Source organism: Oryx dammah, unplaced genomic scaffold, assembly GCF_014754425.2.
Source record: "Oryx dammah isolate SB20612 unplaced genomic scaffold, SCBI_Odam_1.1 HiC_scaffold_11032, whole genome shotgun sequence".
NCBI classification, from domain to species: domain Eukaryota; kingdom Metazoa; phylum Chordata; class Mammalia; order Artiodactyla; family Bovidae; genus Oryx; species Oryx dammah.
The window spans coordinates 389189-457310 of record NW_024080426.1 but is presented as its reverse complement, the minus strand read 5'-3'; the positions used below and the strand labels follow the sequence as shown (position 1 = coordinate 457310).

The window sequence follows — 68122 nt, the reverse complement described above, 5'->3', positions numbered from 1 at the left end:
GCAGCCAGGACCGGTGAAGTGATTAAGTTGCACAACCCACCTGGGACAGTGCACTTGCCAAGCACCTGGTTGCCTGAGTTGCTCAGATCTGGGAAGGGTACAAAACAAATGCCCAACTGGGTCTGTGCCCTGCAGAGTAACTGAGAACCACAGTGGCCTAGACCTGGAAAGTGCAAGAAACTCAGGGCCCACTTGGGACAATACCCCTGCAGAGCACCCTGTACTCTGAGCAGTGTAGACCCTGGAAGGACACACTGCCTTGGGCTGTGGCAAACCCACGGTGGTCCATACACTGTGAGCACTCCCCACACACACCAACGATATTTGTTTGCAGTGTCCCTGCCTCCCCACAAACAACTGAACCAAGGGAGCCTAAATAAGTGGCCACCTTCACCCCCTTGTGTCAGGGAGGAAATTAGACACTGAAGAGACCTGCAAACAGAAGGCAGAATAAGCAAAGAGGGAGCCGCTCTGAAAGTGACAGGTGAAACAGATTAAAACTCTGTAGTTAACAATGACTGTGCATTGCAGGGGACCTATAGATCTTCAGAACAAGTACAGCTGGAACAAGGTACTATCTGAAACTGAACTGACCCTACACTGCCCACAATAACTCCAGAGAAATTCCTAGATATATTTTTACTATTATCACTTTTAAATTTTCTTAAAAAAATTTAAGTTCTTTATTACACCTTTAGTTTTCATTCTTATAACCTACTATTACCTTGCCAAAAAAAGACCCTATTTTAAAAGCAAATTTCATATATATATATATTTTTTTAATTTTGTGGTTGATTTTGTTTTGTATTTTTTATATTGTATTTTTTAGAGTCTAACATTTATTCTAGATTTTTAATCTTTGTGTTTTGATACTTGATTTCAATTTTGTACCTTTAAGAATCTAATCTTCAGTACCCATTTTCACTTAGGGATGTGACTCCTGGCTTGATTACTCACTTTCATTTTGGCTCTCCCTTTTCTTCACCAGGTCACATCTATCTCCTTCCTCCCTCTTCTATTCTCTATGTAACTCTGTGAATGACTCTGGGTGTTCTGGATTGTGGAGAGCACTGAGGGAACTCATTACTGGTTGCTCTTTTTGCTTTTGACTCCCCCTTTCTCCTCCTGGTCACCTCCATCTCCCACCTCCCTCTTCTCTTCTCTATGTAACTCTGTGAATCTTTTGTGGTCCCTTTCTGTGGAGAATTATTTCACCATTAACCTAGATGTTTTATCTAGGTTATCTGTGCTGTAAGAATGAACAAGCCTTGAGGCAACTGTAAAAGAAGGACTGAAAACCAGAGGCAGCAGGCTTGACTGCAAAACGTGAGAACTTCAGAGAACTCCTGATTCCAGGGAATATTAATAGACAAGAGCTCATCCCAAAGCCTCCAAATGTATACTGAAATCAAGCTCCACCCAGGAGCCAACAGGTTCCACTGCAAGACATACCACGCTAAAACTTGAGCAAAGCAAGAACACATTAAAAGACGGGCTGTCCAAAGAAATGACAAACCCATAGACACCCCAAAACTCATTACTGGACACTTCATTACACTCCAGAGAAGAGATTCAGCTCCACCCACCAGAACACAGATGCATGCTCCCTCAACAAGGAAAGCTTAACAAGCTGCTAGGCCAACCTCACCCATAGGGAGCAGGCTCCACACTAAAGAGGAACCACGAACTTCCAGCATGCAGAAAGGGGACCCCAAACAGCAATCTAAACAAGATGGAAAGGCAGAGAAATATTCAGCAGGTAAAGGAACATGATAAATAACCACAAACCAAACAAAAGAGGAGGTGATAGGAAGGCAACCTGAAAAGAATTCAGGTAGTGATAGTATAGATGATCCAAGATCTTGAAAACAAAATGGAGTTATAGAAATATAGACTAGAGACAAGAATTGAAAAGATGCAAGAAATGTTTAACAAGGACCTAGAAGAAATAAAGAGTAAATTAATAATGAATAATGTAATAACAGATAAAAAACACTCTGGAGGAAACCAACAGTAGAATAACTGAAGCAGAAGAGAGGATAAATATGGTGGAAGATAGAATGGTGGAAATAAATAAAGCAGAGAGGAAAAAAGAAAAAAATATTAAAGAAATTAGGACAAATTCAGGGAGAAGGCAATGGCAACACACTCCAGTACTCTCACCTGGAAAATCCCATGGATGGAGGAGCCTGGTAGGCTGCAGTCCATGGGTGGCTAAAAATCAGACACAACTGAGAGAAATCACTTTCCACTTTCATGCATTGGAAAAGGAAATGGCAACCCACTCCAGTGTTCTTGCCTGGAGAATCCCAGGGAGGGTGGAGCCTAGTGGGCTGCCGTCTATGGGGTCGCACAGAGTCAGACATGACTGAAGCAACTTAGCAGCAGTGGCAGCAGCATGCCTGAGGTAAAGTGGCAGTTGTCTTGCTTCTTTGAGTGGAGACATCGGTGGTGGCTAGGATTAAGACCCTGGCAAAAGACTGATAAAATAGAAGTTGGACTTGCCGTAAGTGATAGAAGGAAAGTAAAAGCAGGATGGGTGATAGAGAATCCAAGCCAACCATTCTTAAATGTATGATTAAAAACTTTAGAAAGGGCTTTGGAGGAGACTATGGCATAAAGTTAACCCCAAACAAACTTAGGACCTTTTGCGAGATAGACTGGCCATTCTTTGGGGTAGGATGGCTCTCAGAGGGAACCGTAGAACTGAACAAAGTTTGGACTATGTACTCTGTGGTAACCGGGCGGCCAGACCACCCAGATCAGTTACCGTACATCGACTCATGGCTATTGATTGTGCAAAACCCAACCCCTTGGGCCTGAGTATATTATCTTAGAAGAAGGGAAAGCAAGAATCTGCTAGCTCCGGCAGAGCTCCAGGAACAAAAGACAAAGAAAATATGTCATGGTCCAGAAGAAGAATTTCTGCTTCCTCCCCCATACTGGAGAACACAGCAGAGGCCCTCAGAAAAGGGAGAGGGAATAGGGAAAGATTTTCCTCCCCCACCTACCTCAGTGGAGGCGGCTCTCCTCCCTCTCAGTGCACCACCAGGGACAGTAGGAGTGACTGTCCTGGTATTATATCCTCCCTTCCCTAGTCTAGAAGGAGAAAAGAGCAGGGAACCAAGTGTTTGGAAACAACGGAGGTCCACAAAGAAGTTGCAGCAAAAAGGGGTTTTGCAAATGCCTCTCAGTGAGGTCCAGGCAGCGCCACAGAAGGTGCCAGATGGGCACATCCATCCTGGCCCCACTTTTCTTTACTATCAGCCATTTTCAACCACAGTTCTCTTAAAGTGTCAGAGGCACACTCCTCCCTATTCTGAGAAGCTGCAGGGCATGATTCACCTAATGGAGACTATTTTTAGGACCCACAGGCTGGTGTGGGATGATATAGCCCAACTTCTCCTTACCCTTTTCAGTACAGAAGAGAGACCCAGATCCTTACAGAGACACGAAAATGGTGCTGAGAAAACGCACCAGAGGGCCAAATGGATCCTGAAACTTGGGCCTGGGAAGCCACTTCTGATAGAAGACCAGATTGGGACTTCAACACTGACCAAGGTAAACAGTCCTTGGAAAACATTGAGGGTTATTATACAAGGCCTCAAAAGAGGGGGCTCGCAAGACTACTAACATAAGACTAACACCATGATCCAAAAAGCAGATGACACTCGAACAGTATTCTATGAGAGACTGTGTGAGGCCTTCCAACAGTACACCCCCTTTGATCCAGAGGCTCTCTGAGAACCAAAGGCTTATAAATGCTGCCTTTGTGATCCAGTCATATCCCAACATTAGGAGAAAACTCAGAAAAATGGAGAGATTCTCAGCTCTTACCAGCACCCAGCTATAGAAATTGCTGACAAGGTTTTTGTCAACTGGGACCAGGAAGCTATAAAGGAGGCTGAGAAAAAAACAAAAGGAAAATGACAAAAGGTTCATCAAAAGATATCTCTCCTGGCCACTGTGCTGGGCTGTCCAGATCCCAATAAATAGCCAGCTGTTCCACCCCAGCAAAACCCTAGGAAACCAGGCCCCTGAACGTCCCTTCAGCAGGACCAGTGTGCCAGATGTCGTGGGTTTGGGCACTGGAAAAATGATTGCCCCTTAAACAAGACTAAGCCCATGGCCTCTGAGCTGGCAGATGCCCTGATTGAGATGGTGGGCATGGACTCTGAATAGGGCGACCGAGGTTCCAGTGAACAAGCTCCCTAGGAGCCTATGGTGACATTAGAAGTGGGGGACTGTTCTATAGACTTTATGGTGGACACCGGAGCTCAGTTTTTCATGGTAACAACTCAAGTGGCCCCCTTGACTAATAAATCTATCACAATTGCTGGGGCAACTGGAGGGAAGATACAGCAGGTCTTCAATAGTCCAAGATTATGCCAGATAGGGGGTCACCAAGTTGTGCATGAATTTTTGTATGTTCCTGAATGTCCGATCCCATTATTTGGAAGAGACTTGTTGACTAAATTGGGAGCTGAAATATCCTTTTCATAAAAAGAGCCAAAATTATAGGTGGGAACCGAAACTTTCCTTCTATCTGTGACAATACTGAGGGAAGATGAATGGAAGCTCTATCAGTCACCCAGAAGTCCTAACAAAGCTGTTTCTTGAACTATAGTGTGAAAACAACCCCCCTGGACCTGAGAAAAACCACCCTCTGGTGGTAACAGACTTACAGGCAGGGGCCTAGCCCATAAGAAAAAAAAAAATATCCTATACCACTGGCTGCCAGGGAGGGAACCAAGCTTCACATTGATAGGCTGAAGGAGGCAGGCATACTGGTGGAATGCCTCTCTCCACGGAACACCCCTATCCTCCTGGTAAAGAAGGATGAGTACTGGAGTGGGTTGCCGTTTCCTTCTCCAGGGGATCTTCCTGACCCAGGGATCAAACTTGGGTCTCCTGCATTGCAGGCAGATGCTTTACCATCTCAGCCACTAGGGAAGCCCCAAAGGAAGGATGAGGGAAAGGATTATCAGCCAGTTCAGGACCCAAGGTTAGCAAATGAGGTGATGGTGACTTTACACACAACTGTCCCTAATCCCAATACCTTGCTAAGCCTAATGTCTCCTAATGCCTGGTATTTCACTTGTTTGGACTTGAAAGACGCTTTCCTTTGTATAAGAGTGGCTCCAATTGGGTAATTGGAGGATTTTTGTTTTAGAATGGGAGGACCCTGAAATGGGTTGAAAGACCCAGATGATGTGGCATCAGCTACCACAAGGATTTAAAAATTCCCCTACTATATTTGGGGGAAGCTCTAGTAACAGACTTCCTCTTCTTCCCATCAGATGTTACCAAGTGCCAAATCCTGTAATATGTGGATGGCCTACTTCTCACGGCGGAGCCTCATATTTAGTGCTGGGAATGAATTAAGACTTTCCTTGCCCTGTTGGAACAAGCCAGATATAAGGTGTCAAGAAAAAAAGGCCCAAATCTGCCAGACTGAGGTAAAGTACTTAGGATTTGTTATAAGGGAGGGGAGGCGTGCTCTAGGCTTAGAACAAAAACATGTAATCAATTGAATAAGCCAGTCTACTACCAAAAGGCAAGTGAGAAAATTTGGGGGAGCCATGGATTTCTGCCAGATTTGGATACCTGGCTTTTCACAAATAGCACCCTTATATGCCGCCACTATGGGCCCTGGAAATGACTCTCTAACTTGGAGACCAGAATAGAATCATGCTTTTGAACCATGAGATTGCCATGACAGAGGGCCCTGCATTAGGCCTCCCTGATTTGACCAAACCTTTCACTCTGTACGTCCATGAGAAAGAGCAAGTAGCACTGGGGTTGCTGGCACAAAGAGTAGGTTCATGGCAGTGACCTGTGGCACATTACCCAAGAGGCTGGATCCTGTAGCCTCTGGATGGCCTCCATTGTCTGACAGCAGTGGCAGCTGACACCATTTTAACGAGAGGCTGACATACTGACTATGGGACAGACTATTATAGTAAAAGTACTATATGCGATCATCACTCTCCTAATGGGGCCTGGGGCAAAATGGCTTTCCACTTCTCAGATGTTACATTATCAAGGACTTTTATGTGAAAATCCCTGAATAAAGGTGGAATCCTGTCAGGCTCCCAGCAACTTATTTGCCGATGAGTCAAGGCCCTCCCAGCCATGACTGTGAGGAAATGCTAGAGACAGTCTACTCTAGCCATCTGGACCTTAGAGATGTCTCTTTAAGTCAACCAGATGACACTTACTACACAGATGGGACCAGCTGCTTGAAACAGAAAACTAGATAACCACAACAGATACAACAGATACAACCCTCAAGGCAGAACAGCTCCCCACACATTGGTCAGATCAACAAGCAGAGCTCTGGGCACTTATAGAAGACCTAAAACTGGCTAAAGGTAAGAGGGTAAATACACTGATTCACACTATGTCTTTGCTGCCTTACTCATACATGGGGCCATATATAAAGAAAGGGGGCTATTAACTACAACTAGCAAAGAAATACGAAATAAAGAGGAAATTCTGCTGCTGTTGGAAGCAGCATGGGAACCTGCTACAGTGGCAGTAATGCACTGTAGGAGCCACCAGAGGGTGGATACACTTCAGGTGAAAGGGAACTGTCTGGCTGACCAAGCAGCCGCCCAACACAATATAGCAACCAAACTTTTGGTAACACCTGTGGTGTCTAGCCTACTAACCACCCAAGTGGCCCCAGTCTATGACAAGCAAGAAATAACCTGGTCATGAAACGAGCAAGGAACACTGTGGGAGGATGGATGATGCGAACTCTCAGATGGGAGACTCTTTGTCCTCTCTAGCTTGGCATTTCAGGTGGTTGCATATTTCCATTTAGGGAAAACAAAGACTTGTGGAAATTTTTGCCCACTATTTTGTCACACCAGGTCTAACAGCCTTGTGTACAGATGCAAGCCACCAATGTGTAACCTGTGCTAAGAATAACCAAGCCCCAAAGGAGACAGCACCTCCTGTGATACAACTTAAGGGCGCTGCTCCATTTGAACATCTAGAAGTGGACTTCAGTGAGGTAAAGCCATGCTGAGGATACAAATATTTGCTGGGGATGGAATGTGCTTTTACAGAATAGGTAGAAGCTTACCTCACCGAGACTGAAAAAGTGAAGGAAGTGGCCTGATTCTCGCTGAGGGACATTATCCCAAGGTTTGCATTCCCTCTGAGTGTAGGATCAGATAATGGGCCCGCATTTGTGGCTGAATTACTCCAACTGGTCTGCAAAGCAGTAAATATTAAATGAAAACTACATACAGTGAATAGGTCACAAAGTTAAGGAATGGCTGAGAGAATGAACCAGACCATCAAGGTAACTTTAGCAAAATGGGTGCAAGAAACTGGCACCCCCTGGATGAACATGCTGTTATTAGTGTTAAAGGAGGATCAGAGTGACCACCTCCCACCTCCTCTACACCCCCCCACCCCCAGTCACATAAGTATTCTCCCTCCCTATGAGATAATGTTTGGGAGGCCTCCCCCACTTATTCAGGAAGTAAAGATAAATTTATTACAAGGAGGAAGGATGGAAGTTTGGTGGCAGCTGGAACAGCTGGGGAAAGTATTCTGTGATATCACCTCTTATGTTCAAGAATTACCTTTTCTTTAGGTACTACTATACACCCATACTCCCCAGTAGATTTAGTATGAATAAAAGATTGGAAATAGCAGATGTTACCCCCACCTGGAAAGGGCCATACACTATTGTACTAACCACTCCTACTGTCTTGAGTGTCCTCCAAGATGTGTTTTATAACTCTGGACTTCACAACAGTAGCAGTGCCACATGAGGGAGTACTTTGTTTAAAGAGTTAATTTCAACCTGGGATGTCTGGTTAAAAATCAACAGGCGAGTAGCAGATGCTTAAAACCCCATTATGATCAAAGGAAATTTGGAGGATGCCTTGGACCCCTTCATGTTACAGACTCCTAGGAAACATCTCTGGAATGTCAAAAACCATTTCTGGGATAACTATTTTTTTCTCAGTTGCTGGTCGGTCAACATGGGAGACTCCTCTTTTAAGCCAGAAAAAAACAGAAAAACAAAAAACTTCTGAAGTATACACTTAAAAACAGGAAATTTGAAAAAAAATAGATGGCCTGAAAAAGGAAGAAGTTAAATTTTATTGTAACATGGTCTTGCTGTTACATAACTTGATAGTGGGATAAAGAAAATGGCCTGAAATTGGATCCCTCTGACTGATTCCTAACTCTACCTCCCTATGTCCACTTGTATCCTCTGATATGCAAGAAAAGGCAGAGGGTACAATTACCTCATAGTGGAACTTCCTATTACCTAGGATCAGGAAAAATGTGCCCTGTTAGGGAAGTGCCAAATGGTAAAGGGACATTACCATTGGTAATGGTAAAGTGCATGTGCCCATCACTTAAAAACATTTTAGACCAAAGGAACCAGAGACTGGGCTTCTTTGGTGGCTCGAAGGCAAAAAATCTGTCAGCCAATGCAGGAGATGTGGGTTCAATCCCTGGGTCAGGAAGATACCCTAGAGAAGGGAGAGGCAACCCATTCCAGTATTCTTGCCTGGGAAATCCCATGGACAGAGGAACCTGGCAGGCTGCAGTCCACTGGGTCTCAAAGAGTCAGACATAACTGAGCAACAGAACAGGCATGCACTCAGCAGAAAAACAGGACTTGCACAAAAGCTAGGAAATGTTCCTTATCCTACAGACTGTTTTCCACTATTAGATTCTGGGGCTCAAAGGTCATCTTCCTGGCTCCAGGCAGTAGCTGCGACAGCTTTATTGGTAGAAGTTAACAAGCTTACCTTTGGGCAGCCACTGGAATTCCAGACCCCTCATCAAGTATGAGAGATTCTGGAGATCAAAGGGCACCATTGGATAGCTGGTGATATCCTCTGAAGTACTAAGCTTTGATCCTTGACCAACCCCCCCCACCCCCGCCAAAGCTTTCCATACCCTCAAAACTTCCCATATCCTCAACTTGGCTATACTTTATTTGTAGTTCAGTTTCTCAGTCCTGTCTGAGGCTTTGTGACCCCATAAAACGCAGCACTCCAGGCTTCCCTGTCCTCCACAACACTGTCTTTCTTTAAAATCTTCCAGCAATTTCAGTGCCTACAGAACATAATTAAAGCATCTTATTGTGACTCGAGAGTTTCTCCTCTAAAACCCAGTGCAGCCTACATCTATTATTATGTTACCTCACATTCTGGAATAACATTTTAAATGTAATGGCCAAAATCTGTGTGCTCAGTCTCACCTGACTCCTTAGGCGCCCATGCCCCGTCTGTCCACCACCAGCCTCCTCTGTACAAGGGATTTCACAGGCAAGAATATTGGAGTGGGTTGCTACTTCCTACTCCAGGGAATTGTCCCAACCCAGGGATGGAACCCTCATCCCTTGAACGTCTTGCATTGGCAGGTGGATTCTTTACCTCTATGTCACCTGGGAAAGGTAAATTCTACGTATTTCAGCACGCAGTGTCTTGGCTTACGGTGACCTACAACTGTGAATCTTCTCTACCTGGGTAACGCTTCTTTCCCTCCAAAACTCAACTAGGAGATTTTTTTTAAAGGTACTGTCAACAATAACAAAAAAGTTCTAGAAATCTAGTTTACAATATAATGAATATAGACAATTTTGTATTGGCAATCATCAAAGTTCCTAAGGGACAATTTAATTAGAACAAATTATATAAGCGAAGAGGTATTAACTTGTTGCTACAACTGCAATCATTTCAGAATACGTAATTTAGTAAAATGTTGCACGGCTTAATTTTATACGTTATACGTCAAAGGTATTAAAATTTTTTTTTAATCTTTATTTCTATTTTATTTTCTCAGACCAAAAAGTGTTCTACTCAGGCAGAGACACTCATACTACCTAAACATGTTTGTATGTATCAGTAGCCTATAAAATTAGGTACATATTTTTTGTTCTGAGTGTTTTGCCCAAGGTCCCAATCCCCAGAACTGAGAGAACAAGACATCCACAGCAATGCAAACGCAAAAAGGGAATTTATTGCTAGCTCGAGCCAGGACCCTGTCTGTATCCAACACAGTGGAATAAAGCCAGGGCCCCGAGCCCTATATTACAGTAGTATTTATAAGTTTAGGACAAAGACAGGGAATTGGCAAGGTTGGATTGGTTACAAGGGTTTCTTTGCATCTATCAATTGGCTAGATTTTCGCGCACGCGGGCTTTCTTAGGAGATATCTATCTTTGTCCCGATTGGCACAGCGGGCTTTCTTAGGAGGTATCTATCTTTGTCCCGATTGGCACAGCGGGCTACTGGGAGCCTGCTGACAGGCTGAGTCCTCCCGTCAGGGGTAATAACTTTTGATCCCGCCCAGGCAGTGACTCAGCTGTTTCTGGGATGCTTGCTCCAGCCTATTTTAGTCATGGCCTCTATCAGGCCTCAACACTGAGGCCATAAACACAACCGCAAGCCGAGTTTGCATTTCCTGCCCAAAGAATTATGTTCCTTTTGTAACGGGTTGAACCGAAGGGGACGGAATCTGAAGCTTTTTATGAGGCGCCGATAGGTGGAGCGGTGGGAGTTGAGGCTCAAGTGAAGGCTGAAGTAGTACTGCGTAGTAAGAGTGAACTGGCACTCGACAGATCATTTTCGCGTGTTGGCCGCAAGACACCCACGACAGCCTCAGAACAAATCACCAGTGAAGTGCTTAGTAGAGACATATTAACTCCAGAGTGTGTAAACAGCCGCACAGTAAATTTCCGGAAAGACGAGTTCGATAGTTCACCAGAAAGTGAATCAAGGGAAGAAAGCTTCAGACTTCCGCTTTTGCCTGCGCTTCCGCATGGTCGTTTCCGTCGTTAGGCCCGCCTCTCGACTTAGTGGTGCGGTCGGAAGGGCATGGATGAGGTGGCAACGTTGGAGCTGTTTCCTAAGACACAGAGGTAAGCTGATTGGGAGACGTGACTGAAAAGAAACAAACAAACCAGGAAGAGCCTAGGCTGCGCACGCGGCGTGGGACAAACAAGCCGGCGTCTTCCTGGCACTGTTACTGGCGTCCATGGGCTCAGAAAGGCGAGAATCAAAACTGCGAATGGAGACTTAATGGCTGAGGGTAGATAGGCGAGACGGTTTTGTAACCAAAATATAAAAACCAAGATTTCATTACCTAGTACTAGAGAGACTTTCCTGCGCTTGACTCAGTGGAAAAGGGGCCTCCAGACCTTATTGGAGGTGTGACCAATGATGGTGTATGTTTCGGTTTCCCAGCCACAAAAAATACAGAGCCGCCTTGAAGAAGGAAAACCGAAAGAAACGTCGCCGGTAACTGGCTAGACTGAGAGACTCAGGTAATGGACTCATCTTGTTTTCTTTGTATAAACTTGTTGCCCATACTGCGGCCCCAAATTGAGGCCCCAGTATCAAAAGAGAAGTGTGTATATGATGACATGCAGGGTCTGGTTCTCTCGAAATTAAGTTATATTATAACTTAATATAGAGAAAATACTGACGTTTTAAATAAGACAGAGAAAGGTACGGTGAATCACTACTATTTGTAAATATTCGTAAAGAACTTGATGTCACAACTGTAAGAATTGTGAATTTCAGCAGCTACTAAGTGTTAACCACTCAGTCGATGTTTTCCCATGTACTGGTCGAGTATATTAATTAGACATTGTTCAGATTTTTCTCAAACGGGAATAGAGTAAGGTACCTATATTGAGCCAAATGATAACGGAGACTATTGTTTTTCTTTAACTATTTACAAGCATAAAACTAGTCGTGGAACTTAACTTGACTGTAAACATACATACTTAAAACCAAATAAAATCACACAACCCATTCATGTTTACATAAATGTAATACTAGGGATTATACAGAACAAAGTCTTAAGAAATATTTGTACTGATAGCTGTTACTAGGTTATGTGGTGTTTGTAGTGCTTTATTGTTGTTGCCTTTTAGTTGTAAAACACTTCTTTTCTGTTGGGAAAAATAGTGGAAGCTTAATTTGTCCAGTGATAATACGTATTTGGCTTAAAAATGGCAGATCCTAACATTTTCCCATAAACTTGTGTGTGTAATACAGTAAACTTAGTACTGTTTAGCCAACATGCTTAAAAATTCAGATGGATGCACTGCTATCACAACAGTATTGGCTTTTAATGTTTGTCATCCACATTTTCCAGAACTTGCTTATAAAGTTGTCCAAGACAGTTCTTGGACTGTAGAGACTGTGGCCTCAAGTAAACAGGATTTTTGGACTTGGGAAATGGCCATAGAGCTTTCATTTACCATTGATGTTCCCAGGCAATGATTCTAGTAGTAATATGTGGCATATTTGGCATGGAAAAATCATTATATTCACACACAACAGGTGGCTTGTTTATATGATTAACTTGAAATTAGTCCATTAGAGGCAGAAGAAAATGTCAGGAAAAGTAGGTAGGATAGGTTGGAGTTTCTTATTCTTTTTCACTTTACAAAATACACTCACAGCAAATCTTCATAGGTAAATCTTCCTTCCTATAAACAGATTTAGTATATTTATAGGTAGGTCACTACTTTTCTTTTTATTATATAGCTAGTGCCATATCCAAAATGAAGCAGTTGTCTGTCAGTTAACAGCCTTGCTCCTAGTTTTGCATATTCTGACTCACAGTTCTTAATCTAGACTTAATGAATGTATAGAATAGAAAACACTTCTGTTTATTTACTGTAGTACACATTGAATGAGCAAACATTGTAGTACACATTGAATGAGTAAACATATTCTCTAAAATATAGAAAGTATTATATGATTTCTAGCAATTTCTCAAACATTGATCTTGCAGTTGTAGGTAATCTTTTCGGCATCTAGTTTAATCTTGGATAGCATGAAATAAACTGTCTTGTTACAAATTAAGGTAAAATGTAAAAGCAAGTTATAAAACTGAAGTATGATTCTGTTTTTGTTTGAAAGAATTACATGTATAATACAATTAAATACTTGCTACTTTAATGTATGCTGGGAAATACTTGAGTATACTTGCAGAGAAAATACTTCACTTGAATTGTTCATAATAATTTTTTTGCACTGTGTGAACTTGGTTTTGGAGGGGTTAGAGGTTTAAGTGAGTCAGCAGTTACTTTTGAGTATTAGCAGGTGCAAGCAATGTCTACTTAGTGGAAATAACCTCTGTAAGTAATTGAGAATCATATCCTCTGACAGATAAGTTATTTATCTATCTGATAATTATATCAGAAGTTACCACCATTTGTGTGCATATGTGGGCCTATTTTCTTTTAGAAATCTGAAATAGTAAAGTTTACTTGGTTAGAAAGGCAGTTTAATATAAAACTGGGTGAGCCTTTTTTGGACTTATTATACATATATCACTGTTAAAAATCTTTTTTTGTTTTAACTTTGAATGTTGGAAAGCTTCAGTTCTGTTTCCTTAAGCAGCCTCAGTTTTCCCTGTGTGTTCCCATCTCTTGTTGCATTTTTCTCTCAAATTTAAATTTTAAATTGAAGAGAATATAGTTTTTATTATAGGAAAAATTATATTCTCATATTTTTAATTTGAAGAGTATTCCAGTATACAGAAAATTGGCATCTATGAACTCAGTATGTAATGAACATTTCTGTCTCCTCTCTTTTTTCTCTCTCTATATGTATATTTCTATATATATTAAAATATGTGAAAATATATATATACTGGAGAAGGAAATGGCAGCCCACTCCAATACTCTAGCCTGGAGAATCCCATGGATAGAGAAGCCTGGTAGTCTACAGTCCATGGAGTCGCAAATAGTCACACACGACAGAGCAACTTCACTTTCACTTTTCACTTTCATGCATTGGAGAAGGAAGTGGCAACCCATTCCAGTATTTTTGCCTGGAGAATCCCAGGGATGGAGGAGTCTGGTGGGCTGCCATTTTTGGGGTCATACAGAGCTGGACACAACTGAAGCGACTTAGCAGCAGCATATATGTATGTGTGTATATATATGTGTGTATAATATACACATACAGATAGATGCACATTCACGTATAGAATTTTTTTACCCTGTTAATTGACATATAAGTTGCAGATATATGGTGCTTCACATCTAAATAATTCAGTTTGCATCTCTAAAGTATATGGACATTTTGCTACAGAACATAACAACTTTATACTTATGTAAATGAAAGGAATTCAGTTTCATGATACACAAATAGCTGTATATATTATCCAGGATTGAACTTTGTATGTAACCAGATGTACATTTAAAATATACATCGTGTATATATATATATACTACAGCTAGTATTGATTGTTTTTTAAAAAATGCTATCTTGTGGAATGTTCTAAAATGCCTTATGGGTTTGTTAGTCTAATGTTAGTCTGTTTATTGCAAAACACTAGAAAGAAAATATTGTATGTTCTTACTCCACATATTAGATGGTCGGTAGCACCAGGTATAGTCAAAAGGGGTTTGATTTAGGTCATACCTGAATGGTCTAGCGGTTTTCCCTATTCTCTTCAATTGAAGTCTGAATTTGGCAATAAGGAGTTCATGATCTGAGCCACAGTCAGCTCCCAGTGTTGTTTTTCTGACTGTATAGAGATACTCCATCTTTGAATACAAAGAATGTAATCAGTCTGACTTCGGTGTTGACCATCTGGTGATGTCCATGTGTAGAGTCTGCTCTTGTGTTGTTGGAAGAGGGTGTTTGCTATGACCAGTGCGTTCTCTTGGCAAAACTCCTTTAGCCTTTGCCCTGCTTCATTCTGTATTCCAAGGCCAAATTTGCCTGTTAATCCAGGTGTTTCTTGACTTCCTACTTTTGCATTCCAGTCCCCTGTAATGAAAAGAACATCTCTTTTGGGTGTTAGTTCTAAAAGGTCTTGTAGGTCTTCACAGAACCATTCAACTTCCGCTTCTTCAGCATTACTGGTTGGGTGTAGACTTGGATTACTGTGATACTGAGTGGTTTGCCTTGGAAACGAACAGAGATCATTCTGTCGTTTTTGAGATTGCATCCAAGTACTGCATTTTGGACTCTTTTTGTTGACCATGATGGCTACTCCATTTCTTCTGAGGGATTCCTGCCTGCAGTAGTAGATATAATGGTCATCTGAGCTAAATTCACCCATTCCAGCCCATTTTAGTTCGCTGATTCCTAGAATGTCGACATTCACCCTTGCCATCTCTTATTTGACCACTTCCAATTTGCTTTGATTCATGGACCTAACATTCCAGGTTCGTATGCAATATTGCTCTTTACAGCATCGGACCTTGCTTCTATCACTAGTCACATCCACAAGTGGATATTGTTTTTGTTTTGGCTCCATCCCTTCATATTTTCTGGAGTTATTTCTCCACTGATCTGCAGTAGCATATTGGGCACCTACCGACCTGGAGCATTCTTCTTTCAGTATCCTATCCTTCTGCCTTTTCATACTGTTCATGGGGTTCTTTTTTTTTTTTTTTTGTTCATGGGGTTCTCAAGGCAAGAATACTGAAGTGGTTTGCCATTCCCTTCTCCAGTGGACCACATTTTGTCAGACCTCTCCATGACCCACCCATCTTGGATGGCCCCACAGAGCATGGCTTAGTTTCATTGAGTTAGACAAGGCTATGGTCCTACTGTGTTTCACTTCAGTTCAGTTCAGTCACTCAGTCATGTCTCACTCTGCAACCCCATGAATCACAGCACGCCAGGCCTCCCTGTCCATCACCAATTCCTGGAATTCACTCAGACTCACGTCCATCGAGTCAGTGATGCCATCCAGCCATCTCATCCTCTGTCGTCCCCTTCTCCTCCTGCCCCCAGTCCCTCTCAGCATCAGAGTCTTTTCCAATGAGTCAACTCTTCGCATGAGGTGGCCAAAGTACTGGAGTTTCAGCTTCAGCATCATTCCCTCCAAAGAAATCCCCGAGGATGAGATGGCTGGATAGCATCACGAACTCGATGGACGTGAGTCTGAGTGAACTCCGGAAGATGGTGATGAACAGGGAGGTCTGGCGTGCTGTGAATCATGGGGTCGCAAAGAGTCGGACACGACTGAGCTACTGAACTGTACTGAACTGATCTCCTTCAGAATGGACTGGTTGTGATTAGATTGATTAGTTTTCTGTGATTATGGTTTCAGTGTGTCTGCCCTCTGATGCCCTCTTGCAACACCTACTGTCTTAATTGGGTTTCTCTTACCTTGGACATGGGGTATCTCTTCACGGCTGCTCCAGCAAAGCGCAGCCCCTGCTCCTTACCTTGGATGAGGGGTATCTCCTCACCACCATCCCTCCTGACCTTGAACGTGGAGTAACTCCTCTCAGCCCTCCTGCGCCAGCAGCCACCGCTCCTTGGATGTGGGGTTGCTCCTCTTGGCCGCTGCCCCTGGCCTCAGTATCCGGTAGCTCCTCCTGGTCACCGCCCCTAGCTTTGGACTTGGGGTAGCTCCTCCTGGCCGCTCCTGCGTTGTCGCAGCCTGGCACTCATGGCCACCACGCCTGACCTCGGACGCGAGGTAGCTCCTCTCGACCGCCACCCCTGACCTCGGAAGTTGGGTAGCTCCTCCTGGCCGCTGCCCCTGACCTCAGGCTTGGGGGTAGCTCCTGTTGGCCACTCCTGCGCCTTCACAGCCTGGCACTCACGGTGCCTTACCTTGGACACGGGGTAGCTCCTCTTGGGCACTGCCCCGATCTTGGACGCAGGGTATAGATTTAAGGGACTAGATCTGATAGATAGAGTGCCTGATGAACTATGGAATGACGTTTGTGACATTGTACAGGAGACAGGGATCAAGACCATCCCCATGGAAAAGAAATGCAAAAAAGCAAAATGGCTGTCTGGGGAGGCCTTACAAATAGCTGTGAAAAGAAGAGAAGCGAAAAGCAAAGGAGAAAAGGAAAGATATAAGCATCTGAATCCAGAGTTCCAGAGAATAGCAAGAAGAGATAAGAAAGCCTTCCTCAGCAATCAATGCAAAGAAATAGAGGCAAACAACAGAATGGGAAAGACTAGATATCTCTTCTAGAAAATTAGAGATACCAAGGGAACATTTTATGCAAAGATGGGCTTGATAAAGGACAGAAATGGTAGGGACCTAACAGGAGCAGAAGATATTAAGAAGAGGTGGCAAGAATACACAGAAGAACTGTACAAAAAAGATCTTCATGACCAAGATAATCACGATGGTGTGATCACTCACCTATAGCCAGACATCCTGGAATGTGAAGTCAAGTGGGCCTTAGAAAGCATCACTACGAACAAAGCTAGTGGAGATGATGGAATTCCAGTTGAGCTATTTCAAATCCTGAAAGATGATGCTGTGAAAATGTTGCACTCAATATGCCAGCAAATTTGGAAACCTCAGCTGTGGCCAGAGGACTGGAAAAGGTCAGTTTTCATTCCAGTCCCAAAGAAAGGCAATGCCAAAGAATGCTCAAACTGCTGCACAGTTGCACTCATCTCACGCTAGTAAAGTGATGCTCAAAATTGTCCAAGCCAGGCTTCAGCAATACGTGAACCATGAACTTCCAGATGTTCAAGCTGGTTTTAGAAAAGGCAGAGGAACCAGAGGTCAAATTGCCGACATCTGCTGGATCATGGAAAAAGCAAGAGAGTTCCAGAAAAACATCTATTTCTGCTTTATTGACTATGTCAAAAGCTTTGACTGTGTAGATCACAATAAACTGTGGACAATTCTGAAAGAGATGGTAATAGCAGACCACCTGACCTGCGTCTTGAAAAACCTGTGTGCAGGTCAGGAAGCAACAGTTAGAACTGGACATGGAACAACAGACTGGTTCCAAATCAGGAAAGGAGCATGTCAAGGCTGTATATAGTCACCTTGCTTATTTCACTTATATGCAGACTACATCATGAGAAACGCTGGGTTGGATGAAGCACAAGCTGGAATCAAGATTGCTGGGAGAAATATCAATAACCTCAGATATGCAGATGACACCATCCTTATGGCAGAAAGTGAAGAGGAACTAAAAAGCCTCTTGATGAAAGTGAAAGAAGAGAGTGAAAATAACAGTAATGTTATTAATGATATTTCTGTTCATCCCACTTTCTCCTTTCTCCACTGTGTGCACAAGTCCATTCTCATTTCTGTATGTCAGCATCTCCCTTCCTTCCATGAAATAGGTTCATCAGTACCATTTTCCTAGAGTTCACAAATATGTGTTAGTAAATAGTTATTTTTTTCAGACTTACTTCACTCTGTGTAAGAGGCTCTAGGTTCATATCCTCACTGGAACTCACTGAAATTCATTCTTCTTTATGTCTGAGTAATGTTCCGTTGTATATATGGACCACATCTTATTTATTCATTCCTCTGCTGATGGACATTTAGGTTGCTTCCATGTCCTGGCTGTTGTGGATAGTGCTGCAGTGAACATTGGGGTACCTGTGTCTTTTAGATTTGTGGTTTTCTCAGGATGTATGCCTAGTAGTGATTTTGCTGGGTCATGTGGCAGATACCACCCTTATAGTAGAAAGTGAAGAGGAACTAAAAAGTTTCTTGATGAAAGTGAAAGAGGAGAGTGAAAAAGTTGGCTTAAAGCTCAACATTCAGAAAATGAAGATCATGGCATCTGGTCCCATCACTTCATGGGAAATAAATGGGGATACAGTGGAAACAGTGTCAAAGTTTATTTTGGGGGGCTCCAAAATCACTGCAGACAGTGACTGCAGCCATGAAATTAAAAGACGCTTACTTCTTGGAAGGAAAGTTATGACCAACCTAGATAGCATATTCAAAAGCAGAGACATTTGCCAACAAAGGTCCGTCTAGTCAAGGCTATGGTTTTTCCAGTGGTCATGTATGGATGTGAGAGTTGGACTGTGAAGAAAGCTGAGCACCAAAGAATTGATGCTTTTGAACTGTGGTGTTGGAGAAGACTCTTGATAGTCCCTTGGACTGCAAGGAGATCCAACCAGTCCATTCTAGAGGAGATCAGCCCTGGCTGTTCTTTGGAAGGAATGATGCTAAAGCTGAAACTCCAATACTTTGGCCACCTCATGTGAAGAGTTGACTCATTGGAAAAGACTCTGATGCTGGGAGGGATTGGGGGCAGGAGGAGAAGGGGATGACAGAGGATGAGATAGCTGGATGGCATCATTGACTAGATGGATGTGAGTCTGAGTGAACTCCAGCAGTTGGTGATGGACAGGGAGGCCTGGTATGCTGCGATTCATGGGGTCACAAAGAGTTGGACATGAGTGAGCGACTGAAGTGAACTGTGGCAGTTTTATTCCTCATTTTTTAAGGAGTCTCCATACTGACTATCAGTTTACATTCCCACTAATAGTGCAAGAGAGTTCCCCTTTCTCCATGTGATCTCCAGCATTTATTTGTAGACTTTTTGATGATGGTCATTCTGACCAGTGTGAAATGATACCTCATTGTAATTTTGATTTGCATTTTTCTGATAATTAGTGATGTTGAACATTTTTTCATATGTTTGTTGGCCATCTTTATTTTCTTTGGAGAGGTGTCTGCTTAGATGTTTTGACCACTTTTTGATTGAGCTGTCTTGTTTTCCTGATATTTACCTACATGAGCTTCTTATGTATTTTGGAGATTAATCCTTTGTCAATTGATTGGTTTTCAATTAATTTCTCTCATTCTCACGGTTTTCACTTTGTTTATAGTATCCTCTGCTGTGGAAAGCTTTAAGTTTTATTAGGTCCTAATTATGTTTTTTTTGTTGTTGTTTTTATTTTTTTACACTAGGAAATGGGTCATAGAGGATCTTGCTATAATTTTTGTTAGGGAGTGTGTTGCTTATGTTTTCCTCTGAGCATTTTATAGTATCTGGCCTTAAATTGAAATCTTTAATCCTTGAGTTTATTTTTGTGTATGCCATTAGAAATTGTTTTAGTTTCATTCTTTAACATATAGCAGTCCAGTTTCCTCGGTAACAGTTATTGAAACGGCTGTCTTTTCTCCATTGTATATTCTTGCCTTTTTTGTCAAAGATAAGGTGCTCATAGATGTGTGGGTTTACCTCTGAACTCTCTATCATGTTTCATTGGCCTATTTCTGTTTTTGTGCCAGTACGACTATCTTGATAACTCTAGCTTTATAGTCTGAAGTCTGTTACGTTGATTTCCTCCAGCTCCATTCTTTCTCAAGATAGCTTTGGCTATTTGGGATCTTTTGTTCTTTCATATGGATTGTGAAATTTTTTTGTTCTGGTTCTATGAAACTACCATTGGTAGCTTGATAGGTTTTGTGTTGAATCTGTAGGTTGCCTTGGACAGTAGGGTCATTTTCATAATACTGATTCTTCCAATCCAAGAACATGGTATATCTGTCCCTCTGTTTATATCATTTTTTATTTCTTTCATCAGTGTCTTACAGTTATATGCATAAGGGCTTTTTGGCTCTTAAGTAGATTTATTCCTAGGCATTGTATTCTTTTTGTTGCAGGATGATTTTGTTAATTTCTCTTTCCAGTTTTCATTGTTGGTGTATTGGAAGGCAAGGCATTTCTGTGTGTTTTTTATCGTGTGAATTTACTATATTCATAGATTAGATCTAGTAATTTCCTAATGGCATCTTTAGGCTTTTCTATGTATCATGTCACGTGCAAACAGTGAACATTTTACTTCTTTTCCAATCTAGATTCCTTTTATTTCTGTTTCTTCTGATTGCTGTGACTAGGACTTCCAAAACTATGTTGAATAATAGTAGTGAGATTGGGCACCCTTGTCTTCTTCTTGATAGATTTTTATCTTGCTTCTCCATCTATAACTTATTTTTTGTTATTTCTTGGTTTTTAGATGGGAGGGACTATGTTCAGTTTACTGAACAAACTGTCTTACTAGTTGTTAGGCCTGAGATTTCCAGCAGTGGAGTTTATAGACTGTTGGTTAGAGCTGGGTCTTGGTGTTCAGATGTGGACTTCTGGGAGAGCTCACTTCAATTAATATTCCTTGAGGTCTGAGGTTTTTTGTATTCCAGCATTTCAGACTCAGCGGTCGCACCTCAGGGGCTTGGGCCAGGTCTATAGCATGTGAAGCCAGATCCTACAAGCCATGGGATACAAAAAAAGAAAAAAAAGAGAGAGAACATTGAAGATATAGGAAAAAAAAAAGCAGAACAACTATAATAAATGAATAAAAGATAACAACCCTTGAAGGGTAACACCAGACTTAACAGCAAAGAGAGAGAAAAAAATATATATATGTTAAAAATAAAAATGAGTGGAAGTTGCTCAATTGTGTCTGACTCTTTGTGATCCAATGAACTATACAGTCCATGGAATTCTCCAGGTCAGAACACTGGAGTGGGTATTCTCTGGGGGATCGTCCCAACCCAGGGATTGAACCCAGGTCTCCCGCATTGAATGTGGATTCTTTACCAGCTGAGCCACCAAGGAAACCCAGGAATATTGGAATGGGTAGCCAATCCCTTCTCCAGGGATCTTCCCATCCCAGGGTTCAAACTGGTATTTCCTGCATTGCAGGCAGATTCTTTACCAGGGAGAGGAATAATAATGAAGATATAAAAATAATCGAATAATTTTAGAAAACTAACAGAAATAGTACAAAAAATAAGACTATGTATGAAGCAACTTCTGGAGGGAAAATGGAACTCCACCAGTAGTAAAAACTCTGAAAGAAACCCCAAACACCAAAAGGCTGAAAAAATTAGGCTGTGAAGGGTAGGATTTAGGTGGGGAATGACTTAGGTGCTAGGGGTGTTTAGGTAGGGGTGGGTTTCTGACCCAGGACCCAAGCCTTCAGAGAGGGCCCTGGGTGGTGTTGGGGGCGAGCCATGCTCCACCCAGCTAAGAGGGTCTCTGCAGTGTCTCCGGCTTTGGGGTATGAGGATAAAGCCAGGCCCCCAGGAAGTTCCCCTGGGCCCTGGGTGGAAGAACACCAGAAGGATTCCCTACTCCTCCACACCTGGAGGAACTCCTCCCTGGACAGCCCTGCTCTGTCTCCCTTCCCTCTTGCATCTGTAGCACCTGCATGGGCTGAGGGTGCCCTCGGAGGTGGCTCTGGAGGACAGAGGAGGACAAGGGGAGTTGCTGGAGGGTAGAGGGGCCCCTTGGAAGAAGGAGAGAAGGTAGAGGGGGCTCCTGAATCCCAGAGAGCCAGGTCCAGAGGTCAGAGCCCATGGAGGTGTGAGGGGCCTTGTATAGGATGTGGACCCTGGAGGGAGGAGGAAATGAGAGAGTGTAGGAGAACCCTGGAGGTTAGAAGCAGGCTCTGGGATGGCAGAGGCCTCAACTTGGAGGAAGGAGCAGGGAGTGGGGCTTAGATGGGTGCCTTGGAGGGTAGAGGGGGTCCCAAAGGTAGGAAGTGTTCCTTAAGGATGGAGGGCTTGGCCTGGGCACCTTAGGATGATCCCCAGGGCCGAGTGGGGATAAGAAGGGGACAGTAGGCAGTGCCTTGTTCAGGTGCCTCCTAAAGCCCAGTTGGTCTCTTTCTCTGCCAGGAGCCTTCCCTCCCTCTCTCATCCACAAGGCCCTCTCAGAGGGATCCCTGAAGAGCTAGGGTGCCCCAGAGGGAGGAAGACTACTTCGGAGGGAGGAGAGGCCCCAGAGAGCCGAGGCCCAGGGGCCCTGGGGCCCAGAAAGCTCTCCAGGATCAAGTGAAGGCAGAACCCCAGGGGGTTCCCTAGTGGATCTTTCTATCTCCTCATAGACCCCTCCCCTTCCTGATGGAGCAAGTACTGCTGCTCCCAGCACAAAGGCATCAAAACCACTCCTTTCCTCTACAACAGACCCTCAGTTGATGATCCCTAGGCGTTGAGCTTTCTCCACACTCCTCTGTCTGGTACCTGGTTTCCTCTGGGGCTCCACCCATCAGCCTATCCTCAGGAAGTCCCCCACCAGCACCTGGAAGGCATCCTAGGCATGGGGAGACATGGACTCTGCGTCTTCTATCACTGTCATCTTGCATATACCTCTTATTCCTGATCTTACAGAACATGCTTTCACTTTTTCTCAGTTGAGAGTAATGTTTGCTGTGGGTTTGTTTTACATTGCTTTTTATTATGTTGGCATAGGTTCTTTCTGTGCCTACTTTCTGGAGAGTTTCTATTATAAATGGAGGTAGGATTATGTCCGAAGTTTTTTCTGCATCTATTGAGCTGGTCTTCTGGGTTTTATTCTTTAATTTATTTGTGTGGTGTGTCACATCGATTGATTTGCATATATTGAAGGTTTTTACATCCCTGAGATAAATCTCACTTGGTTTTGGTGTATGATTCTTTGATGGTGTTGTCAGATTCTCTCTGCTAGAATTTTGTTGATGATTTTTGCATCTGTGTTAATCAGTGATATTGCCTGTAAGTTTCTTTTTTTTTTCCTGGCATCTTTTGTAGTGCAGGGATGGTGGCCTCGTGTCCTTTAAAAAAGAGAAATGATTTATGGGATTTGGTGGGATTGTTATTCAAAAAGAAATCATAAGTTAAAATTTGAAACTTCTCAGCCTAACCATATTAAAAGGAATAAAATGTGTTTGAGAGGAAACCTGAGAGTTTGGCTGGCATTGATAAGAAGATTGGTGTGAATCACCATCTGAGCAGTAGCTTGAAACTGTTCATGAAGGCAGTTGGGGGACTGGTCAACCATCATAGACAAGGCCCTATTGTCTGGGACAATTGAGAGAGCACAAAAGAGGTGATGTAATATTATGAGATTATTTTGCCTCCTGCATCTCAACTGAGATGCCTCCAGAATCCAAGAGCTATTCATCAAAAAATGGGAGATTAAGTCTAGACTAAAACCAGGAACTATTCTCCAAAACAGTGGAAGAATGAACCTGAGGGCATTTTGTTTATTATGGGAGTGGCCCTTTGATCACAAACCCAGTGTGTAAGGTGCGAAAGATGTAACTGTATCAAAGAAGGCTGTTCAGCAAAGAGATCCTGCTAAGGCAGTAGTACACAAATTCATGGTGGTGCACCCTTAAGCCCAAACCAGTACACACATATATGATTTCATCCCAGAAGACATAAGATAGCAAATCCAAGAGCTTTAATAAGAGCTGTACCAGGCAAAGTCATGGAGATAGGGTCATCAAGAGCCATGTGCCTTCATTGTGAGGAATCTGGGCCTGAAAAATTTTTGGTTTGTTCCAGACTTGTTAAGAAGTGAAGTAGCCCTCATAGTCAACAAGAGAGTCTGAAATGCAGTACTTGGGTGCAGTCTCAAAAATGACTGAATGATCTCTATTTCCATGGCAAACCATTTGGTATCACAGTAACCCAAGTCCGTGCCCCACCCACTAATGACAAACAAGCTGAACGGTTCTATGATGACCTGCAAGACTTTCTAGAACTAACACACAAAAAAGATGTCCTTTTCATCACAGGAGACTGGAATGCAAAAATAGGAAGTCAAGAGATATCTGGAGTAACAGGCAAGAATGGCCTTGGAGTAAAAGATGAAGCAAGCAAAGGCAAATAGAGTTTTGGCAAGAGAAAGCACTAGTCATAGAAGACACCCTTTTCCCACAAAAAGGGACAATCGTACACATGGATGTCCCCAGATGGTCAATATCAAAATCAGATTGATTATATTCTTTGCAGCTGAAAGTAGAGAAACTTTATACAGTTAGCAAAAACAAGACCAGAAGCTGACTATGGCTCAGATCATGAATTCCTTATTGCAGAATTCAGACTTAAATTGAAAAAGTAGGGAAAACCACTGGACCACTCAAGTATTGCCTAAATCAAACCCCTTACAATTATCAAGTGGAAGCAACAGATAGATTCAAGGGGTTAGATCTGATAGACAGAGTGCCTGAAGAACTATGGACAGAGGTTCATGATATTGTAGAGGAGGCAGTGATGAAGACCATCCCCAAGGGAAAAAAAAAAAATGCAAAAAGGCAAAATGATTGTCTGAGGAGGCCTTACAAATACCTGAGAAAAGAAAAGAAGCTAAAGGCAAAGGAGAAAAGGAAGGATGTAACTATCTGAATGCAGAGTTCCAGAAAATAGCAGGGAGTGATAAGAAAGTCTTCCTCAGTGGGTCAATACAAAGAAATAGAGAAAAACAATAGAAATCTCTAAAAAAAAAACACAGAGATCTCTAGAGATCTCTTCAGGAAAGTGAGAGATACCAAGGGAACATTTCATGCATAGATGGGCACAATTAAGGGCACAAATCTTATGGATCTAACAGAAGCAGAAGATACTAAGAAGAGGTGGCAACAATACACAGAAGAACTATACAGAAAAGATCTTCACAACCCAGATAATCACAATGGTGTGATCACTCACCTAGAGCCAGACAGACATCCTGCAATGTGAAGTCAAGGGGGCCTTAGGAAGCATCACTGCAAACAAAGTTAATGGAGGTGATAGAATTCCAGCTGATCTGAGAATTTCAGATCCTAAAAGATGATGCTGTTAAAGTGCTGTATTCAATATGCCAACAAATTTGGAAAACTCAGCAGTGGCCACAGGACTGGAAGAGGTCAGTTTTTGTTCCTAAGAAAGGAGAAAGGCAGTACCAAAGAATGTTCAAATTACAACCCAGTTGCACTCATCTCACATGCTAGCAAAGTAATTGTTAAAATTTTCCAAGCCAGGCTTCAACAGTATGTGAATCAAGAACTTCCAGCTGTTGAAGCTGGATTTAGAAAAGGCAGAGGAACCAGAGATCGAATGCCAACATCCATTGGATCGTAGAAAAAGCAGGAGAGTTCCAGAAAAACACCTATTTCTGCTGTATTGACTACGCCAAAACCTTTGTCTCTTTAGATCACAGCAAACTGCAAAATCCTTAAAGATATGGGGATACCAGACCGCCTTACCTGCCTCATGAGAAATCTAAACAGAACTGGACATGGAATAATGGATTATTCAAAATTGGGAAAGGAGTGCATCAAGGCTGTATATTGTCACCCTGCTTATTTAACTTATATGCAGAATACATCATGAGAAATGCTGGGCTTTATGAAACACAAACTGAAGTCAAGATTGACAGGAGAAATATCAATAACCTCAGATATGCAGGTGATATCACGCTTATGGCAGGCAGTGAAGAGGAACTAAACAGCCTCTTGATGAAAATGAAAGAGGAGAGTGAGAAAGTTAGCTTCAGAAAATGAAGATCATGGCATCTGGTCCCATCAGTTCATGGCAGATAGGGAAAGAACAGAAACAGTGAGAGACTTTATTTTTGGGGGCTCCAAGATCACTGCAGATGGTGAGTGCAGTTATGAGATTAAAAGATGCTTACTTCTTGGAAGAAAAGCTGTGACCAACCTAGACAGCATATGAAAAAGCAGAGACATTACTTTCCTGGCAATAGTCCATCTTTTTCCAATAGTCATGTATGTATGTGAGAGTTGGACCATAAAGAAAACTGAGCACCGAAGAAGTCATGCTTTTGAACTGTGGTGTCGGAGAAGACTCTTGAGAGTCCCTTGGACTGCAAGCAGATCAAACCAATCAATCCTAAAGGAAACCAGTCCTGAATATTCATTGGAAAGACTGATACTGAATCTGAAACTCCAATACTTTGGCCACCTGATGTGAACTGGCTCACTGGAAAAGACCCTGATGCTGGGCAACATTAAAGGCAGGAGGATAAGTGGATGACAGAGGATGAGATAGTTGGATAGCACCACCATCTCAATATACTTGAGTTTGATCAGAGTCTGGGAGTTGATGATAAACAGGGAAGCCTTTTGTGGTGTAATCCATGGGATTGCAGAGTTGGACATGACTGAGTAACTGAACTGAACTGTTACCTCTAACTTCTCTTTTGTAACTGGAATGTGGAACTTGTACCTGTCCCACCATTGTATTTCAGCAGTACATGACTTGTTTGGTATCATAGATTTATAACTGGAGAGGAATATGCATTAAATGACTCATACCTTGTGACTTAGCCATAACTAACTTAGATATGTCAACTGAAGAAAGCATACGACCTAAAAGTTTGCAGGTAAGTTTTATCGGAGGACCTTACTGAGGATTGTAACCTAAAATACAATATCTTAGATCTCATTGAAGAAAGTGAGTTAAGGAAGAATATAAAATATGTAGAGTTTTCTCTGGGAAGAAAGAAAAATACAGTTAAAATTCAAAACGTTGTTTTTAATTATAGGAGCTCTTCCTTGGTAGCTCAGCTGGTAAAGAATTTGTCTGCAATACAGGAGACTCCAGTTCGATCCCTGGGTTGGGAAGATCCATTGGAGATGGGATAGGCTACCCACTCCAGTATTCTTGGGCTTCCCTGATGGCTCAGCTGGTAAAGAATCCGCCTGCAATGCGGGATACCTGGGTTTGATCTTTGCATCTGGAAGATCCACTGGCGAAGGGATAGGCTACCCACTCCAATATTCTTGGGTTTCCCTGGTGGCTCAGCTGATAAAGAATCTGCCTTCAGTGTGGGATACCTGAGTTTGATCCTTGGGTTGGGAAGATTTCCCTGGAGTAGGGAATGGCTACCCACTCCAGTATTCTGGCCTGGAGAATTCCATGGACTGGTAGTCCATGTGTAGTCCACAGGGTTGCAAAGAAGCAGATGTCTAAATTACAAAAATTTATGAAAGCAGATGTCTAAAGTTAATCATTTTAGTGCTTTTCTGTGTTTGGGAATATGCAAGAATTTGGGACATCAACTGGGGAAAGAAAGATAGTAGGACAGCAATGAGTTCAGTTTTATTTGGGGCAAATAAGTACTGTACTCTGGGAGACACCCTCTCAGAAGATCCCTCCAAGGAACTGCTCTGCAGAGGGAGGGTATATGACTTTAGTGAAGGGGACATCCATTTTGATAGAAGTTTACAACTAGTCATGAGGAGCAGATACTCATTAGATATTGTTGCAGAAACCAGTAATCAAGAAACCCAAGCACCACGCACGGAGAGTTGAAGAACTCAGGTTTATTATGCTGGCCGGTCCAGAGGAATTAACACTCTAAGCTCTGAGCCCTGAACAAAGGTGTTATAGAGTTTTTATAGACAGGCTATGGTGGGCAACACTAGCTGTTAATAGGCTGGTTTAAACTAAGGGGTTTTGCCTGTACCAGAACAGCAATCAAGAAGAGGAGGGGGATGTCTGACCTGGATAGGCATGATTAAGCAGCTTTGCAGGGGTTCGACAATTGCAAAGAACAGGACAAGGCTGAGTGAGATAAGCTCCAGTTTCTAGTATTCCCTATGAAGTCCCCATTTTCTGAGACTGTGTGACCTACATGATCCAGACTTAGCAAGGAGCAAGCTGAGTTATAGAGGCAGAACGAGCAAGATGGTATGTAAAATTTTTACTTTGCCTCTTCAGTATGACAAGATGCAAGAAATTGGGCTCAGAAGAAACTGTGTTCAGGTTGTGCTGTTGCTTTAGCAGAATCTTTTCACTGAAGAGTCTCCTTTGATACTGTTAAATCCTTCTGGCCTAACACATTGGGTTTGTGATCAAAGGGTAGATCCCATAATTTATAAAATGCCCTCAGGATCATTCTTCCACTGTTTGGATAATATTTCTTGGCCTCACTCTCAATCTATAGATTAGTTCTAAGATTCTCTTGAGATACTGGATACATAATAGTCTCCTTAAAAGATTAGGCCAGATCCTTTGTGTTCTCCCCATTGGACAGTGAAAAGGAAAAATGTTAGACTCAGTCATGTCTGACTCTTCATTACCCCATGGACTGTAGCCTTCCAGGCTCTGCTGTCTGTGGAATTCTCCAGGCAAGGATACTGGAGTGGGTTTCCATTTCCTTCTTCAGTGGAACTTCCTGAGCCAGAGATGGAACCTGGGTCTCCTGTGTTGCAGGCAGATTCTTTACGGTCTGAACTACCAGGGAATCCCCAGATTCTGGTCTTTAGATATGAGAAGATAGAAGAACTGGGCTTATAAAATTTTCTGAAAACATCTAGCCATCTGAAAACTTGTTCACTCACCCTCGTCCCCACAACATTTGTTTCGTTTAGTCAGTAAGTTGTGTCTGACTGTTTGTGACCCCATGGACTGCCATATACTAGACTGCCCTGTCCTTTGCTGTCTCCCAGGTTGTGCTGAAACTTACGTCCATAAAGTTGGTGTTTCCATCTAACCATTTCATCCTTTTCCGGCCCTTTTACCTTCAGTCTTTCCCAGCATCAGGGTCTTTTCCGGTGAGTCAGCTCTTTCCCATCTGGAGGCCAAAGTATTGGAGATTTATCTTCAGCACCAGTCCTTCCAATGGATATTCTCAGTTGATTTCCTTTAGGTCTGACTGGTTTGACCTCCTTGCCAGTGAAAGGTTCTCAATAGTCTAATCCAGCTCCGCAGTTTAAAAGCATCAGTTTCTCATTGCTCACCTTCTTTGTGGTCCAACTCTCACATCGTTATGTGACTACTAGAAAAACCTACCCGTTATTTCTGCTTTGCATCCTAAAGTCTTTTCCATGGGTATTGAAAGTCAGTCATTGCAGTGGGTAGTGATCCAATCCTCGTAGAAGCAGGTGGCCAGTGACGTTCTTCAGTTATCAACTAAAATATTGTTGACTTTTTTCACTGCATGAACTTTGCATAAGTAACAGCTTTTAGTTAGCAGGGCTCATTGAAATTATCCCTTAGATGTGGACCTTAATTATCTAGGGTACACAGTGGGTTGACCGTGGGGGCAGCTGCACTAGCCACTGATTAGACAGTGAGCAACATTCATTGTTTATTGGAATGGCATGCAACTTTCTTAAATTTGCAGATACTTACATGAGTCTCTGGACTTACGACTTTTTAGTTGCTGTGTGAGATATGAATGAGCAAGCAGAAGAGGGGAGCTACAGATGAAATGCTATGGTCTAGATATTTATATCTCTTTGTAAATTCATGTATAACACAAAGGTGTTGCTTGTTACATTGCGCCAATGTAACAGTACATTTTTCCCCTTTAAATTAAATACCTGTCCCTGGGATGATATAGGATGGTATTAGTTCAATTCAGTTGTGTCTGACTCTTTGCGACCCCATGAATCGCAGCACGCAAGGCCTCCCTGTCCATCACCAACTCCTGGAGTTTACTCACACTCATGTCCATCGAGTCGGTGATGCATCTCATCCTCTGTCGTCCCCTTCTCCTCCTGCCCCCAATCCCTCTCAGCATCAGGGTCTTTTCCAGTGCGTCAACACTTCGCATGAGGTGGCCAGAGTACTGGAGTTTCAGCTTTAGCATCATTCCTTCCAGTGAACAACCAGGACTGATTTCCTTTAGAATAGACTGGTTGGATCTCCTTGCAGTCCAAGGGACTCTCAAAAGTGTTCTCCAACACCGTAGTTCAAAAGCATCAGTTCTTTGGTGCTCAGCTTTCTTCACAGTCCAACTCTCACATCCATCCATACATGACCACTGGGAAAACCATAGCCTTGACTAGATGGAGCTTTTTGGCAAAGTAATGTCTCTGCTTTTCAATATGCTATCTAGGTTGGTCATAACTTTCCTTCCAAGGAGTAAGTGTCTTTTAATTTCATGGCATTAGGATAATATAAACATCCTGTGCCTAATATAAACATCCTGTGCCTAATAACTTCTTCCAGTGCTTTTGGTTGTTTATCTAAATATGTTTTTGTAGTGAGTGTTTAAAAAATGATTTCTGAATATTTTAGTTGTCTTTCTTTTGTGAATGTCTGTGTTCCATCCCATTCTCTCAACACCTTTTTGAGTATTCTGAACCATGGATTAAAAAAACAAATACAGTGTGTTAGCCACTATTTACATTAATTTTCTGATGCTTCAGTTGTCCAAAACTTTGCTCTCTAAAGCCTTTATTATTAGCAAGTTTAGAAAGACTGGTGTGTGCCATTATTGTAAACATTAAAAATTTTCACATTTAAAGATTTTCCTGCATCATTGACCATATTATTATTTATATTCAGTTTAATAAACATTTAAATTCCTTCAGGACTGTCACAAAAAGAAGAAGAGAATCCTGCTATTATTGAAAAACAGTTAAAAGAAGAGAAGCTGTTGGAGTTAGAGAGGTCAGCACTGATTTAAAAACTTGAAGTGTATTCAGTTATTTTACTTGAAATGATAAAGACTTTATTAATACAGATTTTTCTTTATAAAAATATGTAAACATCTCTGATAGGATGATATACATTTATGGAGTAAAGGGTGTGTGAGAGGGCATTCTGTATTTTCCCCTTAATTTTACTATAAATTTAAGACTTCTGCACGAATAAAGTCTGGAGTTCTAGTTTTCAGAGAAGGGAAGATATGCCAGATTATTTTTTCAAAAATGTAAATATAAGGGCAAGCCAAGAGAAATCATTTTAAAGGTGAGAACTTGCCTTTGTTTCAATTGTCAGTGTGACATAGGTTGTGAAGTCTAATGCAGAGTCCTACAGGTGATTCTTTGCATTTATTTATATATTGGATTTAATATTTTTGTTCCATTTTCCTCATCCGTTAAATGAAAGAATTATTATATAATTTGTTTCTGTAAATGTTTTTAATGTGTTTATTGATTATTTAAATTACTAACATAGGACATATTTATTTTCTCCTAATGGAGTTTTCTTATTTAGTTACAAATTAATAATAATCATGTCTTTCTGTTTAATGTATATGGTATCTTTAATATATGGTATTTTTAAAATCTGTGTAACATTTTTTTACTTTTAAAAATTATTTTTATTGAAGGATAATTGCTTTACAGAATTCTACTGTTTTGTTTCAAACCTCAACATGAATCAGGTATAGGTATACATCTATGCCCTCCCTTTTGAAACTCCCTCTCATGAAACCTGTATAAAAAAATTTTTAACCAAAGTATTTTTCACTGCTTTTGTTGATTCATTTTCTGTGCAAAAGAACAACTAATTCAAACAAGAAGATAAGAAGTGAAACAGCATCAATAAATAACCTCATACTCATAGAAAGCCTTTGTTACAAAAAGTTGAATGCAGATGTCTGAGTACAAAGATAGTTACACATATAGTTACACATGTCTTTACATATTTTGCTTGTTATGTAATACATATCTTTCAATATCAATCAGAAGTCTAATCCACCCATTTTAAAACCAACATTCTGTTCATTGTATAGATATAGCATACTTTACCTGTGTATTGTTCTCTACTGATGTACGTTAAGATCATAGTACCTTAAAAAGATTATCCTTTTATTGTTATACAGACCTTTAAGTTAGCATCTATGCTTATATAATTTTCATAATTTCTCTATTATTTCCTAGGAAAATGCCTAGAAATGCCTGTGATCAAAGAATATGTATACATAACTGGAGAAAAAGGGCCTCTGGGTTTGTAGTTTCTCCAGCATTGAAAAAAAGTGCCCATTTTTTCCATATGTTTAGTTCAGTTCAGTTCAGTTCAGTTCAGTTAAGTCTCTCAGTCGTGTCCAGCTCTTTGCGACTCCATGAACTGCAGCATGCCAGGCCTCCCTGTCCATCACCAACTCCTGGAGCTTGCTCAAACTCGTGTCCATTGAGTCTGTGATGCCATCCAACCACCTCATCCCCTGTGGTCCCCTATTTCTCTTGCCTTCAATCTTTTCCAGCATCAGGGTCTTTTCCAATGAGTCAGTTCTTCATATCACATGGCCAGAGTTTTGGAGTTTCAGCTTCAACATCAGTCCTTCCAATGAACACCCAGGAGTATCTGCTTTAGGATGGACTGGTTGGATCTCCTTGCAGTCCAAGGGACTCTCAAGAGTCTTCTCCAACACCACAGTCCAGAAGCATTAATTCTTTAGCACTCAGCTTCCTTTCTAGTCCAACTCTCGTATCCATACACGACCACTGGAAAAACCATAGCCTTGACTAGATGGACCTTTGTTGCGAAAGTAATGTGTCTGCTTTTGAATATGCTATCTAGGTTGGTCATAACTTTTTTTCCAAGAAGTAAGTGTCTTTTAATTTCATGGCTGCAATCACCATCTGTAGTGATTTTGGAGCTCCCCAAAATAATGTCTGATACTGTTTCCACTGTTACCCCATCTATTTGCCATGAATTGATGGGACCGGATGCCATGATGTTAGTTTTCTGATAGTTGAGCTTTAAGCTGACTTTTTCACTCTCCTTTTTCACTTTCATCGAGACTCTTTCGTTCTTCACATTCTACCGTAAGGGTGGTGTCACCTGAAAATCTGAGGTTATTGCTATTTCTTCCAGTGATCTTGATTCCAGCTTGTGCTTCATCTAGCCCAGTGTTTCTCATGATTTATTCTGCATATAAGTTAAATAATATATAGGCCTGACATACGCCTTTTCCTATTTGGAACCAGTCTGTTGTTCATGTCCAGGTATAACTGTTGCTTCCTGACCTGCATATAGATTTTTCAAGAGGCAGCTCAGGTGGTCTGATATTTCCATCTCCTTCAGAATTTTCCACAGTTTATTGTGATCCACAAAGTCAAAGGTTTTGGCATAGTCAATAAAGCAGAAACAGATGTTTTTCTGGAACTCTCTTGTTTTTTCAGTGATTCAGCAGATGTTGGCAATTTGATCTCTGGTTCCTCTGCCTTTTCTAAAACCAGCTTGAACATCTGGAAGTTCACGGTTCACGTATTGTTGAAGCCTGGCTTGGAGAATTTTGAGATTCACAATAAAAATAGAAATTTTATTTATTTATTTATTGTAGGAAAAATGATTACTAACCAAGGATGTTAATCTTCTATCTTATACGTATGACATATAGTTTTCTCATTTATCATTGATCTCAGTTTGGTTCACAACATTAGTTACAATTTGATTTTCATGCCATTTTCATAATTTGATATCCAGTATCTGGCATTGGTGTCTGACTTACTTTTTTCCTTTTAGTCATTTAGGAGCCTAGGGACAAAAACTCAAGAGTCTCTTAACTGCTTCAATTTAACACATAAGTTTATGGGAAGTAGCAGGTTTACTAGTTCTGCAGTCCTCCAATTGCCACTCTAAAAATGCATAGAAGTTAAAGGATTATACCTTCTCAGTGTGAAAGCCTAAGTCTTAGTTTGAATCTTGTTATTTGCTTTATTGGCACTTGCTCTAGGTTTTATATAAAATTAATCTTTCATTACATTTTAATCATCCCCCAAATGTTTTATTTAATATAATATATGCAATGTAAATGTGTGTATATTTGTAAAATGATGCCAGTTCTTTTGATTACATAATTATATCAATAGGCGAAACTTACATGATGAATGGTTATTAAGGGAGCAGAAGGCACAAGAGGAATTCAGAATAAAGAAAGAAAAGGAAGAGACAGCTAGAAAACAGGAGGAAGAACAAGAGGTATGCTTTTAGTCAAATTAATTAGCTAGCTAAACAGTTAAAATAACTTCTAATTAAAGACTTTTTCACATTAACAAATACAAGTCTTGAACTAGAATAACAATAGAAAAACCTTTAAAAAGCTGGATTCTTTGTTTGACCAATATATACTTAATTTTTAAAATTTACTTTTCCTGTGTGGTGAAGGTTTTGAAAATTAGATCTCTCTTTTCTCTTTAAAGACAAACTTAAAGGAAAAATGGGAAGAACATCAGAGAAGAGAGAGAGAAGAGGAGGAGCAGAAACAACAGGGGAAAAGAGAAGAAGAGGTGATTCCTGTTGTTAGAGGATAATTACATGGAAGATCCCCTGGAGGAAGAAATGGCACCTTACTCCAGTATTCTTGCTGGAGAATCCCGTGGACAGAGTAGCCTGGCGAGCTATAGTTAGTAGGGCTGCAAAGAATTGGACACAACTGAAGCAATTTAACATAAATGTTAATTTAACATAAATATGATGCATTTGAAGCGGTAAGCCATGTGAGGGCTTGGAGGTTTTGGTTTTTATTTATTTATTTATTTTTGGTTTACTTATTTTTGGGTGCATTGGGTCTTCATTGCTGAGCTTGTGCTCTGTCTAGTTGTGGTGTGGAGGGGCTGATCTTCATTGTCTTCTCTAATTGCAGAGCCCTATCTGTAGTAGGTTACAAGGCCTCAGTATCTGTGGCGGTGGTCAGTCTCTCTCTCTCGCAGACAAGTTTCAGCAGTTGCAGTGTAAGGCCTGAGCTCATAGTTACGGGTTGCAGGCTTAGTTGCCCTGTGGCATGTGGGATTTTTCTGGACCAGGGATGGATGTTCCCTGCATTGGGAAGCAAATTCCTAAGAAATGAAACACCAGGGAAGTTCTCGTTTGCTGTTTAAATGTCTTATATGTATATATATATATATATATATTTTTTTTTTTTTTGTACAGACACACACTAGAGAGTTTCCTTAAAATGTTTTTCTTTATGTTCATGCAATAGTAGTTAAGACTATCTTAATTTAATGTTTTTCTTCAACTTTACCCAGTGTGAAACACAGTTTATAATGGCCAGAAACTTTTTGTTTAGAAGAGAAGTAGTAAAAGTTTCAGTGTCTGCAGCCCATTACATGTGTTGTTATAAAGCAGCCATGGCAGATGTAAACATATAGCTGTGACTGTGCTCTAATGAAATTTTAAATAGAAACAGACAGCCTTTGTATCTCTCTAGTGAATGATGTGATTCTCAGGTTCTGTCGTGTGTGTTGACTCATTTTAAAGGCATTTTATATATGTTTGTCATGTTCATTTCATTCCTTATGTCCTGCCACCAAGAAGTATTTAATTTTAAGAAAGCAGTTATTGAATATTTAAGAATTAGTAGATTTTTTTGTTACTGTTATTAAATCTTTACTTGATTAATGTGTAGCTCAAGCAATTGACTTGATAAATTTGACTTCCTGTCCTTAATACTATATTTGAAAAATTCACAGCCCAACTTTGCTTGAAAGAATTAATTAGATTTTTTTTTCTGTTGTATTTCTAATCCTGAATTACATAAACTTGAGTTTTAACCATCTTGTAGTGGGAAAAATGGATTTGCTTGTGTCTGGGTCATAATGGGGTAGAAATAGTCTTTACAACCTTTGTTTTTGTATCTCAGGCCATTAATTCCAGTGCAAATTTTAACCACTTTGAGTACTACTTTTTGGAGCAGATATGAGCTATAACACACTGTATTTTCAGGGGACAAGATGTTTGGAGCTTTTTAATTTGTTTATAGAGAGGAATCCATTCTCATTTTAACTGTAGAGCATTTTTCACTTGAGCTGTCCAGGGTTCAGACAAAAGTTATGGCTTTCTTAAATGGATTTTTTTTCTTTTTTAAGGAAGTATAGAAGACATTAAGCAGAAAGGCTGTTAAGGTTACTTTGCTAGATAGGGGAGCTATATGATGTTACTGAGAAAGAGAATTTGCAGTGAGGTAAAGTGCTGCAAAGAAATAAAACAAGATGATGTGATAGAGTGTTGGGAGTAATGGTATACTTAGATAAATCATCATGGAAAATTTCTCTGAGAAGCCAGTGTTTTCAGCTGTTTTTTGGGTGCAGAGATCTCAAGAAAGGAAAGGTTTCGGGCTGAGCGAAGGACTCGAGTATGGAGATGAATGGAGGTCATGGTCTTTAAATCCCAGCGACCAAAGGACAGAGTGGCCGAGGAAGGCAGCAGGTCAGAGAGCTAGACAGGGTCAGATCATTTAAAGCCTCCTGGATTGGAAGGAGTTTGGACTTCATGTTAGTATAATGGAAATTCATTGTCTAAATCTTTAATAAATTGTTCATCATTTTTATTTAAAGAATTGGAGGTAGGGAACAGTGACCAAAAAGAGTAGAGTCAAGATAAGGCTGCTGTTTCAAGTAGGATATGATGTATTTGTGATTTGTATGAGGCTCTTCCTTGTAGCTCAGTGACAAAGAACCAGGGTGCCAATGTGGGAGACCTGGGCATTTATCCTTGGGCAGGAAGATCCCCTGGAGGAGGATATGGCAACCCACTCCAGTATTCGTGCCTGGGAAATCACATGGACAGGAGGAGTCTGGCATGCTACAGTCCATGGGGTCCCACGGAGTCTGATATGATTGAGCACACATGTCCAGTATGAGGATTGTGCTTTACAAAGATAAGTACACAGTTCTGGGTTATCTCATGGTTAACTGAGGGGAGTTGTGTGGAAGGCAAAGGGAGAGTCTAAGTAATGCTCTCAGGAGTTTAGTTTTAATGAGTAAGCAAAGAAAATGGCAACATCAGTTTCTGAGTTAGGATACTTAGAGGGTCAACAATGAGGAAACAAATGTTCTGGTCAGGCATAAAGTGAAGAAGTGAAGTGAAGTCGCTCAGTCATGTCTGACTCTTTGTGACCCGGCCAACTGTACCCTGCAAGGCTGCTCCGTCCGTGGGATTCTCCAGGCAAGAATACTGGCGTGGGTTGCCATTTCCTTCTCTAGGAGATCTTCCTGCCCTAGGGATCGAACCCAGGTCTCTCACATTGCAGGCAGATGCTTTACCCTGTGAGCCACCAGGGAAACCCAAATGAAAGTGAAAGTAACTCAGTTGTGTCTGACTCTGTGCAACCCCATGGACTATACAGTTCATGAAATTCTCCAGGCCGGAATACTGGAGTGGGTACCCTTTCCCTTCTCCAGCGAATCTTCTTAACCCAGGGATCAAACCCAAGTCTCTCACATTGCAGGTGGATTCGTTACCAGCTGAGACACAATTTCCTGTCAAGCATAGAGGACTCTTAAATGCTATCTAGATTTATTATGTGTGTTATGTAATTATTTTGCGTAATTCTTTTATGTAATTAGAGAAGTCTAATGTGATTTAAACATATTCAGATGTCAGTTACTTAGAAATGTATTAAAGTTTTGGAGAACTTACTTTTCCTTATTAAAAAGTTTTAAGTCTCTCATACATCTGCAATGCTACTTTTCATGTAATAGTTTTAGCTTTTATCAAATGTTATGATGTAGTGTCTAGCATTGTATTTTATAGTACTCATAGATACCTCATGTTAAAAACTAGTATGTAGTGTGTATGAGTAAACATACTAACTGTTGTTTCTGAAATTTATAGGGGTATTTTAAAAGTACTTCTATAATGCTTTATTCCTTTTTCTATTTATATAAAATTTTCCACCTATATTCTTTTGAAAGCTTTTCAGAAGATCTGTGCTGTAGAAGACAAATAAGAACCCGAAGCCTTGCATGTATAGGGTTTTTTAAATCTTAATTTACACAGAAACTAGTTGTGACTTACTGGATTTTCAGATTTTTATTCATCCTATGTTTGCATTTGTAGGAAGCTGTGCAGAAGATGCTGAAACAGGCTGAAAATGAGGTATTTTTTTAAACTTTCATTAAAATTTTGAGACCAAAGAACACTTCTTTAAAAACAATACTGCCAGTAATGTTAATTTTGTGGTTAAGTTTCTTAGATCTTGTCTGAATGTGGGATTCACATCTGAAGCTCTGTGATTTATACAACAACAAAAATGAGCTGATGAACAAAAGCAAAAATCACCCCTGTGGACTGGACTTGTTTATAGTCCTTAAAGAATGTGTAGTCAGCCTCATACATTTTTACACTCAAATGGATGCTTTAATTTGATTCAGAGTAAATCAAAGGGGTGGTTCCCTGAACAAGTCCTGAGACCCTTTTCAGAATGGATGGACAGAAGGGAAACTTAGATGACAGCTCCTGGTAGTCAGGGCAGTACCTGATGTTGGACATTGCCAAAGAGCCATGAGAGACACATAGCCCCTGTCTCATGACAGTTGTTTGTAGAGTGTCAGTTGTGTGGTACAACTTAAATGTATATTCTTACAGAAATCCTTTTATTTTTAAACAAAATATTTTAGGTACACTTTAAATCTTTAATTCTGATGGATTTTTAAAACCATCAATAAAGTCATGGTTATTTTCAACAGTTGGAAAGTGGTGCCACATGGCATAACCCAGAACCACCCGTGGAAATAAGAATAATGGAGAAAGATCAAGCTAATTGTCCATTCTACAGTAAAACAGGAGCTTGCAGATTTGGAGATAGGTAAATAAATTTGTTTTATTGTGTCAGAATTAAAGAGGGTCAAAACATTGAAGTTCTTGAATTCTCTTTTGAGAGAGACACATATTTAGTTTAAATTATAAATCATAGGGCATCTATTTTTTTCTTGATGCTTTTCCAGTTCACTGCATGCTGCTGTTTGTTAGACTTAACTTACTTCTCAGATGATGCTTCCTTTACCTTCCTCCCATCCCTTAAAAAGATCTTTTTTGTTTTCTACCCTGCGCTTCCATTTGTCCATATGGACACATAAAGGGCAGTATAGAACATTTGTACTCTTTCAAGGAACCGTAGAATCCTGGCTTTGTTTTTCCAGTGGAAATCACTTCTACAAAGTGAGCTTTTAAAATCTGCTTTGCTTTAAATGAGTGTGCAGGACAAAATCAGAGTAAATAGACATAAAGTAGACTCATTAACAACTCTTATTATAATCAGCCTCAGGAATAGAGCTCTGGGTTCAAAAACTAGCTTCAGTGATTGTCATTTTGGGGAAATTAAGCTTTCTGTGCCTTAGTTTCCTTGTCTATAAAACAGATTAAAAATAGTATCACGCTTATAAGGGGGTTATGAGGCTGATGTGAGTGACTACATGGAAAGTACAGAGAAGAGCACAGGCACAGGTCAAACAGTCAGTGTCTGGTTATATTTTCATTATGATCAATGTTCCCATTGTTCTCTGAGCCATTCTTGTTCCATATTTCTTTGGGGGTCAGTGTTTCTGAGTCAGAGCATGTGGAAATCTAAGTGTTGATCTCTTCAACCATTTAACAAATATTTGAACATTTGTATTCCATGGCCTTGTGATTTTTATGGTTTGACTCATATCAATAAACAGCGCAAAGTAGATACAGTAATTCACCCCTGTCTATAGGGAATATGTTTCAAGCACCCTCCATGCCTGAGTCACCAAACTCACTGTATACCATTTTTTCCTACACATACATACCTATAACAAAGACAGTTTTTAAAATAGGCACAGTAAGAGTATTATTACTAACTTAGTAACTATACTTATTAATGTTAGTAATAATACTAATTGGGCTTCTGTGCTGGGATGCTAATAATACTAAAATAGTAGAGTAGTATTAATAACAATAATAATATGAAACAGTTGTAACATGATGAAAAGAAGTGACGTGAATGTCTTACACTTCAGTTAGCCTTCTTATGATGTTGTCATAAGGAAAATCATCTGCTTTGGTGATCCTTAAACTGTGATGGTGTTTTGATGTTGATAAGGACAGCAGGTTGGTGTCATTGGATGGAGTTCCTGACAGGATAGCACAAGATAGCATAGTATTTCATTACATTGCTCAGAACAGCACACAATGTAAAACTTACAAATTGTTATTGCCAGAATTTTCCAGTTACTGTTTTAAGATTCTCGTTGACCAAGAGTTATTAAAACAGCAGGTAAGGGGACATTAATAGAATAATACATATATTTGTAGTAAATAATTCCATAAATTAACTATTCTAGTTTATATACTGAGGAGTGTAATTATTACAATATGTGGGGTTTCTTTTTGTGTGTGTGTTGTAATATATAGTATACTGAAGAGAGGATTCCCTGGTGGCTCAGATGGTAAAGGTCTGCCTGCAATGCAGAAAACCTGAGTTTGATCCCTGGGTCAGGAAGATCCCCTGGAGAAGGAAATGGCAGTGGGTTGCCTGGAAAATTCTGTGGATGGAGGAGACTGGGGGGCTAGAGTCCAAGGGGTTGCAAAGAGTCAGATATGACTGAGTGACTTCACTTTCATGAGAAGATCTTCTTTGTTGTTTTTAGTTTAGTCACCAAGTTGTATCTGGTTTGTTAGCCCATGAGGCTTCTCTGTCCATGGGATTCTCAGGCAAGAAGACTGAAGTGGTTTGCCTTGCCCTACTGCAGGGGATCTTCTAGACCCAGGGACTGAACCCTCATCTGCTGCATTGGCAGTTCTTTACCACTAGTGCCATCTTATAACATTCTATTAATCCCCAAAACAGAAATGAATAGACAAATCCATGAAACTCTCATTCTTTTATATATTTATTCATAATATTATCCTTGATGTGTTTTTTCCTTCAAAAAAGATTTTTCTTTTTTTTTTTCACCTAAACTTGTCTTCACCTTTAAATGTTTCTAAAAATAATAATCCTGAATGGTGAATTACATCAGGATCATCTGAAAAACTTTTTTTTTTTTTTTTAATTTTTATTTTTGGCTGCAGAGGGTCTTTTATTCGTTGCTGCTCACAGACTTTCTGTAGTTACTATGAGCACGGGCTACTCTTGGTTGTGTCACATACACTTAATTGCCATGTGGCATTGAAAAACTTTTTAAAAGCATGTTCTTCAGGGTCATCTCAAATTATGTGTAAGTCTTGGATATTTTAAAGTGTCTGGGATTGAGAACCATTCATATAGAATATTTAACTGCTTTTATATTCTGTAGTTGGGATTATATTTGCTGATGGTATTTATGAAGGTATTCATAAAGACTGGTAAGCAGTGAAAGAGTCCCTTTGAGGAATTGGAAACTTAAGATAAAGGATTTTACTCCTTTTTGTAACTGTTAGAATGCAACTGTAGGTGTAATCTCATAAAAAACAGTAATTCATTGGTTTAATATAATACCTCAAAAAACCTCAAAAAAATATTTAGTGGATTATTTTTGAAAGACAGCTGAGACACATTTGTATGGGAAGTTGAACCAAAGTTGAAGTTCCCTTTCAAGTTTTTAGCTGCCTCACCCCTTGTTTTTATTCTATCACTAATATTTCCTTGGTTGTTTAAAGTTATCCTTGAGGGCTTCCCGGGTGGTTCAGTGGTTAAGAATCTGCCTTGCAGTGCAGGGGACAGAAGTTTGACCCCTGGTCTAGGAAGATCCCACATGCTGCAGGGAGACTAAACATGGGCACTCTGCAGCCCACGCTCTACAACGAGAGAAGCCAGCAATCAGAAGCCAGTGCACCACAGCTAGTGGCTCCAGTAGCAACTAGAGAAAAGCTCATGCAGCAACAGAGATGCAATATAGCCAAAATATGTACATTTTTAAGATTAAAATTATCCTTGGGACTCCACTGATGGTTCACTTGTTAGGACAGTGTGCTTTTAAAGTGCTTTTGGGACTCAAAGAGGGTTGCTTTCTCTTACCTAACTTCATTTTTTAATATACTCAAGCTTGTATGGATGCTTCCTGCTTCAGTGGGAATTTTCCCTAAACCTAGTGACTTGACTTGGTTCCAAAATTCATAGATGCATATTTGACACCCAGGGAACTAGAGCTGAGTTACAACCTGTGAACAGAATTTTAAATTCGTTAATTAAGGTCCTTGTTTACTGCTATACTTATTTAAACCAATAATATTTCAGTTTAGAGTTAACAATGTCAGGTGAGGTAAATCCTTTGAATTCTGTTAGTAGCTACTTTGGAATATATCAGACTGCAAGCTGAATAATCTAGGAGGTCATTTGGAGAGTAACATTCAGCATTTCAGGGGTATGCATGGTAAGTATGGGCATTCTGTATGCATTGTATTGGTAGGTACATAAATGTTTAATCTCTATATACCTTTTCATCTTACAATACTGAATCCATGAAGCAACTCACTGTACTCTCTCCTTGAACTGCTGGCATCTACAGCTGACCAGTTTTTAACTAGAATGTCTTATTTTTTAATAGTTGGAACCTCAGTTCACACGCTAGTAAAGTAATGCTTAAAATTCTCCAAGCCAGGCTTCAGCAATACATGAACTATGAATTTCCAGATATTCAAGCCAGTCTTAGAAAAGGCAGAGGAACCAGAAATCAAATTGCCAACATCTGCTGGATCATCGAAAAAGCAAGAGTTCCAGAAAAACATCTATTTCTGCTTTATTGACTATGCCAAAGCCTTTGACTGTGTAGATCACAATAAACTGTGGAAAATTCTGAAAGAGATGGAAATACCAGACCACCTGACCTGCCTCTTGAGAAACCTATCTGCAGGTCAGGAAGCAACAGTTAGAACTGGACAGGGAACAACAGACTGGTTCCACATAGGAAAAGGAGTACGTCAAGGCTGTATATTGTCACCCTGCTTATTTAACTTATATGCAGAGTACATCATGAGAAATGCTGGGCTGGAAGAAGCACAAGCTGGAATCAAGATTGCTGGGAAAAATATCAATAACCTCAGATATGCAGATGACACCACCCTTATGGGGAGAAAGTGAAGAGGAGCTAAAAAGCTTTGAGGAAAGTGAAAGAGGAGAGTGAAGAAGTTGGCTTAAAGCTCAACATTCAGAAAACAAAGTTTATAGCATCCGATCCCATCACTTCATGAGAAATAGATGGGGAAACCGTGTCAGACTTTATTTTTTGGGGCTCCAAAATCACTGCAGATGGTGAGTGCAGCCATGAAATTAAAAGACGCTTACTCTTTGGAAGGAAAGTTATGACCAACCTAGATAGCATATTCAAAAGCAGAGACATTACTTTGCCAAGAAAGATCCGTCTAGTCAAGGCTATGGTTTTTCCAGTGGTCATGTATGGATGTGAGAGTTGGACTGTGAAGAAAGCTGCGCGCCAAAGAATTGACGCTTTTGTACTGTGGTGTTGGAGAAGACTCTTGAGAGTCCCTTGGACTGCAAGTAGATCAAACCAGTCCATTCTGAGGGAGATCAGCCCTGGGATTTCTTTGGAGGGAATGATGCTGAAGCTGAAACTCCAGTACTTTGGCCACTTTATGTGAAGAGTTGACTCATTGGAAAAGACTCTGATGCTGGGAGGGATTGGGGGCAGGAGGAAAAGGAGATGACAGAGGATGAGATGGCTGGATGGCATCACTGACTCAAAGAACGTGAGTCTGAGTGAACTCCGGGAGTTGGTGATGGACAAGGAGGCCTGGCATGCTGCGATTCATGGGGTCGCAAAGAGTCGAACACGACTGAGTGACTGAACTGACTGAGCTAAAGAAGTTTTCCTCATTTTATCTTAGGACATGAAACCAGATTATATAATAAAGGTCATGTTTTATGGATTATTGAAGTATAGTTGAGTCCATTCAGCTTTGATCCAGTATTAGTTGCAGAAAGTATCCTTGTGTGTGTATATGTGTGTGTGTGTGTGTGTGTGTGTGTGTATGTATATATTATGCCATATAACAAACCCATACTAGACTATAAGGTAGGTCAGATCTCCTTGATCATTTCTCAGCTGAGCTTCTCTGGGTGTGAGGTCATTTCTTTACAAAGTGAGGGAAATACAGATATGATTGTCCTAGTGAAGGATCAGGTGGAAAAATAAACCCTTTAAAGCTTTTTGCATACAATAAGATTGAAATATATCATCGTGGGGAAACTAACAAGATGGTGCAAGTGAAGCATACTTACCCACTCTTCACTCCTTTTCACCCCATGTACTGTAAGCAGTGACTTTGCACTATCATGTAACAGTTGAACTCATTTGTATCACTGTGCATGGACATCAGAAAGGTTATGTAATGGTTGAGGTCACTTGTAGCACTGTGCATTTGCAGCGAGAGATAGTCCCTTGGTCATAGGTTACTTTGTGCAATATGCCTCTATGAGCTTCACCATGAAAGACCTTGCTCCTGCTGCATCAGGGCTACATTGGAAGAACATCAAGGTTATGTTTTATGAGGTTATCTTATGGCTACATTATGTCTGCTGTGTCAACCAGGAGAGAGGTTCTCTTATGGCTGCTTGAGTCTCTTTCCACCCTCTCAGTCACATTTTGCCTGTGCTGGGTTGAGCCAATAGTGTTAACAGCAAGACTGCTGGCATCATGAACATTGTCAGCATTATACAGCCCTTAACTGGAAACTTGATTTTGGTTATGCAGCATGGAGGGTCTTAGGTCACCAGCCAGGGATCAGAACTGCTCCACTTAGAATCGTAATCACCGGACCAGTAGGATATTCCTTGGAAACTCTTAAACCACACTATTATGTAAGCATTGGTTTAATAGGAGATTGTATAAAACCATCTCACCTTTCTCCTGAGTGCCTCATATGGTACATTTGTGTCACACTGTCACTGTGACCTTTCATGCAAGTGGACCATCTTTTACTGTATGCTTTTACATAACAGGCTTCCTGAACTTGAGTAAAAAGCAAGTGAATGGCATTTAAACTTGGAAATAATTCCCACCTTTACATTTCAGTGAGATTCACTTTATTGGTCAGCCTTTAATAGTTTTGTTGTGTTGAAATTCCAAGTTTGAGTGACGTATGTCGTCTTACAGTTCACTTGAAACAGCTAAGTCGCTTGAGCCTTTAACTCATGTTTTAAATCAAGTTTCTCTATGTGTAATTTCTCACCACTGGACTACTGAACTTTTTCCTTCATGTGCAGGTGTTCATGTAAACACAATTTCCCAACATCAAGTCCCACGCAGCTTATTAAAAGCATGTTTACAACGTTTGGGATGGAGCAGTGTGGAAGGGATGACTACGACCCTGACACAAACCTAGAGTACAGTGAAGAAGAAATCTACCAGCAGTTCCTGGATTTTTATGATGATGTGCTCCCTGAGTTCAAGAACGTGGGGAAAGTGATCCAGTTTAAGGTGGGCACAAGTAGTGTGTCTAGAGGAGGAACTGGTCTGCCTCCCTCTGAAGTACTGACTGGGATGGGAAAGCGAGAGCATAAGCTATTTACGTAGGTGGGATGTGTGCCATGCTGTAGGTCCTGCGTCATGTAGCAAGGAAATGTTAATTCCTTCTCTTTCCCTCTCCACCGAGCTTTGTTGCCAATAAAATAGAGGTGCTACATGCAGCTTTAAATAAGTACTGACATGGTGCTAGGTTCTAAGCTTTTAATGAAAGGAGATCTTTTCATCCATTCAGTACCATTATGGACCAAATCTTTTCCAGCCTTTGAGTTCTCTGCATAAGGTCTTACACAGATAGCTGTCTTAAGAGTTTGCTTATGGACTACATATATTAGGGAATGCATCTCCATACTTGTAACACAGCTTTCTGGTTGTATTATAGTGATGGTTCCAGCTTGCACTTTCTGCCCAAAGTATACATTATAGTATTTTTTTTTTTGAACTACCAAAGACCATAAGATGACTTTATCAGGGACAGGAAAAGGTGAACTGGTCTTTGTTACTCTGTCCAGGCTTTTCTCTAATTGTGGTGAGCAGGGACTACTCTTCCAGTTGCAGTGTGTGGGCTTCTCATTGCAGTGGCTACTCCTTTTGAGCATGGGTCCGTAGTTGCAGCTTGTTATCTCAGTAGTTGTAGCACACAGCCTTAGTTGCCCCGAGGCATGTGGGATCTTCCTGGATCTGGGATCAAGAACTTCCTGGATCAGTGCCATGCACTGGCAAGTAGATACTTATCCATTGAGCCACCAGGGAGGTCCAGACCTTCACTTTTCTTTTGTTGTTGAGTTACTCAGTCATATTCGACTCCTTGCCACCACATGGACTACAGCATTCCAGGCTTCCCTGTCCGTCACCATCTCCAGAAGCTTGCTCATACTAATTGTCCATTGAGTCGGTGATGCCATTCAACCATCCTCTGTCATCCCCTTTTCCTATCGTCAGTCTTTCTCAGCACCAGGGTCTTTTCAAATGAGTCAGCTCTTCTCATCAGGTGGCTGAAGTATTAGAGCTTCAGCTTCGGTATCAGTCCTTCCAATGATCATTCAGAGTTTATTTCCTTTTGGGTGGACTGATATCCTTTGGATCTCCTTGCAGTCCAAGGGACCCTCAAGAGTCTTCTCCAACACCACAGTTCAAAAGCATCAATTTTTTAATGTTCAGCCTTCTTTATGGTCCAACTCTTACCTCCATACATGAATACTAGAAAAACCTAGCTTTGACTACACAGACCTTTGGAACCCACATCTCCTGCATTACAGGCAGTTTCTTTACCACTGAGTCACCACAGAAGCCCTGACTATGCACATACTTCTTTTGCAGTTCATAGATAAAACAGATTTTTTTAGAATTTGAAGGTAAATAGCAGTTCTATATTGAGCAGATCTGCTGGCATCATTTTTGCAGCTGCATTTTGTAGTTCTTGCAGAATTTCAAACTTTTTCATTTATTGTATTTCTTATGATTTTCCTGATCAATGACCTTTGATGTTACTAATCCAAAAAGATTTTGACTTGCTGAAGGTGCAGATGATACCCTTTTTTTTTTTTTAGCAATGAAGCATTTTAAGGTATGTGCATTTGTTTCTTGTTTTTTTAGATACAATGCTTTTGCACCCACTCTTAATAAACTTCAGTATAGTGTAAACGTTATTATTACATGCTTTGAGAAACCAAAAAAATTGGGTAACACATTTTATTGTGGTGTTTTACTGCAGTTGTCTAGAAGCAAACCAAGATATCTCTTGAGATAACTGTATGTTATTTGCCAAGCTTATACTTATCAGGCTGGTAATTCATGAATGGAAAGCAATTAGTAAGTTTTTAGTATGAAAGATTTATAAATATTTGTTATGGAAATTTAAAAAAGATTTTTGGTATAACTGGTTTAATTACCTTTATGTTTTTTTGATCAATGTCTTAAGGCCTTTCACTCTTCCTGTAGGAGTACTAGTATATACAGTGTAGTTCATTACTGATGTCGACTCCCCCCACTGCCTGCTTTTGGGGAGGGGTGTGCTCTAATAAACTATAATGAATTTGTTAAGTTTGGAAATTATTTTGGGGAAAAAATCTAAAGTTTACTATGAATGTTTGAAATTTTTTCTACTGTTATATAAATAAATATATATGTGCATCTGTGTCTGGAATTCCAAGATGTGAGCAAGAGAGAAAAGAACCAAAAGAAATGGCTTCAACGTTTCAACAAAGTGAAACTAACATTCTACATATTTTACAATGTTAGTCAAAATGAAAATTTGAATTTTATGGCTTATGTTATAACTGATTTACCTTTCCTATAATCTCATGCATATGGAAACATTTTATATTTATTGAATACTGAATCTGATCTATAGAGATCTAATAGTGGAGGCCTGCAGTGCTGCTATATGATGAAGATGCCTTTGGGACATCCTGGTGGTTGGGTTGTTGAGACTCTGAGTTTCCGCTACAGGAGGCAGAAGTTCGATCCCTGGTTGGGGAAGTTTCACATGTTTGGATGGTGCAGCAAAAGAAAATATTAATTTTTAATAAAGTTTTAATAAAACTGAGAGTATTATCTCAGTTTGGGAATCTTTTGTTGGTAAGCACATTGTGTAATACCAATGTATTTGTGTATTTGATAGCTGTTAGACAAAGTGTATTTGATAGCTGAATTTTTTTTCCCTAAGTTATTTTCTATAATAGACTTCATTGCTCTTTAGGTCAGTTGCAACCTGAAACCTCATCTGAGGGGCAATGTATATGTTCAGTATCAATCGTAAGTATTCTGAACATAAATATATACATATTTCCTGGTACATCTGTTTTGTTTTGACTTCTGGGATTATCCCACTGACTGTATCTCTTTTATCAATAGCTGATATAGGAAATGTATTACATTCTTTGTATATTTATGTGGTTTTAAAAGATTCTCAGTAGCTATTATTTATTAATTTAGTAATTAAAATACAAAACTTGGAAACAAGGATAATAGAATGGAGAATTTAGAAGTATAAATTGAAATTAAAGCCAATACAGATCTTAAGTATATTTTACCAGCTAAGAAAAAATTAATGTATCATTGTTTTGTCTTGATATTTGCTTCAGCCATTACATACCTAACTGATTACATAAACCACTGTAGGGCAATATAAATTGTAGCCGAAAAAGAACATTTTCTAACGATGAAAACACTGCAGTTATAACAATCAGCTCTATTGGATTAAGACCTGGTTTGCATCCTTCAGAACATTTTGGAGGGATAGTAAAAAGGATTCCTAGTAAATGTTGAGTTTTAGAAACTCTAATAAAGACTGTCGGTAGTAACTTTCGGTGGTCCTATGGTAAATTAACTAAAGGATTTTTTAATAGATGATACAGTTATATGTATATATTAGAACATTAAGGTTCATCTGTTAATTTGTGGTTTAAAGGGAAGAAGAATGCCAGGCAGCCCTTTCTCTGTTTAATGGACGATGGTATGCAGGACGACAGCTTCAATGTGAATTCTGCCCAGTGACCCAGTGGAAAATGGCAATTTGTGGTAAAATACAACATGATGATTTTTTTACCCCTTGATTGTTCCAATTATGTAAAAGGAGATTCTTAGCAGGAAAAAATACAGGCTTTAAAGAGAATTTTTTAAAAACTGAATAACAATTTACACACTTTTTATCTTTCCACACATGCGAATTATATAAAGGAGGTAACATTTTAGATTTGTAATAGGCCATGTGGGTCATGTTACACCATGAGAAATGAGTTCACAGTGCATTGGTGGCAGAATCAGGTTATCTAATCTTTGATTCTGCATTTTGTGTACAACATTAAGAAGTTGCATTTTACTTATTACAGTCTTAGAGGTGTTTTCTGTTCTTTGGCTCTTCTCACTTGAGTGTCTCTTTTTCTCTCCATCTTTTATCATTAATGAACCTTCTGTTTTCTGTTATGTAATCCTGTCATATTTTCTGCCTTCCATGAAACACAGTTTTGTAAATTAGAGATTGATAATAGCTGTGTGGAGTGTGTTAAGGGTCCAGTCAGATTAATTTATGGACCCTTGAGACTAAACTAATTCATGAATACATGGACTTTACTGAGACTATCTAGCAATTCTTTGGCCTTCTTATTTTTAAATTTATTCCTCTCAGATGGGCTTAGCCCACATGTAAGTACCTCAGGATGAAAAAAAGATGCTATTAATGCCTTTGGGTAACACTTTTCTTTCCCATTACTCTTCTTTGTTTGCTTTGTATTCACTTCTTAAAATCTCTTATTTAAAAAGTAACTTAAAAATTCTGAATCACAAAAGCGGTTTGTTATAAGCTTGCTTTTTGTCAGCTTGCTCTTCATTGATGCTGCTAGTTTCAAAGCATAGTAAAGTGGGGTGGGAGTCGCTTTTAAAGGGAAAACTAAAAGACCAAATTCAGCATAAGTCTTAAGACTTGTAACATGAAAGGGTAAAAATAGTTTTCTGTCTAAAGTTCAGTAGTTTTCTCAGTTCATATATACCCCATTTGACTTCCCCTGAAACAAGAAGCTATTCTGCTTTTCTAAAAAATAACAGCAATGTAGAGGAAAGCAAAAAACTTAACAAAACATACCCTTTTAAAGTGCACAGTTCAGGGTTTTTTTTTTTTTTTATCATGTTCACAACGTCGTGATGATCACCTGTAATTCTGGAACATTTTCTTCACTTTCAAAGAAATCTGACATCTGTTAACAGCCACTCGCCATTCTCTGCTTCCCTGTATCTTCTCTATATATTTGCCTATTCTGGACATTTTACATAATTGACCTTTTGTGTCTTAACTTCTTGGCTTAGCACATTTGCAAGATACATCCATATTGTGTCAATAGAATATATATGAACTCCGTCCTTTTTGCATATGAATTATACTGCTTTTTATGGTATACTGTTGATTTGTTGTTCTTGTTCAGTCACCAGCTTGTGTCTTGACTCTCTGCAACCGCATGGACTGCAGCACGCCAGGCTTCCTTGTCCTTCACCATTTTGCACAGTTTGCTCAAACTCATGTCCTTTGAGTCAGTGGTGCCATCCAACCATCTCATCCTCTGTCATCCCCTTCTCCTCTTTCCTTCACTCTTTCCCAGCATCAGGTCTTTTCAGTGGGTTGGCTCTACACATCAGGTGGCCAGAGTCTTAGAGCTTCAACTTCAACATTAGTCCTTCCAGTGAATATTCAGGATTGATTTTCTTTAAAATGAACTGGTTTGATCTATTTCCTTTCCAAGGAACTGTCAAGAGTTTTCTCCAGTACTGCAGTTCAGAAGCAATAATGTTGATAACATTTTATTTATTTGTTAGTTGATCGACTCTTAAGATGTTTCCACCTTTTGGCTCTTATATGTAATGGTACTGTGAAAGTTCACCCACAGAGTTTTATGTATGTTTCTCTTGTGCACATGATTCATAGCATAATTGCAAGATCATATGGTAATTCTTACAGAGAAGGAAATGGCACCCCACTCCAGTACTCTTGTCTGGAAAATCCCATGGACAGAGGAGCCTGGTAGGCTGCAGTCCATGGGGTCACTGAGAGTCGGACACAACTAGGTGACTTCACTTTCACTTTCATGGTAATTCTAGGTTTAATATTTTGAAAAACTGTTTAACAGTTTTCTAAAGCAACTGAATTATTTTATAATTACACCAGCAGAATATGATTACTGGTTTTCCATATACCCATAATACAGTTAATTTTCTTTATATTTTACCCATCCTGTCAAGTGTGACATACTATCTCATTGTGGTTTTCATTTGCATTTCTGTAATGGCCAGTTATGTTGAACATCTTTTTATGAACGTGTCATATTTATAATCTTCTGAAGGAATGAGAAATCAGTTGTCTGTTTTTTACTGGTTACTTTTTGTTTTATTATTGAGTTGTAAGTGTTCTTTAGATGATGTAGATAGAGGCCCTGTATTACACATGTATGCTGTGCAAATAAATTTTACAGTACACTTTTTTGCTGGTATACTTTGAGACACAGTTCTTAATTTTGATGAAATTTACTTCATCTATTTTAAAAGAATTTTATAGTTTAATTCTAGGGTCTATCTTAAGTTAGCTTTTGTATATAGTGTCCAGGAGGATGGTATCTGTTTCACTTTTAACTGTTTTATGTATTTGAGGAATTTACTGCTATTTTACTAAACCCCAGTGGGATTATTAAAATAGATTGAGTTTGACAAGAATGTTTTAGAGACCTTGGTAAATATGAAACTAGTATGCTAATATATATCATCTTATTTTAAATACAAGGAAAATATATGTTCTTGTACCTACAGAGAGTGCTGCCATTTCACTAGTAATTCTCTTACTACTACCACTCTGCTCTTAAATCACACTACCACCTAGACTCCAAGGAGTGTGTTCTTCACTATTAACTTGAGTTCTTCACTGTCACTATGTGGGATGGTGAAACTCTAGAAAAGTGTGGTCACAATTTGTTTGGTTGTGTCATCCAGTGGGGAAATGGGATGTTCTTACTAAGTTGTGAAACTTTACCTTTTGTAATGCTAGTTTGTTAGAACATTTGAATGTTTTTTAAATCTGTGAGTCTGAACTGTGAAATCAGTTTGGACAAGCCATTTTAAATATGTGGAAGAAAATAGTCTTATCACCCTGGTACACCAGCACTGTACCTTGTGAAAAGGATGAAATGCCAGCAGTAAATGCTGATTCCTCACTGTGCCCTTGCCCCAGAGGGAAACACTGCAACTTTCTTCACGTGTTCAGAAATCCAAACAATGAGTTTTGCGAGGCAAATGGAGACATCTACCTATCTCCAGTTTGGACTGGCTCCTCCTTTGGAAAGAGCTCAGTGAGGAGAGTGAGGCTGGACCACCATGACGACTACTATAACTGGCAAAGGAGGAGGAGCCGCCCTGTGCAGGCCCACTCCTACAAGAGGAAAGAGGAGGCTGACAGGAAGAGGAGGAGTAGTCACGAGGGTGAGAAATCTCACAAACATAGGTCTAGAAGCCGGGGAAGGCACAGTTCCCAAAGCAGTGGAAGAAAAAGGGACCACGGCGACAGGAGCAGCAGCCAGAGCTCCTCCAGGTCCATGAGCCGTGGTGGGAAGAGGTCAGGGAGCAGAGACTGAACTTTGAATTCAGAGCCGCAAATCCAAATAAACTTCCTTTATCACTTTAACTTACTTCGTCACTGTGTTCTTCAGTGATTGTATACCTTATTTTGTTGTTCAGTTGCTCAGTCATGTCTGACTCTCTGTGACCCCCTGGATTGCAGCACGCCAGGCTTCCCTGTCTGTCCTTCACTGTCTCCCGGAGCTTACTCACACTCAGGTCCATTGAATCGGTGATGCCATCCAACCATTCATCCTGTCATCCCATTCTCCTCCTGCCTTCTATCTTTCCCAGGATCCAGGTCTTTTTCAGTGCGTCAGTTCTTCGCATCAGGAGGCCAAAGTATTGCAGTTTCAGCTTCAGTATCAGTCCTTCCAATGAATATTCAGGACTGATTTCTTTTACGATTGACTGGTTTGATCTTCTTGCTGTCCAAGGGACTCCCAAGAGTCTTCTCCAGCACCACATTTTGAAATCATTAATTCTTCCGTGCTCAGCCGCCTTTTTGTTTTTAATTAAAAAAATTTTTCTGCTCAACCTTCTTAATGGTCCAGCTCTTTCATACATACATGACTACTGGGAAAACTATAACTTTGACTGTACGGATCTTTGTTGGCAAAGTGATGTCTCTGCTTTTTAATACGCTGTCTAGGTTTGTCCTAGCTTTCCTTCCTAAGAGCAAATGCTTTAGTGCTTTAGTGAACTGCTTTAGTGAACTCTGTTCTTCTTTCATTCTGCATCCTTTCCAGTGGAGATTTCTTTTCCAACCCACACACAGCCCACACTGGGAGCCTACAGGGGCTTCTTCCCCTCCCCTCTACTGTCTTCTGTAATTTCTTTTTCCTTAATCTGTGTTGAACAAGTGGCTGTGGAAGCGTTAGGGGAAGCACACTGACTGAAACCACCAACCCTGGTCAGGCCCTTTAGTAACCATTTGCATGAGTTGTCTTATGACAGGAGATTCTGGTAAGGAATAGAGAACTAACAAGCCACCACCAACCGGAAGAGTTCGGGAAAAGTCAAAAGGAGACACCATGTTTCTATTTTCCAGAATCCCTCTCGCTAGCATCCATCTTGGCTGAGCGATGCGTGTGCCACCAGCAAAGACTCTGAATTAGAATGATTGGCCAAAGACCACCTGGAAATTAATCCCATCACTTTAAAACCTGAGACTGCAAGCCACGCGGCAGAGCAGTTCTCCTGGGTTTCCTTACCCTACTGGTCTCCAGCCGGTGCCCTTTCCCAATAAAATCTCTTGTTTCGTTAGCAAGTGTGTCTCCTCAGATAATTAATTTCCGAGTGTTAGACAAGAGCCCAGTTTCAGGCCCTGGAAGCGGTCCCTTTTCCTACATCAGAAGCAGTTGATCTCTGGCCAGGGTTATGCTCTGCTGTGTTCCAAAGGCGCCATAGTCCACTGCACTCTAGTAGTTGCCACCCAAGCTGATGAGGCCTCTCCTTTCCTCTTTTTCCTCTTCTCCCTTCAGCTGGGGATCAGGCCAGTTAAAGTTGTGCGAGCACAGCTCAGACAGTTAAAAAGCCAATAGGGCACCTGCCTCTTGAGGGATCTAAGGATAAACAGATTGCAAAACAGACCACACTCTCAGAGCATTCACACAGCAAGACAGTTTCCTGTTATGTGAGGCACATATTGGTTCAAACAAAACACTGAACCCACTTTTCTGTGGCCTCTGCCTTTGAGGCAGATTCCTTAACTTGTCTTCTCTGCTACTTTTCATCTTTCTTCTCTATGATTTACAAGAGCCTAGGCTGCAGTCCATGCAGTCGCCAAGAGTCGGACACAACTGAGCGACTTCATTTTCAGTTTTCACTTTAATGCATTGGAGAAGGAAATGGCAACCCACTCCAGTATTCTTGCCTGGAGAATCCCAGGGATGGGGGAGCCTGGCGGGTTGCCATCTATGGGGTCGCACAGAGCTGGACACGACTGAATCGACTTAGCAGCAGCAGCAGGAGTTACTTCTGGGCCATCCTAAAGAGACCCATTCTTATTCAGGGAGTTGTCAAAAGATGAGTCACTGATTGGCCACAGGAATCTTTTTTTCTGTTTTCCCCTGCATAGGTTTCATGGTGCCTTAGTCATAGGCTGTCTTAATTACAGTGCATACCCTCAAATATAGGCGTTTATATAGGGCAATGAGTGGTCCTGAGGGGGTGTACTTGGAAGGAACTGTTGCAGGAAGGGAGTCCCCCTTCCAGGGCCTGAAACTGGGCTCTTGCCTGATACTCGGAAATTAATTGTCTGAGGAGACACATGTGCTGACGAAACAAGAGATTTTATTGGGAAAGGGCACCCTAGTGGAGTGCAGTAGGGTAAGGGAACCCAGGAGAACTGGTCTGCTGTGTGGCTTGCAGTCTCGGGTTTTATGGTGATGGGATTAGTTTCTGGGTGGTCTTTGGCCAATCATTCTAATTCAGAGTCTCTGCTGGTGGCACATGCATCACTCAGCCAAGATGGATGCTAGCAAGAGGGATTCTGGGAAGTGGACAGACAACTGGTGTCTCCTTTTGACCTTTCCCAAACTCTTCCGGTTGGTGGTGGCTTGTTATTTCCGTATTCCTTATCAGGATCTCCTGTCATAAAACAACTCATGCAAATGGTTACTAAAGGGCCCGGCCAGGGTGGGCGGTTTCAATCAGTGTGCTTCCCCTAACAGAACTATATTAAAAAAAATAAGTAGACATGTTATCTTGAAAATGTTTATTGTAAATTGCCTCACTTATAATAACCTTTATAATTTAGAAATTCCATTTGCAAATGACCCTAATGGCTGTTTTCAATGAACAGTTCTCATGGGCTCTGTAATCTTACAATTTTCAGTGGGATTTTAATATAATTATCTTCCTTAGGTATCTCACTGTGCAGTATTTTGTATTTGTAATACCTGTACTAATAGGTATCATGAATACCTAGGTTTCGGTTTTATACAAATGAGGCAGTTATTTTTGCAGATACAGTTCATTTTAGTGATTGTGCCAGCACTTAAACTAGAAAGAATTGCAGAAGGTGGAAAAGTAGGTAGAAGGAATCAATTTATATATTATATATTTAATATTCAGGGTTTTAATTTTTTTAGCAGGCAATTTACATACCTTCCCACCCCTTCTTTTAAGTTAGTGTTGACAATTTTCCATAATAAACTACTTAAAGGAAAGCTTTTGTCAAGAATGGAATGAAATTTCAAAACAAAACAAACCCCAAAACAAAACCTAAATCACTGTTGCTTTTAAAAAAAAACAACACTTTACCCAGTTGTATTCAAACAAGATACACTGTGAGGGTTGTGCTGTGTGCATCTTCAGTGTTTCCAGGTGCTGGCTCCCCTCCAGATGGCAATAGTGGAGCTGCCACGGTGCAGCCTGTCCATGCTCATGCTGGGTTTGGAGCCTCGCTCAGCTTCACATTATCTGAAGATGCTGGATGGAAGCCTAAGGTCTTGAAATCCCAAATGGTCATGGTTCCATTGGTGCCAGTAGCGCAAAATATGCCACAGGCTGCCTTGTCCACCTCGTAATGAGTAATGCTGTTCTGGTGCAGCATCTTCAGGGCCGTGTTGTGGTCCTCAGTAGTAACTTGCCAGGGTCCAGCCCCTGCAGGATCCAGGGGAACCTGAAGGAAAAACAGCGTTGGCGGATGATTTAGAGAGAGATAAGGAAAGAATATTTTAGATAAGAAAATAGAGAAGAGAAAGAGGCTGATATTCCTTGGTTTACATAGAAAGCCAGTAAAACTTGGAGACAAGAAGTTTGCCCTGTTCACGGATGCCTCCGGTCTCCCGAGGAAGTGAAGACGCAGAACGTCTTCCCGTTCAGGTCTTAGAAACCTGGGCAGATAAGTGAACGCGGGGAGCTTCTATGCTCCAAGGGATCAGCCTGAAAAAGAAAATAAGAGGAAAAAAAAGAGCAAAAAGAAAAACACGGGGTGACCAAGCTTCTTCAAGCAAGGTCCATTGTTTTTTATTTTCAGAAGGGTCTTTTATACCTTTACTTGTACATAGAGGGAAATGAAAGATGCAAAGTCATATAGAGTCAGCCCAAACATTATATCTGTTTTGTTTTTATCGAAACCAGGATTTTTCTGCAAACCTTCCCCATAAACAGTATTGTCTACATTATCTTCTGTCCTTGGAGGCCTGTGAACATTTTATGACCCTCTTTTGATAAAGGCTTCTCAACCAGAAAACTTGTTTTCCCTTGAAATGTTTTTTCTTATATTTCTAATCTATGTCATCCTCAAAAAGTATTAAACAAGAGTTACATTCTCACAAAGCAAAGGTGCACTGAGTTACAAGAAAGAACCAATTAGCTCAAAAGTCTGATGTGGTTAATTTCAAGTCTACACTTGTTTTTCTTACTTTCCAACTATGTTAACTAATGCACTCCCAGGTGGACAGTGGATAAGAGATAAGGGAACTTAGCAACAAGCATTGGCCCAATAATGAAATCCTACATTAGCACTACTCTAATAACTTTTAACTCTTTGACAGGCTCTATGTTTTAGGCTTTTTGTGCCTCTCACATTTGGGAGGCTGTAAATAATCATATGCGTAGCTGCAAGGGTCTGGATATACCTGCCAAGCAAGCTATAATGCTAACAGAGGGGGTTTGGTTTGAAATATTTCTCTCATGTCCAGGAGACTTATTAGCTATAGCCCTAAGTTGATCTTCTCCAGAGAAAGGTGGTCAGGAATAGCCCCCTATTAATGTCAGAGGAGTTGGTGAAAGTTATGAAATAGTAAAACAGACAGATTCTGGTTTGGGGGTAGATGCTCGAGAAAGCCTAGGGAGCCCGTTGAGTTCTGAAGCCTTGCTTAACAGTTCTTTTCCACATGACCTTGTCATGGGTAGGATCTCCCATGGTGGCTTCCGGCAGTAACCCACTTGTTCACATCATGGAAGCGCTCCACAGCTGACATGTGCTGGATGCTCTGTTTGGGGTCGCCTAGAGATGAAGATCAAATGGCCACATCATCATAGTTAAAGAGCATGGGGCAGCAATCATGACCGGGAGCCATGACGTTGTTCTCTGAGATGAATGACTCCATCTGGAGGGATTCAGAGTTGAGATCTGCACACTTTTTGTTGTAACACTTTGGGGTGGTAGCTGACCCAGGCCAGGCAGCTGCTGCTGGCTAAGAAACTGACTCTGTGTACCTAGCCGCCGGTGCCACTGCAACTGAACTCTGACATCAGATGACTGAAGGGCATCTTGCCACCCTAGGACGTACTGGCTGGCTTCTCATCCACTTCTTTAATGTAAGCAGAAAACACTCTGCATTTGGATGCACAGGATCCCCTGCCAGCATGACATCACTGGGATTCGATTCCAAGCTGAGGACTGTGGAGCGAATTGGCTTTTTAATGTGCTTGCTCACCCACCAGTCATTTTCAGACTCGAAGTAGCAAAAGGAGATGAGTCATGTTTCGCTATCCCTGGGAAATTTGTTTTCTATCGAGGACCACATGACAAAAGTGGCGGCCTGATTAATTCTCAGGATCACCAGGATTAGCTTCTAGACTCCATCCTTCTGACTCCAGACTTATGCGTTGCAGTCGGCCTGCAAGTGATGATGTGGGCACCTGTGATGTGTCCATTGTGTTTCTTGAGCTCATGAACTTTCACCCACTGGCCCCCATTCTTATAGATGTGGACTTCATGATTATTGGAGCTAAGGGTGATCTGGGTATGAACCCTGTTCAGGCATGATTGGTGATTTGCTCTGGTAAAAACTGATGCAGGGACATTATTGTTAGTTTTTTCAAAGAATAGAAAGCTGGGATTAGGCTTTCCAGACTGACTCAAAGCATTGAATTCACAGACTCTGGTCAGTCAACAAGAACAGGCTCCTGTGGACATGGGCAGAAGACCCTAAAGTTGTTATTTTTTTAATACCTGTAATCTTAATTGTTCACTAGAAAATATTCAGGAGTCAACTGTTGGCAAAGTTCTAAAAGTGGCATTTGTTGAAAATAGATAAAAGTCTTGAGTAACGCAAGATCCACTTTTTTTTTTTAACAGTATATCAAAACTAAATCTCCATTATCTTGTCTGTGCTTAGAACAAACAACTACATTTAACAGAAAATGAATGTTTAACAATTTATTGAAAAACTGAAAAATTGTCAGTAATTCTCCCTAGTTTGACTAAACTTTTGGAAAGAGATGAAAACACTACATTTGTAGGGTAAGGGAGTTAGAGAAGGCAAGATTTGGATAAAGAATGAGACTGGCACTTTACAGGAACAGATCACCTTTAATGAGGTGAGAAGGGGCATCAGTCACATTAATGAGCTGCTGCACTAATCCAATAAAAGAGTTAGTATATATAGGCATATATGTGTAAATCTACCGCCTTAAGGGGGCCAGTTCTCCAAGGTTGCTGAATTAGTTAAACGGCTGGTACAAGGAATTCTGGAGATCTCTGGGCCTAATCAACCTTAATGTTCATTTTTTCTTTGGGTTCTTTGTTTTGCATAGAATGGTGGGGAGAATTTGGAGGGGAGTTTTAACTCCAGGCTGTTTTGAGCTGTGTAACTTTTCTTCATTCCAGAACCTAAGGAAATATATATAAAAAGAGAAAACAGAGGTGGGCGTCCTTAATGTTCAGGGCTTCTTTGTGTTGGTAAATGAGGGTCACGGGTTTGTGGTCTGGGAGGAAGGAAGTCTAAGGCCTGTAGTTGATTTTCTATTCTAGCCTTCAGGGTCTCAAGCAAAAGAACAGTCTTGACTTGGTCTTAGGAAATGGCTTGGATTCGGTCTTGGAATCACTGGAAAAGGTTAAGCAAACAAGTCCCAAAGGTGAGTAGAGGATGATAAAAATGCATGGTCCAAGAAGGGGTGAAACCCAAGGCATCCAGTTCCAATCTGTTAACCATGACTGCCAGGGGTAGCTTCATCTCTGGCTCATTCACGAGGCTCGATCTGTAAGGTTTTTTGCAGCTCCTTGGACTATACCTGACTGATTGGCATAGAAACAGCAGATTCGTCTAGAAAAAGGCACATCTCTCTTCTCTGCAGTGAGTAGATCTAATCCCCTTCTGTTTTGAATACTACGGGTGTGAAGGAATCAAGTTGATTTTGGATAGTTATTAGGCCTTGAGCTATTTCATGGAGGCTGTCTAATAGGTCTTTAGATAGTGTCTGAATGGAGGTGGTTAAGCTGGTGGTTCCAATTCCAGTCACTGTTCTTAGTCCTGCTAAGAGGGGAATGAAGTGTATGGCTCATTTTATTCACTTGTGGATGAGAAGAATAGGCAAGAGTTGATCATTGGGGGCTGTTAAAATGTTTGGACTGGAGTGTATGAGGGTGCGGGTTCCAGTCCAGTTAGTAGGTAGACAGAGGTATGTAGACGTCCCACACAGGAAAAATAGGCCAAGTGTCCTAATACAACAGTTGAAGTCGATGACGAAGAGAAGTCGAGGGAGGGTTTTGACTGTTTTTTCAAGGACGCTCAGAGACCCCACTAAGGTGGCTCCAACGATGGGAGAGGTGGAGGAATATGTTGAGCGAAACCGCCCTGTAAAGGTTAAAGAGTGTCGTGCAGAACAAGAAACATTATATATAGCCTTTCCAGTGGCAAAGAGTTAGATGGAGGTATGGTTGTACATGGACTTAGGGATTGTGTCCACGGGTTGGTCATATGAACTGTTTTGGATATGCTAAAAGGAGCTGGTTTTAACAGTGTTACTCTCTGGGTGACAGGGCTTCCTGTTAGAGGTTTTTTGTTGAAGGAGGGAAGTTTGCTGAGTAAAAATTTTAAGAGTATGTCTGAATTTATGATTTGGTCACTAGTGTGAAGATATTTGGAGATAGCAATGGCAACCCACTCCAGTGCTCTTGCCTGGAAAGTCCCATGGATGGAGAAGCCTGGTGGGCTTTACAGTCCATGGGGTCGCAAAGAGTTGGACACAACTGAGTGGCTTCACTTTGACTTTTCACTTCATGCATTGGAGAAGGAAATGGCAACCCACTCCCAATCTCCCGTATTTTTGCCTGTAGAAACCCAGGGACAAAGTAGCCTGGTGGGCTGCCATCTGTGGGGTCACACAGAGTTGGACATGACTGATGCACCTTAGCAGCAGCAGCAGCACTGAAGATATTTAAGATATGAGACGAATAAAGGCTCCCCCAGTATGAGTGGTGTAGGGATATGTTACCAGTGGTCCAGTCGAGGATGGATGTGGGGAGGGCTGAATCTCCCAGAGGAGTTATGGATAAACATATCTAGCAGTCTTTAGCCAATTGTAGGTTAGAAGCATTGAGAAGGGTATGGATTAAATTAAGGGTCTGGAATGAATAAATAGTTGAGGTTAGGATTTTGAAGGAGTTTGTGGCCCAGAGGAAGAAGGGAGGATAAGAAGATGTTAACATTTGGGGATGTGAGTATAAAATAGATTACTATGGAAAATAATTGGATTTCAAGGGGGTAAAAGTTATAAAAGGTTCCCTGTAGCCACAGGGTGGAGATGTAATAGTTAATATATTTGAGCATGGATCCTTGAGGACTCGAGACCCAGGTATCTGCCAGAAGTTGTTCCAGGAATAAGTGCAGCCGTGAAACCAACAGGCTCATCCGTCACCAGTTGGAGCTGGTGGAAGCTGTGAGAACTTTAGAGTTGTAGGGCCTGTGTGAGAAACTTTATAAATATTAGTTTGGCAAGCATTTTTATCATTGGGCTGCATAACCTTTTTTAACCAGGTGATGTATACCCAAGGGGTGATTTCTTTTAATTTTGCAGTAGTAGGGGTCAGCAGAATTACCATGTAGGATCGTTGCCATTTTGGGGTTAGATCTGGGTGAGACTGCACTGTCATATAGACTTTGTCTCCTATTTGAAGGGATGGGTATGGAAGATTGGGGTGTGGTCAAGAAAGTAAGTTATCCATGTGTTGCCAAAGGCATCTCCTATCTGGGCAAGTAAAGGAAAAGGAAGATGGGAAGGCAGTTTGGGACTGTCCTGGGAGGGCAAGAGACCCAAAGGTATTATGGGCCTCCCATCCACGGCCTCGAATGGACTGATATTTAAGGGTTCTTTTGCTAAGGCCTGGGCCTTTAAGAGGGCTAAAGGGAGGAGTATAGTCCAGTCTTGATGAAGTTCAATCGTTAATTTGGTCAGGGTTTTTTTTAGGACTTGGTTGGCTCTCACCCTTACCGGAAGACCAGGGATGATAAGGAACAAGAAACCTCCAAGGAACTGGAAGGCTCCTGCAGTAGTAGGGGTGATTTGGGATGTGAATTCAGGCCCATTGTCAGATGGGAGGAAGGAAGACATTCCAAACCTGAGGAGGATTTCAGGTAAGAATAAGGCGAGCCACAGTAGGGGCTCGTTTGTTAGTCGGGAAAGCTTCAATCCATCCAGAAAATGTATCTATGAAGACTAAAAGAAATTTAACCCTTTTTATGGGTGGCATGTGGGTAAAATCTACCTGCCAGTCTCTTGTGCAGGAAGATATCCATGAAATTGGTGGGTGGGGAAAGGAGAGGGGGTGAATGTTAGGATTTGTCTACTGACAGATGGTACAAGTTTGGGTCAGATTATTTAAATAAGTCGCATCTTGAGCTCAATAAAGTTCTGAAGGAAAGTCTTAAGTACTTTTGTAGAGGAGTGGAAAAGGGAAAGTAAATATAAAAGTAATGTGCGCATGTTAGGCTCATCAATCTGGGCTATAGTAGACAGGACTAACAGAGGCAGCCTGCCACTTTGCTTTGTGATCTGCTATATTGTTATAAAAGGAGACAGGACTATGTTGCTGATGTCCCTTGCAGTGTATTACAGCAGCTTGTTTCGGTAGCTGAGCCGCATGGAGTTCAGAAATAAAAGAAGCGTTGAGACTAGGTATCCCCTTCTGAGTGAGGAATCCCCTCTCTCTCCAGATTATAATGTTAGAATGTAATATGTTATTGACATACTTGGAGTCAGCTTAAATGTTTATCTTTTGGTCTTTGGCTAGGGTCAAAGATTGTGTAAGTCTGTTACGAGGATTGTGTGAGCTGGGAGTGTGGCTGACTTGATGAGGTGAGGTGGATAACTTTGTCGAGCTGTCCCTGGACTATAGCATATCCAGCCCTGAATGGGACTTGCTTCTGGGCACTGCCTTCTATGAACCATGATGGGAGTTTGGGGTCAGAAAGAGGTTGATCAGTTATATGTTCAAAAGGATTAAGTGTCATATCTAAGGTCTGAACACAGTCATGAGACAGGCGTTCTGCTTCTGGATTTGGTGTAGGGAGTAAGCTGACAGGATTAAGATGTTTATAAGGCATAAAAGAAAGGGATGGGTTGAGGAGGATTTGTAGTTGACAGGGCAGAGAATGGAAAGCCCAATGACAGAGTAAATCTTTGAAGGAATGAGCCAAGCATACATTTACAGGAGCATTTTGGGTTAGTTTTGGGGCTTCAGGTATTAAGAGGGTGGTTGCAGCTAAGGCCTGGGGACAAGGTGGCCATCCAAGTGTGACGAGATTGAGTTGTTTAGTCAGTAAGCTAAAGGGCCCCATATTCCTCCTGCCTCTTTTGGCACAGAATCCCTAAGGTATGTCCTTGTTTAGAATATACAAAAAGGAAAAAAGGCTTGGCGTAATCAGGTAAGTAAAGAGAAGGGGCCTGCAGTAAATGTTTGATAAGTGTCTGAATTGGGGTGTGGAGAGAGGTGGGGCCAATAAGGGTTTATCTAAGTTTTTTTGACTAGCTTGGTAGAGAAATTTTGTGTGGAGGGCAAATTTGGGACCTATGTTCGGAAGAGTTTAAATAGGCCCTCTTGGTTTGGGGCCTGGGGGTCTATGTCGAGACTCAAAGTCTCTGATCTAGGATGATTTTGGATGTGGGAATGAGAAGTTCAGTTCAGTTGCACAGTCGTGTCTGATTCTTTGCGACCCCATGAATCGCAGCACGCCAGGCCTCCCTGTCCATCCACCAACTCCCGGAGTTCACTTAGACTCACGTCCATCGAGTCAGTGATGCCATCCAGCCATCTCATCCTCTGTCATCCCTTTCTCCTCCTGCCCCAAATCCCTCCCAGGATGTACGCTGCATATAAGTTAAATAATTCTTTCAATGAGTCAACTCTTCCCATGAGGTGGCCAAAGTACTGGAGTTTCAGCTTTAGCATCATTCCCTCCAAAGAAATCCCAGGCCTGATCTCCTTCAGAATGGACTAGTTGGATCTCCTTGCAGTCCAAGGGACTCTCAAGAATCTTCTCCAATACCACAGTTCAAAAGCATCAATTCTTTGGCGCTCAGCGTTCTTCACAGTCCAACTCTCACATCCATACATGACCACTGGAAAAACCATAGCCTTGACTAGACGGACTTTAGTCGGCAAGGTAATGTCTCTGCTTTTTAATATGCTGTCTAGATTGGTCATAGCTTTTCTTCCAAGGAGTAAGCGTCTTTTAATTTCATGGCTGAAGTCTGACACTGTTTCCGCTGCTTCCCCATCTATTTCCCATGAAGTGATGGGACCGGACGCCATGATCTTCATTTACTGAATGTTGAGCTTTAAGCCAACTTTTTCACTCTCCTCTTTGACTTTCATCAAGAGGCTTTTTAGTTCCTCTTCAGTTTCTGCCATAAGGGTGGTGTCATCTACATATCTGAGGTTATTGATATTTCTCCTGGTAATCTTGATTCCAGCTTGTGCTTCTTCCAGGCCAGCGTTTCTCATGATGCACTCTGCATAGAAGTTAAATAAGCAGGAGGACAATATACAGCCTTGACGTACTCCTTTTCCTATTTGGAACCAGTCTGTTGTTCCATGTCCAGTTCTAACTGTTGCTTCCTGACCTGCATACAGATTTCTCAAGAGGCGGGTCAGGTGGTCTGGTATTCCCATTTCTCTCAGAATTTTCCACAGTTTATTTTGATCCACACAGTCAAAGGCTTTGGCATAGTCAATAAAGCAGAAATGGATGTTCTTCTGGAACTCTCTTGCTTTTTCGATGATCCAGCAGATGTTGGCAATTTGATCTCTGGTTCCTCTGCCTTTTCTAAAACCAGAGAGAACATCAGGAAGTTCACGGTTCATGTATTGCTGATGCCTGGCTTGGAGAAGTTTGAGTATTACTTTACTAGCATGTGAGATGAGTGCAATTGTGCGGTAGTTTGAGCATTCTTTGGCATTACCTTTCTTTGGGATTGGAATGAAAACTGACCTTTTCCAGTCCTGTGGCCACTGCTGAGTATTTGAAATTTGCTGGCATATTGACTGCAGCACTTTCACAGCATCATCTTTCAGGATTTGAAAGAGCTCAACTGGAATTCCATCACCTCCACTAGCTTGTTTGTAGTGATGCTTTCTAAGGCCCAGTTGACTTCACATTCCAAGATGTCTGGCTCTAGATGAGTGATCACACCATCGTGATTATCTGGGAATGAGAAGTAATGTCATGTAATTGACAGTGGAGGGAAGCAATTTTTGCTTTGGAGAATGAGACTTTGTAACCCCAGTTGCCTAGGGCATTTCATACTCTCGCAATGTGGAGTACACAGTTATGGCAAGAGGAACTACATAACAATAGATTGTCTACATTTTGGAGGAAGGTAGTAGAGCCTAGGTCTAAAGTTTTTAGGTCTCTTTGAAGGGCTTGAGCAAAAAAATGAGGGCTATCTCTAAACCCTTGTGGTAAAACGGTCCAAGTTAATTGTTGAGATTGATGTGTGTCTGGATCCGTCCAGGTGAGGGCAAATAGGGGCTGTGAGGAGTGGTATAGTGCTATGGTAAAGAAAGCATTTTTGAGTGTGTCAGGGGGAATATGTGAGAGAATGGTGTAGGGATTAGTGACCACAGGTTGTACATGTATTATGGCCTCATTGATCTTGCAGAGATCTTGGACTAGACACCAGGAGTTGGGGTCCTTTTTTGAGTGCCAATATAGGTGTATTATAACGAGAACAGATAGGCTGCAAAAGGCCAGCTCTGAGCAGTCTGGAGATTATTGGTTTAAGTCCTTGTCAGGATTCTGTGGTCAGGGTATACTGAGTTTGGGTTATTACTTGAGAGGGATTTTTAAGAAAGACCTGAATGGGGGAATGTTGTCTGGCTACTTCGGGGCTTTGGTGTCCCAGAACTGAGGATCTATCGGGGGAAGGTCAGGGGGCAGGTTTTGGGAGTGATGGCTGGCCCAGGGTTCAGGTGCCATTTGGGTGCAAAGAATTGATATGGGATCTAGGAATGAGAGATTTATAAAAGTTTGTAGCTTAGCCAGAAGATCACACCCCATCAATGCCAGTGGGCATTGAGGAACTACTATAAAAGAATGTGTTAGTGTTGTTTTGCCAAAGGAACAAAGGAGAAGAGGGGTTATTTTGGGATGCCTGAGACCCCTTCAGTTGCCACTTCTGAAGGTTGTAGAGGGCCGTTAAAGGAGGTTAAAAGTGAAAAGGCAGCTACAGTGTCTATTAGGAACAAGACTTTGTGTTCAGCCACCATGCCAGTTACCTGAAGCTCCAAATCTATCTGTATGGGGCAGACTTGGGGTCTGGAGCTTAGGCTCTGTCACTGGAATAACTCAGGCACAATTGGATCATCTCTCACCTCATCCAAGGAACCATGGTCTGGGATACCAGGGCTTCCCTGAATCTGGTTCCTGGCTCATTGTTGTTGGGCCTGGGGTGAGCCCTAAGAGTTGGTGAGTAGTGTCTGAGGACAGTCCATTTCCCAGTGGCCCATTGTTTGCAGGTGGGCCAGGGTTTGGTGAGTGGCTGGGGGTTTGGGCAGGGCTTAGCCCAGTGTCCCCTTTGGTTACATCTGAAGCAGGGACCTGGAGGGTTAGCTCCCATATAGGTGGGCCGAGGTTGATGGACCAAAGGGGTTGAATTTTTTCTGTTTCTTTTTGAATTTTTTCTTTGGATAGCTGCAACGAATAAAGCGTATTTGGCCTTTCTTTCCTTTTTTCTTTTTTTCACTTTTTCCTCCCTATTGTAGAAAACTTTAAAGGCTATTTCTAGGAGATCTCACTGAGGGGTTTCAGGGCACTTCTCTAACAGGTGTAGTTTTTGGCAAATATCAGGGGCTGACTGGCTTATGAACTGGACATGTAGGTACAGAAGTCTGGTGGGGAATGGAAATATCTAGAATAGTTTATTTTTGGACTGTCTCAGTAAGCCGTGAGAGAAAAAGGGCAGGATTTTCATCTTTTTCTTGAGTCACTTCCCTAATCTTATCGTAGTTAACATGATTGTGAGAGCTTTATAGCATTCCTTCTAGTAAACGGGTGATCATCTGATGCAGGTACAGGATGTCGGCATCTCCTGCTTGATATGTCCACCATGGCTCACATCGTCTGCCACCAGATTAGTCCTGTCTTGGTTATGGAGCTGATCAGCATGAGTCCGGGCTGCCTGCCAAATTCTTTCCTTTCCATCAGGGGTTAAAGTGGCATTTAGGATGTAATAAAGATCATTTCAAGTTAAATGATATGCTTCTGTAAGGTGGAGGAACTCTTTTCTGTATCTAGGAGGATTTTCAGAAAAGGATCCCAATTTTTCTTCAGTTTGGCTAATATCAGAAATTGAAAAAGGCATATGAACCCATGTAGGGTCCTCTGGTCCCGCTACCTCTCTGAGCAGAAACGTGTGTTTGCTTCAGGTCCTGGCTGATGGAGGGGGTTGGAAATCTCTTTTGGGTTTCGGAGTCATCATTTCCTGTTTTGGAGGAGGAAGGGCTAGAGGATGGGGTCTCGTCTCCAGAAGCTTTCTCTCTGGGGCGGTAGGGAGGAGGCTCATCTGCTGGGTCAAAATTGGAGGCTGAGGGTTTAGGGGACCTTTTAGGGGCTTTAGGTTTGGATTCTTTTGTAATGGAGGGGGAGAGAGAGCAGAGGATGATTTAATAGGTAGAACAGTCCTTGCAGAGAGAAGAATGACTTCTAAGGCCAGAAGGCTTGAATGTAGGGGACCTCCTACCATTTGCCATTCTGTTTGTGGAAGTTAGATCTAATAAAATATTGAAATCAAAAGTCCTAAACTCAGGCCAGTGATTTTGGTTATCCAGTTGGTACTGAGGCCAAATTTGAGTTCAAAGTGACTCGAGTTTATGAACCTTGAGATCGGTCAAGAGTAGAGGTTTGAGATTTCATTTTATGCAGGCCAAGGGAGAGTCCCGTGGGACAGATTGGCTTGATCCCATAGCAAATGGCTAGCGACTGGTTGAGAGCAAAGGTTGTCACCTAATCTTTTGACTGGGCAAAGAGAGAGAGAAAGACTCTGAAGGAGGGAGGGACATCCCCCAAGTACCTCCCTGGAGGGCCTTTTGGCCAGGGGGTTCCTCCGGAACCCAGAAAGGATGATAGTCCATGGCACCCTAGAGTACCACCTGAGCTTACTTGGGCTACTGGGTCAGGCGAGAATTCGTGGTGGATGGATGGAGATCGAATGGCAAAAGGCCTCTGTCCTGGAGTTGGTCGGTCTTGCAGAAAAGAAACTGTAGAGAAAACAGGAAGAGAGACAGAGAGACCAATATTCCTCGGGGTACATGGAAAACCAATAAAGCCCTTACACAGGACTTGTATCACTCACGAAGGCACAGGCCATCCTCTCGAGGAAGTATTGAAAGTCCAGGTGGAAAACTGAGTTCGGCAGGCTTCCACACTCTGCAGAGCTGGCCATGGAGAAGAAGGAACCTCACCTTCCCCAGTTTCAGCACCAAA

General features: G+C 41.2%; 1 protein-coding gene and 1 pseudogene across 1 annotated transcript; one reads left to right on the top strand and one right to left on the bottom strand.

Annotated features, from left to right (window-relative positions):
- Positions 1–10862: 10862 nt before the first annotated feature.
- Positions 10863–52531, top strand: LOC120860163 (U2 small nuclear ribonucleoprotein auxiliary factor 35 kDa subunit-related protein 2-like). Its single transcript, XM_040235960.1, has 11 exons — positions 10863–10906; positions 11298–11311; positions 30804–30882; positions 34035–34143; positions 34365–34451; positions 38005–38043; positions 38634–38752; positions 45110–45323; positions 48070–48125; positions 48781–48902; positions 52062–52531. The coding sequence occupies exons 1-11, from the start codon at positions 10863–10865 to the stop codon at positions 52475–52477; spliced, it is 1299 nt and encodes a 432-aa protein (XP_040091894.1). The 3' UTR covers positions 52478–52531.
- Positions 52532–55877: 3346 nt separating this feature from the next.
- LOC120860169 lies at positions 55878–58253 on the bottom strand (annotated as a pseudogene).
- Between the last annotated feature and the right edge of the window lie 9869 nt (positions 58254–68122).

Bases quoted from the DNA above. Each gene is read 5' to 3' on its own strand.
- LOC120860163 (XM_040235960.1), top strand. From the start codon at position 10,863: ATGGATGAGGTGGCAACGTTGGAGCTGTTTCCTAAGACACAGAG. The intron at 45,324-48,069 runs GTGGGCACAAGT...ATTGCTCTTTAG, and splicing joins GGAAAGTGATCCAGTTTAAG to GTCAGTTGCAACCTGAAACC. The intron at 48,126-48,780 runs GTAAGTATTCTG...TGTGGTTTAAAG, and splicing joins GTATATGTTCAGTATCAATC to GGAAGAAGAATGCCAGGCAG.